At 51.5% G+C, this 72,089-nt stretch overlaps 1 protein-coding gene across 1 annotated transcript; it reads left to right on the forward strand.

Moving 5' to 3' along the window:
• Positions 1 to 28,258: 28,258 nt before the first annotated feature.
• LOC142485944 (transient receptor potential cation channel subfamily M member 2-like) lies at positions 28,259 to 46,216 on the forward strand (the record flags this gene model as incomplete). Its single annotated transcript, XM_075584608.1, has 2 exons — positions 28,259 to 28,501; positions 43,351 to 46,216. Coding segments are annotated over 2 exons (369 nt in total), but the record flags the coding sequence as incomplete, so codon positions are not given.
• Positions 46,217 to 72,089: the final 25,873 nt, after the last annotated feature.

Genomic DNA, 72,089 nt, shown 5'->3' on the forward strand with positions numbered 1-72,089 from the left:
ATATACATAGTAACATAGTAACATACGTCAGACCCAGTGTCCCTCTGCAGTCCATATATACATAGTAACATAGTAACATACGTCAGACCCAGTGTCCCTCTGCAGTCCATATATACATAACATAGTAACATACGTCAGACCCAGTGTCCCGCTGCAGTCCATATATACATAGTAACATAGTAACATACGTCAGACCCAGTGTCCCGCTGCAGTCCATATATACATAGTAACATAGTAACATACGTCAGACCCAGTGTCCCTCTGCAGGCCATATATACATAGTAACATAATAACATACATCAGACCCAGTGTCCCTCTGCAGTCCATATATACATAGTAACATAGTAACATACGTCAGACCCAGTGTCCCTCTGCAGTCCATATATACATAGTAACATAGTAACATACATCAGACCCAGTGTCCCGCTGCAGGCCATATATACATAGTAACATAGTAACATACGTCAGACCCAGTGTCCCGCTGCAGTCCATATATACATAGTAACATAGTAACATACATCAGACCCAGTGTCCCTCTGCAGTCCATATATACATAGTAACATACGTCAGACCCAGTGTCCCGCTGCAGTCCATATATACATAGTAACATAGTAACATACGTCAGACCCAGTGTCCCGCTGCAGTCCATATATACATAACATAGTAACATACGTCAGACCCAGTGTCCCTCTGCAGTCCATATATACATAGTAACATAGTAACATACGTCAGACCCAGTGTCCCTCTGCAGTCCATATATACATAGTAACATAGTAACATACGTCAGACCCAGTGTCCCTCTGCAGTCCATATATACATAGTAACATAGTAACATACGTCAGACCCAGTGTCCCGCTGCAGTCCATATATACATAGTAACATAGTAACATGCGTCAGACCCAGTGTCCCTCTGCAGTCCATATATACATAGTAACATAGTAACATACGTCAGACCCAGTGTCCCTCTGCAGGCCATATATACATAGTAACATAGTAACATACGTCAGACCCAGTGTCCCTCTGCAGTCCATATATACATAGTAACATAGTAACATACGTCAGACCCAGTGTCCCTCTGCAGTCCATATATACATAGTAACATAGTAACATACATCAGACCCAGTGTCCCGCTGCAGTCCATATATACATAGTAACATAGTAACATACGTCAGACCCAGTGTCCCTCTGCAGTCCATATATACATAGTAACATAGTAACATACATCAGACCCAGTGTCCCTCTGCAGGCCATATATACATAGTAACATAGTAACATACATCAGACCCAGTGTCCCGCTGCAGTCCATATATACATAGTAACATAGTAACATACGTCAGACCCAGTGTCCCGCTGCAGTCCATATATACATAGTAACATAGTAACATACGTCAGTCCCAGTGTCCCTCTGCAGTCCATATATACATAGTAACATAGTAACATACGTCAGACCCAGTGTCCCTCTGCAGTCCATATATACATAGTAACATACGTCAGTCCCAGTGTCCCTCTGCAGTCCATATATACATAGTAACATAGTAACATACGTCAGACCCAGTGTCCCGCTGCAGTCCATATATACATAGTAACATAGTAACATACGTCAGACCCAGTGTCCCTCTGCAGTCCATATATACATAGTAACATAGTAACATACATCAGACCCAGTGTCCCTCTGCAGGCCATATATACATAGTAACATAGTAACATACGTCAGACCCAGTGTCCCTCTGCAGTCCATATATACATAGTAACATAGTAACATACGTCAGACCCAGTGTCCCGCTGCAGGCCATATATACATAGTAACATAGTAACATACATCAGACCCAGTGTCCCGCTGCAGTCCATATATACATAGTAACATAGTAACATACGTCAGACCCAGTGTCCCGCTGCAGTCCATATATACATAGTAACATAGTAACATACGTCAGACCCAGTGTCCCGCTGCAGTCCATATATACATAGTAACATAGTAACATGCGTCAGACCCAGTGTCCCGCTGCAGTCCATATATACATAGTAACATAGTAACATACGTCAGACCCAGTGTCCCGCTGCAGTCCATATATACATAGTAACATAGTAACATACGTCAGACCCAGTGTCCCTCTGCAGTCCATATATACATAGTAACATAGTAACATACGTCAGACCCAGTGTCCCTCTGCAGTCCATATATACATAGTAACATAGTAACATACGTCAGACCCAGTGTCCCGCTGCAGTCCATATATACATAGTAACATAGTAACATACATCAGACCCAGTGTCCCGCTGCAGTCCATATATACATAGTAACATAGTAACATACGTCAGACCCAGTGTCCCTCTGCAGTCCATATATACATAGTAACATAGTAACATACGTCAGACCCAGTGTCCCTCTGCAGTCCATATATACATAGTAACATAGTAACATACGTCAGACCCAGTGTCCCTCTGCAGTCCATATATACATTACATAGTAACATACATCAGACCCAGTGTCCCTCTGCAGTCCATATATACATAGTAACATAGTAACATACGTCAGACCCAGTGTCCCTCTGCAGTCCATATATACATAGTAACATAGTAACATACGTCAGACCCAGTGTCCCTCTGCAGTCCATATATACATAGTAACATAGTAACATACGTCAGACCCAGTGTCCCTCTGCAGTCCATATATACATAGTAACATAGTAACATACGTCAGACCCAGTGTCCCGCTGCAGGCCATATATACATAGTAACATAGTAACATACATCAGACCCAGTGTCCCTCTGCAGTCCATATATACATAGTAACATAGTAACATACATCAGACCCAGTGTCCCTCTGCAGTCCATATATACATAGTAACATAGTAACATACATCAGACCCAGTGTCCCTCTGCAGTCCATATATACATAGTAACATAGTAACATACATCAGACCCAGTGTCCCGCTGCAGTCCATATATACTAAGTAACATACATCAGACCCAGTGTCCCGCTGCAGTCCATATATACATAGTAACATAGTAACATACGTCAGACCCAGTGTCCCGCTGCAGTCCATATATACATAGTAACATAGTAACATGCGTCAGACCCAGTGTCCCGCTGCAGGCCATATATACATAGTAACATAGTAACATACATCAGACCCAGTGTCCCTCTGCAGTCCATATATACATAGTAACATAGTAACATACGTCAGACCCAGTGTCCCTCTGCAGTCCATATATACATAGTAACATAGTAACATACGTCAGACCCAGTGTCCCTCTGCAGTCCATATATACATAGTAACATAGTAACATACGTCAGACCCAGTGTCCCGCTGCAGTCCATATATACATAGTAACATAGTAACATACGTCAGACCCAGTGTCCCGCTGCAGTCCATATATACATAGTAACATAGTAACATACGTCAGACCCAGTGTCCCTCTGCAGGCCATATATACATAGTAACATAGTAACATACGTCAGACCCAGTGTCCCTCTGCAGTCCATATATACATAGTAACATAGTAACATACGTCAGACCCAGTGTCCCGCTGCAGTCCATATATACATAGTAACATAGTAACATACGTCAGACCCAGTGTCCCTCTGCAGTCCATATATACATAACATAGTAACATACGTCAGACCCAGTGTCCCTCTGCAGTCCATATATACATAACATAGTAACATACGTCAGACCCAGTGTCCCTCTGCAGGCCATATATACATAGTAACATAGTAACATACGTCAGACCCAGTGTCCCTCTGCAGTCCATATATACATAGTAACATAGTAACATACGTCAGACCCAGTGTCCCTCTGCAGGCCATATATACATAACATAGTAACATACGTCAGTCCCAGTGTCCCTCTGCAGTCCATATATACATAGTAACATAGTAACATACGTCAGACCCAGTGTCCCTCTGCAGTCCATATATACATAGTAACATAGTAACATGCGTCAGACCCAGTGTCCCTCTGCAGTCCATATATACATAGTAACATAGTAACATACGTCAGACCCAGTGTCCCGCTGCAGGCCATATATACATAGTAACATAGTAACATACATCAGACCCAGTGTCCCGCTGCAGGCCACATATACATAACATAGTAACATACGTCAGACCCAGTGTCCCTCTGCAGTCCATATATACATAGTAACATAGTAACATACATCAGACCCAGTGTCCCGCTGCAGTCCATATATACATAACATAGTAACATACGTCAGACCCAGTGTCCCTCTGCAGTCCATATATACATAGTAACATAGTAACATACGTCAGACCCAGTGTCCCGCTGCAGGCCATATATACATAGTAACATAGTAACATACGTCAGACCCAGTGTCCCTCTGCAGTCCATATATACATAGTAACATAGTAACATACGTCAGACCCAGTGTCCCGCTGCAGTCCATATATACATAGTAACATAGTAACATACGTCAGACCCAGTGTCCCGCTGCAGTCCATATATACATAGTAACATAGTAACATACGTCAGACCCAGTGTCCCTCTGCAGTCCATATATACATAGTAACATAGTAACATACGTCAGACCCAGTGTCCCGCTGCAGGCCATATATACATAGTAACATAGTAACATACGTCAGACCCAGTGTCCCTCTGCAGTCCATATATACATAGTAACATACGTCAGACCCAGTGTCCCGCTGCAGTCCATATATACATAGTAACATAGTAACATACGTCAGACCCAGTGTCCCGCTGCAGTCCATATATACATAGTAACATAGTAACATACGTCAGACCCAGTGTCCCTCTGCAGTCCATATATACATAGTAACATAGTAACATACGTCAGACCCAGTGTCCCGCTGCAGTCCATATATACATAGTAACATAGTAACATACATCAGACCCAGTGTCCCTCTGCAGTCCATATATACATAGTAACATAGTAACATACGTCAGACCCAGTGTCCCGCTGCAGGCCATATATACATAGTAACATAGTAACATACGTCAGACCCAGTGTCCCTCTGCAGTCCATATATACATAGTAACATACGTCAGACCCAGTGTCCCGCTGCAGTCCATATATACATAGTAACATAGTAACATACATCAGACCCAGTGTCCCTCTGCAGGCCATATATACATAGTAACATAGTAACATACGTCAGACCCAGTGTCCCTCTGCAGTCCATATATACATAGTAACATAGTAACATACGTCAGACCCAGTGTCCCTCTGCAGTCCATATATACATAGTAACATAGTAACATACGTCAGACCCAGTGTCCCTCTGCAGTCCATATATACATAGTAACATAGTAACATACGTCAGACCCAGTGTCCCTCTGCAGTCCATATATACATAGTAACATAGTAACATACGTCAGACCCAGTGTCCCTCTGCAGTCCATATATACATAGTAACATAGTAACATACGTCAGACCCAGTATCCCTCTGCAGGCCATATATACATAGTAACATAGTAACATACGTCAGACCCAGTGTCCCGCTGCAGGCCATATATACATAGTAACATAGTAACATACATCAGACCCAGTGTCCCGCTGCAGTCCATATATACATAGTAACATAGTAACATACGTCAGACCCAGTGTCCCGCTGCAGTCCATATATACATAGTAACATAGTAACATACATCAGACCCAGTGTCCCTCTGCAGTCCATATATACATAGTAACATAGTAACATACATCAGACCCAGTGTCCCTCTGCAGTCCATATATACATAGTAACATAGTAACATACGTCAGACCCAGTGTCCCGCTGCAGGCCATATATACATAGTAACATAGTAACATACGTCAGACCCAGTGTCCCGCTGCAGTCCATATATACATAGTAACATAGTAACATACGTCAGACCCAGTGTCCCGCTGCAGTCCATATATACATAGTAACATAGTAACATACGTCAGACCCAGTGTCCCTCTGCAGTCCATATATACATAGTAACATAGTAACATACGTCAGACCCAGTGTCCCTCTGCAGTCCATATATACATAGTAACATAGTAACATACATCAGACCCAGTGTCCCTCTGCAGTCCATATATACATAGTAACATAGTAACATACGTCAGACCCAGTGTCCCTCTGCAGTCCATATATACATAGTAACATAGTAACATACATCAGACCCAGTGTCCCTCTGCAGTCCATATATACATAGTAACATAGTAACATACGTCAGACCCAGTGTCCCGCTGCAGTCCATATATACATAGTAACATAGTAACATACGTCAGACCCAGTGTCCCTCTGCAGTCCATATATACATAGTAACATACGTCAGACCCAGTGTCCCTCTGCAGGCCATATATACATAGTAACATAGTAACATACGTCAGACCCAGTGTCCCTCTGCAGTCCATATATACATAGTAACATAGTAACATACATCAGACCCAGTGTCCCTCTGCAGTCCATATATACATAGTAACATAGTAACATACATCAGACCCAGTGTCCCTCTGCAGTCCATATATACATAGTAACATACGTCAGACCCAGTGTCCCTCTGCAGTCCATATATACATAGTAACATAGTAACATACGTCAGACCCAGTGTCCCTCTGCAGGCCATATATACATAGTAACATAGTAACATACGTCAGACCCAGTGTCCCTCTGCAGTCCATATATACATAGTAACATAGTAACATACATCAGACCCAGTGTCCCTCTGCAGTCCATATATACATAGTAACATAGTAACATACATCAGACCCAGTGTCCCGCTGCAGTCCATATATACATAGTAACATAGTAACATACGTCAGACCCAGTGTCCCTCTGCAGTCCATATATACATAGTAACATAGTAACATACGTCAGACCCAGTGTCCCTCTGCAGGCCATATATACATAGTAACATAGTAACATACGTCAGACCCAGTGTCCCGCTGCAGTCCATATATAAATAACATAGTAACATACGTCAGACCCAGTGTCCCTCTGCAGTCCATATATACATAGTAACATAGTAACATACGTCAGACCCAGTGTCCCTCTGCAGTCCATATATACATAGTAACATAGTAACATACATCAGACCCAGTGTCCCGCTGCAGTCCATATATACATAGTAACATAGTAACATACGTCAGACCCAGTGTCCCGCTGCAGTCCATATATACATAACATAGTAACATACGTCAGACCCAGTGTCCCGCTGCAGTCCATATATACATAGTAACATAGTAACATACGTCAGACCCAGTGTCCCGCTGCAGGCCATATATACATAGTAACATAGTAACATACGTCAGACCCAGTGTCCCTCTGCAGGCCATATATACATAGTAACATAGTAACATACGTCAGACCCAGTGTCCCTCTGCAGTCCATATATACATAGTAACATAGTAACATACGTCAGACCCAGTGTCCCGCTGCAGTCCATATATACATAGTAACATACGTCAGACCCAGTGTCCCTCTGCAGTCCATATATACATAGTAACATAGTAACATACGTCAGACCCAGTGTCCCTCTGCAGTCCATATATACATAACATAGTAACATACGTCAGACCCAGTGTCCCTCTGCAGTCCATATATACATAGTAACATAGTAACATACGTCAGTCCCAGTGTCCCTCTGCAGTCCATATATACAAAGTAACATAGTAACATACGTCAGACCCAGTGTCCCGCTGCAGTCCATATATACATAGTAACATAGTAACATACATCAGACCCAGTGTCCCTCTGCAGTCCATATATACAAAGTAACATAGTAACATACGTCAGACCCAGTGTCCCGCTGCAGTCCATATATACATAGTAACATAGTAACATACATCAGACCCAGTGTCCCTCTGCAGTCCATATATACATAGTAACATAGTAACATACGTCAGACCCAGTGTCCCGCTGCAGTCCATATATACATAGTAACATAGTAACATACGTCAGACCCAGTGTCCCGCTGCAGTCCATATAAACATAGTAACATAGTAACATACGTCAGACCCAGTGTCCCTCTGCAGTCCATATATACATAGTAACATAGTAACATACGTCAGACCCAGTGTCCCTCTGCAGTCCATATATACATAGTAACATAGTAACATACGTCAGACCCAGTGTCCCGCTGCAGTCCATATAAACATAGTAACATAGTAACATACGTCAGACCCAGTGTCCCTCTGCAGTCCATATATACATAGTAACATAGTAACATACATCAGACCCAGTGTCCCGCTGCAGTCCATATATACATAGTAACATAGTAACATACATCAGACCCAGTGTCCCGCTGCAGTCCATATATACATAGTAACATAGTAACATACGTCAGACCCAGTGTCCCGCTGCAGTCCATATAAACATAGTAACATAGTAACATACGTCAGACCCAGTGTCCCTCTGCAGTCCATATATACATAGTAACATAGTAACATACATCAGACCCAGTGTCCCGCTGCAGTCCATATATACATAGTAACATAGTAACATACATCAGACCCAGTGTCCCGCTGCAGTCCATATATACATAACATAGTAACATACGTCAGACCCAGTGTCCCTCTGCAGTCCATATATACATAGTAACATAGTAACATACGTCAGACCCAGTGTCCCTCTGCAGTCCATATATACATAGTAACATAGTAACATACGTCAGACCCAGTGTCCCGCTGCAGTCCATATATACAAAGTAACATAGTAACATACGTCAGACCCAGTGTCCCGCTGCAGTCCATATATACATAGTAACATAGTAACATACGTCAGACCCAGTGTCCCTCTGCAGTCCATATATACATAGTAACATAGTAACATACGTCAGACCCAGTGTCCCGCTGCAGTCCATATATACATAGTAACATAGTAACATACGTCAGACCCAGTGTCCCGCTGCAGTCCATATATACATAGTAACATAGTAACATACGTCAGACCCAGTGTCCCTCTGCAGTCCATATATACATAGTAACATAGTAACATACGTCAGACCCAGTGTCCCGCTGCAGTCCATATATACATAGTAACATAGTAACATACGTCAGACCCAGTGTCCCTCTGCAGTCCATATATACATAGTAACATAGTAACATACGTCAGACCCAGTGTCCCGCTGCAGTCCATATATACATAGTAACATAGTAACATACATCAGTCCCAGTGTCCCTCTGCAGTCCATATATACATAGTAACATAGTAACATACGTCAGACCCAGTGTCCCTCTGCAGTCCATATATACATAGTAACATAGTAACATACGTCAGACCCAGTGTCCCGCTGCAGTCCATATATACATAGTAACATAGTAACATACGTCAGACCCAGTGTCCCTCTGCAGTCCATATATACATAGTAACATAGTAACATACGTCAGACCCAGTGTCCCGCTGCAGTCCATATATACATAGTAACATAGTAACATACATCAGACCCAGTGTCCCGCTGCAGTCCATATATACATAGTAACATAGTAACATACATCAGACCCAGTGTCCCTCTGCAGTCCATATATACATAGTAACATAGTAACATACGTCAGACCCAGTGTCCCTCTGCAGTTCATATATACATAGTAACATAGTAACATACGTCAGACCCAGTGTCCCGCTGCAGTCCATATATACATAGTAACATAGTAACATACGTCAGACCCAGTGTCCCTCTGCAGTCCATATATACATAGTAACATAGTAACATACGTCAGACCCAGTGTCCCGCTGCAGTCCATATATACATAGTAACATAGTAACATACGTCAGACCCAGTGTCCCGCTGCAGTCCATATATACATAGTAACATAGTAACATACGTCAGACCCAGTGTCCCTCTGCAGTCCATATATACATAGTAACATAGTAACATACGTCAGACCCAGTGTCCCGCTGCAGTCCATATATACATAGTAACATAGTAACATACGTCAGACCCAGTGTCCCTCTGCAGTCCATATATACATAGTAACATAGTAACATACGTCAGACCCAGTGTCCCTCTGCAGTCCATATATACATAGTAACATAGTAACATACGTCAGACCCAGTGTCCCGCTGCAGTCCATATATACATAGTAACATAGTAACATACGTCAGACCCAGTGTCCCGCTGCAGGCCATATATACATAACATAGTAACATACGTCAGACCCAGTGTCCCTCTGCAGTCCATATATACATAGTAACATAGTAACATACATCAGACCCAGTGTCCCTCTGCAGTCCATATATACATAGTAACATAGTAACATACGTCAGACCCAGTGTCCCTCTGCAGGCCATATATACATAACATAGTAACATACATCAGACCCAGTGTCCCTCTGCAGTCCATATATACATAACATAGTAACATACATCAGACCCAGTGTCCCGCTGCAGGCCATATATACATAGTAACATAGTAACATACGTCAGACCCAGTGTCCCGCTGCAGTCCATATATACATAGTAACATAGTAACATACGTCAGACCCAGTGTCCCGCTGCAGTCCATATATACATAGTAACATAGTAACATACATCAGACCCAGTGTCCCTCTGCAGTCCATATATACATAGTAACATAGTAACATACATCAGACCCAGTGTCCCTCTGCAGTCCATATATACATAGTAACATAGTAACATACGTCAGACCCAGTGTCCCTCTGCAGTCCATATATACATAGTAACATAGTAACATACGTCAGACCCAGTGTCCCTCTGCAGTCCATATATACATAACATAGTAACATACGTCAGACCCAGTGTCCCTCTGCAGTCCATATATACATAGTAACATAGTAACATACGTCAGACCCAGTGTCCCTCTGCAGTCCATATATACATAGTAACATAGTAACATACGTCAGACCCAGTGTCCCTCTGCAGTCCATATATACATAGTAACATAGTAACATACGTCAGACCCAGTGTCCCTCTGCAGGCCATATATACATAACATAGTAACATACGTCAGACCCAGTGTCCCTCTGCAGGCCATATATACATAGTAACATAGTAACATACGTCAGACCCAGTGTCCCTCTGCAGTCCATATATACATAGTAACATAGTAACATACATCAGACCCAGTGTCCCGCTGCAGTCCATATATACATAGTAACATAGTAACATACATCAGACCCAGTGTCCCTCTGCAGTCCATATATACATAGTAACATAGTAACATACGTCAGACCCAGTGTCCCGCTGCAGTCCATATATACATAGTAACATAGTAACATACATCAGACCCAGTGTCCCTCTGCAGGCCATATATACATAGTAACATAGTAACATACATCAGACCCAGTGTCCCGCTGCAGTCCATATATACATAGTAACATACGTCAGACCCAATGTCCCTCTACAGTCCATATATACATAGTAACATAGTAACATACATCAGACCCAATGTCCCTCTACAGTCCATATATACATAGTAACATAGTAACATACATCAGACCCAATGTCCCTCTGCAGTCCATGAACAGCAATACCGTGGGGCGTCCATCTTTTAAACCTTTACTAACCCAGCTGGGTTTGTTAATCCTCCTGCCTCCTGGGGTCAGTACCTGGAGGAGGGGGAGAGGCGTGGAAGAGGAGGGGGAGAGGTGCGGGGAGGAGGGGGAGAGGCGCGGGGGAGGAAGGGGAGAGGCGCGGGGGAGGAAGGGGAGAGGCGGGGGAGGAGGAGGTCTGTACATTTTGTAATCAGGATGTGGCTGATCCATCCACAACTGCCCGCATTATCCCCACAACTGCCCACATTATCCCCTCGACTGCCCACATTATCCCCTCGACTGCCCACATTATCCCCACATTATCCCCACATTATCCCCACATTATCCCCACAACTGCCCACATTATCCCCACAACTGCCCACATTATCCCCACATTATCCCCACCACTGCCCACATTATCCCCACATTATCCCCACCACTGCCCACATTATCCCCACAACTGCCCACATTATCCCCACAACTGCCCACATTATCCCCTCGACTGCCCACATTATCCCCACATTATCCCCACCACTGCCCACATTATCCCCACAACTGCCCACATTATCCCCTCGACTGCCCACATTATCCCCACGACTGCCCACATTATCCCCTCGACTGCCCACATTATCCCCTCGACTGCCCACATTATCCCCACGACTGCCCACATTATCCCCACAACTGCCCACATTATCCCCACATTATCCCCACCACTGCCCACATTATCCCCACAACTGCCCACATTATCCCCTCGACTGCCCACATTATCCCCACGACTGCCCACATTATCCCCTCGACTGCCCACATTATCCCCTCGACTGCCCACATTATCCCCACAACTGCCCACATTATCCCCTCGACTGCCCACATTATCCCCTCGACTGCCCACATTATCCCCACAACTGCCCACATTATCCCCACGACTGCCCACATTATCGCCTCGACTGCCCACATTATCCCCACAACTGCCCACATTATCCCCTCGACTGCCCACATTATCCCCACATTATCCCCACGACTGCCCACATTATCCCCACGACTGCCCACATTATCCCCACGACTGCCCACATTATCCCCACAACTGCCCACTTTATCCCCTCGACTGCCCACATTATCCCCACGACTGCCCACATTATCCCCACGACTGCCCACATTATCCCCACATTATCCCCTCGACTGCCCACTTTATCCCCTCGACTGCCCACATTATCAGCACAACTGCCCACATTATCCTCTCGACTGCCCACATTATCCCCACAACTGCCCACATTATCCCCACAACTGCCCACATTATCCCCTCGACTGCCCACATTATCCCCACCACTGCCCACATTATCCCCTCGACTGCCCACATTATCCCCTCGACTGCCCACATTATCCCCTCGACTGCCCACTTTATCCCCTCGACTGCCCACTTTATCCCCTCGACTGCCCACTTTATCCCCTCGACTGCCCACTTTATCCCCTCGACTGCCCACATTATCCGCACGACGGCCCACATTATCCCCTCGACTGCCCACTTTATCCCCTCGACTGCCCACATTATCCCCTCGACTGCCCACTTTATCCCCTCGACTGCCCACATTATCCCCTCGACTGCCCACATTATCCCCACGACTGCCCACATTATCCCCTCGACTGCCCACTTTATCCCCTCGACTGCCCACATTATCCCCTCGACTGCCCACATTATCCCCTCGACTGCCCACATTATCCCCTCGACTGCCCACATTATCCCCACAACTGCCCACATTATCCTCTCGACTGCCCACATTATCCCCTCGACTGCCCACATTATCCTCTCGACTGCCCACATTATCCCCTCGACTGCCCACATTATCCCCTCGACTGCCCACTTTATCCCCTCGACTGCCCACTTTATCCCCTCGACTGCCCACTTTATGCCCTCGACTGCCCACTTTATCCCCTCGACTGCCCACTTTATCCCCTCGACTGCCCACTTTATCCCCTCGACTGCCCACTTTATCCCCTCGACTGCCCACTTTATCCCCACATTATCCCCACCACTGCCCACATTATCCCCACAACTGCCCACATTATCCCCACAACTGCCCACATTATCCCCTCGACTGCCCACTTTATCCCCTCGACTGCCCACATTATCCCCTCGACTGCCCACATTATCCCCTCGACTGCCCACTTTATCCCCTCGACTGCCCACATTATCAGCACAACTGCCCACATTATCCCCACAACTGCCCACATTATCCCCACGACTGCCCACATTATCAGCACAACTGCCCACATTATCCCCACGACTGCCCACATTATCCGCACGACGGCCCACATTATCCCCTCGACTGCCCACTTTATCCCCTCGACTGCCCACATTATCCCCACAACTGCCCACATTATCCCCACGACTGCCCACATTATCCCCTCGACTGCCCACATTATCCCCACGACTGCCCACATTATCCCCTCGACTGCCCACATTATCCCCACAACTGCCCACATTATCCCCACAACTGCCCACATTATCCCCACAACTGCCCACATTATCCCCACGACTGCCCACATTATCCCCTCGACTGCCCACATTATCCCCACAACTGCCCACATTATCCCCACGACTGCCCACATTATCCCCTCGACTGCCCACTTTATCCCCTCGACTGCCCACATTATCCCCTCGACTGCCCACTTTATCCCCTCGACTGCCCACATTATCCCCTCGACTGCCCACTTTATCCCCTCGACTGCCCACATTATCCCCTCGACTGCCCACATTATCCCCTCGACTGCCCACATTATCCCCTCGACTGCCCACATTATCCCCACAACTGCCCACTTTATCCCCTCGACTGCCCACTTTATCCCCACAACTGCCCACATTATCCCCTCGACTGCCCACATTATCCTCTCGACTGCCCACATTATCCCCTCGACTGCCCACATTATCCCCTCGACTGCCCACTTTATCCCCTCGACTGCCCACTTTATCCCCTCGACTGCCCACTTTATCCCCTCGACTGCCCACTTTATCCCCACCACTGCCCACATTATCCCCTCGACTGCCCACATTATCCCCTCGACTGCCCACATTATCCCCTCGACTGCCCACATTATCCCCACGACTGCCCACATTATCCCCTCGACTGCCCACATTATCCCCACAACTGCCCACATTATCCCCACAACTGCCCACATTATCCCCACAACTGCCCACATTATCCCCACGACTGCCCACATTATCCGCACGACGGCCCACATTATCCCCTCGACTGCCCACATTATCCCCTCGACTGCCCACATTATCCCCTCGACTGCCCACTTTATCCCCTCGACTGCCCACATTATCCCCTCGACTGCCCACTTTATCCCCTCGACTGCCCACATTATCCCCTCGACTGCCCACATTATCCCCTCGACTGCCCACATTATCCCCTCGACTGCCCACTTTATCCCCTCGACTGCCCACATTATCAGCACAACTGCCCACATTATCCCCACAACTGCCCACATTATCCCCACGACTGCCCACATTATCAGCACAACTGCCCACATTATCCCCACGACTGCCCACATTATCCGCACGACGGCCCACATTATCCCCTCGACTGCCCACTTTATCCCCTCGACTGCCCACATTATCCCCACAACTGCCCACATTATCCCCACGACTGCCCACATTATCCCCTCGACTGCCCACATTATCCCCACGACTGCCCACATTATCCCCTCGACTGCCCACATTATCCCCACAACTGCCCACATTATCCCCACAACTGCCCACATTATCCCCACAACTGCCCACATTATCCCCACGACTGCCCACATTATCCCCTCGACTGCCCACATTATCCCCACAACTGCCCACATTATCCCCACGACTGCCCACATTATCCCCTCGACTGCCCACTTTATCCCCTCGACTGCCCACATTATCCCCTCGACTGCCCACTTTATCCCCTCGACTGCCCACATTATCCCCTCGACTGCCCACTTTATCCCCTCGACTGCCCACATTATCCCCTCGACTGCCCACATTATCCCCTCGACTGCCCACATTATCCCCTCGACTGCCCACATTATCCCCACAACTGCCCACTTTATCCCCTCGACTGCCCACTTTATCCCCACAACTGCCCACATTATCCCCTCGACTGCCCACATTATCCTCTCGACTGCCCACATTATCCCCTCGACTGCCCACATTATCCCCTCGACTGCCCACTTTATCCCCTCGACTGCCCACTTTATCCCCTCGACTGCCCACTTTATCCCCTCGACTGCCCACTTTATCCCCACCACTGCCCACATTATCCCCTCGACTGCCCACATTATCCCCTCGACTGCCCACATTATCCCCTCGACTGCCCACATTATCCCCACGACTGCCCACATTATCCCCTCGACTGCCCACATTATCCCCACAACTGCCCACATTATCCCCACAACTGCCCACATTATCCCCACAACTGCCCACATTATCCCCACGACTGCCCACATTATCCGCACGACGGCCCACATTATCCCCTCGACTGCCCACATTATCCCCTCGACTGCCCACATTATCCCCTCGACTGCCCACTTTATCCCCTCGACTGCCCACATTATCCCCTCGACTGCCCACTTTATCCCCTCGACTGCCCACATTATCCCCTCGACTGCCCACATTATCCCCACGACTGCCCACATTATCCCCACAACTGCCCACATTATCCCCACGACTGCCCACATTATCCCCACAACTGCCCACATTATCCCCACGACTGCCCACATTATCCCCTCGACTGCCCACATTATCCCCACAACTGCCCACATTATCCCCACGACTGCCCACATTATCCCCTCGACTGCCCACATTATCCCCACGACTGCCCACATTATCCCCTCGACTGCCCACATTATCCCCTCGACTGCCCACATTATCCCCTCGACTGCCCACTTTATCCCCTCGACTGCCCACATTATCCGCACGACTGCCCACATTATCCGCACGACTGCCCACATTATCCCCTCGACTGCCCACATTATCCGCACAACTGCCCACATTATCCCCACGACTGCCCACATTATCCCCACAACTGCCCACATTATCCTCTCGACTGCCCACATTATCCCCACAACTGCCCACATTATCCCCTCGACTGCCCACATTATCCCCACAACTGCCCACATTATCCCCTCGACTGCCCACATTATCCCCTCGACTGCCCACATTATCCGCACGACTGCCCACATTATCCCCTCGACTGCCCACATTATCCGCACGACTGCCCACATTATCCCCACAACTGCCCACATTATCCCCACGACTGCCCACATTATCCCCACGACTGCCCACATTATCCCCACGACTGCCCACATTATCCCCTCGACTGCCCACATTATCCGCACGACTGCCCACATTATCCGCACGACTGCCCACATTATCCCCTCGACTGCCCACATTATCCGCACGACTGCCCACATTATCCGCACATTATCCCCACAACTGCCCACATTATCCCCACAACTGCCCACATTATCCCTTTAGGAAGCTCCGACTGCCCCCGGTGAGTAGGGGTCGGCTGCGGTCAGCTCCTGCCTATTCCGCGGGGTGATGCTACGTCTCAGCTCCTGCATTAAGTGGCCAAAATGGAAGTAACCTGTGTGGGGATTATTCACTAAGGTGTATTGTGGGGTATTCAGCTCACCCAGCGGCAACTGCATAACATGTCCCGGCTCCCAGCGGGGTAACTAGCTAGGGTGTGCCGCCATCACCATGGTCAGTACTATGGGGGTCATACTCAGTGACGCAAGTCCCCTGTCCGGTACTCAGGGTGTGACACTAATACTAACGCAAGTCCCCTGTCCGGTACTCAGGGTGTGACACTAATACTAACGCATGTCCCCTGTCCGGTACTCGGGGTGTGACACTAATACCAACGCATGTCCCCTGTCCGGTACCCGGGATGTGACACTAATACTAACGCATGTCCCCTGTCCGGTACTCGGGGTGTGACACTAATACTAACGCATGTCCCCTGTCCGGTACTCGGGGTGTGACACTAATACTAACGCATGTCCCCTGTCCGGTACTCGGGGTGTGACACTAATACCAACGCATGTCCCCTGTCCGGTACTCGGGGTGTGACACTAATACTAACGCATGTCCCCTGTCCGGTACTCGGGGTGTGACACTAATACTAACGCATGTCCCCTGTCCGGTACTCGGGGTGTGACACTAATACTAACGCAAGTCCCCTGTCCGGTACTCAGGGTGTGACACTAATACTAACGCATGTCCCCTGTCCGGTACTCGGGGTGTGACACTAATACCAACGCATGTCCCCTGTCCGGTACCCGGGATGTGACACTAATACTAACGCATGTCCCCTGTCCGGTACTCGGGGTGTGACACTAATACTAACGCATGTCCCCTGTCCGGTACTCGGGGTGTGACACTAATACTAACGCATGTCCCCTGTCCGGTACTCGGGGTGTGACACTAATACCAACGCATGTCCCCTGTCCGGTACTCGGGGTGTGACACTAATACTAACGCATGTCCCCTGTCCGGTACTCGGGGTGTGACACTAATACTAACGCATGTCCCCTGTCCGGTACTCGGGGTGTGACACTAATACTAACGCATGTCCCCTGTCCGGTACTAGCTGTGTGACACTAATACTAACGCATGTCCCCTGTCCGGTACTCGGGGCGTGACACTGATACTAACGCATGTCCCCTGTCCGGTACTCAGGGTGTGACACTAATACTAACGCATGTCCCCTGTCCGGTACTCGGGGTGTGACACGAATACTAACGCATGTCCCCTGTCCGGTACTCGGGGTTTGACACTAATACTAACGCATGTCCCCTGTCCGGTACTCGGGGTGTGACACTAATACTAACGCATGTCCCCTGTCCGGTACCCGGGGTGTGACACTAATACTAACGCAAGTCCCCTGTCCGGTACTCGGGGTGTGACACTAATACTAACGCATGTCCCCTGTCCGGTACTCGGGGTGTGACACTAATACTAACGCATGTCCCCTGTCCGGTACTCAGGGTGTGACACTAATACTAACGCAAGTCCCCTGTCCGGTACTCAGGGTGTGACACTAATACTAACGCATGTCCCCTGTCCGGTACTCGGGGTGTGACACTAATACTAACGCATGTCCCCTGTCTGGTACGCGGGGTGTGACACTAATACTAACGCATGTCCCCTGTCCGGTACTCGCTGTGTGACACTAATACTAACGCATGTCCCCTGTCCGGTACTCGGGGCGTGACACTGATACTAACGCATGTCCCCTGTCCGGTACTCAGGGTGTGACACTAATACTAACGCATGTCCCCTGTCCGGTACTCGGGGTGTGACACTAATACTAACGCATGTCCCCTGTCCGGTACTCGGGGTGTGACACTAATACTAACGCATGTCCCCTGTCCGGTACTCGGGGTGTGACACTAATACCAACGCATGTCCCCTGTCCGGTACTCGGGGTGTGACACTAATACTAACGCATGTCCCCTGTCCGGTACTCGGGGTGTGACACTAATACTAACGCATGTCCCCTGTCCGGTACTCGCTGTGTGACACTAATACTAACGCATGTCCCCTGTCCGGTACTCAGGGTGTGACACTAATACTAACGCATGTCCCCTGTCCGGTACTCGGGGTGTGACACTAATACTAACGCATGTCCCCTGTCCGGTACTCGGGGTGTGACACTAATACTAACGCATGTCCCCTGTCCGGTACTCGGGGTGTGACACTAATACCAACGCATGTCCCCTGTCCGGTACTCGGGGTGTGACACTAATACTAACGCATGTCCCCTGTCCGGTACTCGGGGTGTGACACTAATACTAACGCATGTCCCCTGTCCGGTACTCGCTGTGTGACACTAATACTAACGCATGTCCCCTGTCCGGTACTCGGGGCGTGACACTGATACTAACGCATGTCCCCTGTCCGGTACTCAGGGTGTGACACTAATACTAACGCATGTCCCCTGTCCGGTACTCGGGGTGTGACACTAATACTAACGCATGTCCCCTGTCCGGTACTCGGGGTGTGACACTAATACTAACGCAAGTCCCCTGTCCGGTACTCGGGGTGTGACACTAATACTAACGCATGTCCCCTGTCCGGTACTCGGGGTGTGACACTAATACTAACGCAAGTCCCCTGTCCGGTACTCGGGGTGTGACACTAATACTAACGCATGTCCCCTGTCCGGTACTCGGGGTGTGACACTAATACTAACGCATGTCCCCTGTCCGGTACTCGGGGTGTGACACTAATACTAACGCATGTCCCCTGTCCGGTACTCGGGGTGTGACACTAATACCAACGCATGTCCCCTGTCCGGTACTCGGGGTGTGACACTAATACTAACGCATGTCCCCTGTCCGGTACTCGGGGTGTGACACTAATACTAACGCATGTCCCCTGTCCGGTACTCGCTGTGTGACACTAATACTAACGCATGTCCCCTGTCCGGTACTCGGGGCGTGACACTGATACTAACACATGTCCCCTGTCCGGAACTCAGGGTGTGACACTAATACTAACGCATGTCCCCTGTCCGGTACGCGGGGTGTGACACTAATACTAACGCATGTCCCCTGTCCGGTACTCGGGGTGTGACACTAATACTAACGCAAGTCCCCTGTCCGGTACTCGGGGTGTGACACTAATACTAACGCATGTCCCCTGTCCGGTACTCGGGGTGTGACACTAATACTAACGCATGTCCCCTGTCCGGTACTCGGGGTGTGACACTAATACTAACGCATGTCCCCTGTCCGGTACTCGCTGTGTGACACTAATACTAACGCATGTACCCTGTCCGGTACTCGGGGCGTGACACTAATACTAACGCATGTCCCCTGTCCGGTACTTAGGGTGTGACACTAATACTAACGCATGTCCCCTGTCCGGTACTCGGGGTGTGACACTAATACTAACGCATGTCCCCTGTCCGGTACTCGGGGTGTGACACTAATACTAACGCATGTCCCCTGTCCGGTACCCGGGGTGTGACACTAATACTAACGCAAGTCCCCTGTCCGGTACTCGGGGTGTGACACTAATACTAACGCATGTCCCCTGTCCGGTACTCGGGGTGTGACACTAATACTAACGCATGTCCCCTGTCCGGTACTCAGGGTGTGACACTAATACTAACGCAAGTCCCCTGTCCGGTACTCAGGGTGTGACACTAATACTAACGCATGTCCCCTGTCCGGTACTCGGGGTGTGACACTAATACTAACGCATGTCCCCTGTCTGGTACTCGGGGCGTGACACTAATACTAACGCATGTCCCCTGTCCGGTACTTAGGGTGTGACACTAATACTAACGCATGTCCCCTGTCCGGTACTCGAGGTATGACACTAATACTAACGCATGTCCCCTGTCCGGTACTCAGGGTGTGACACTAATACTAACGCATGTCCCCTGTCCGGTACTCGGGGTGTGACACTAATACTAACGCATGTCCCCTGTCTGGTACTCGCTGTGTGACACCAATACTAACGCATGTCCCCTGTCCGGTACTCGGGGTGTGACACTAATACTAACGCATGTCCCCTGTCCGGTACTCGGGGTGTGACACTAATACTAACGCATGTCCCCTGTCCGGTACTCGGGGTGTGACACTAATACTAACGCATGTCCCCTGTCCGGTACTCGGGGTGTGACACTAAAACTAACGCATGTCCCCTGTCCGGTACTCGGGGCGTGACACTAATACTAACGCATGTCCCCTGTCCGGTACTCAGGGTGTGACACTAATACTAACGCATGTCCCCTGTCCGGTACTCAGGGTGTGACACTAATACTAACGCATGTCCCATGTCCGGTACTCGGGGCGTGACACTAATACTAACGCATGTCCCCTGTCCGGTACTCGGGGTGTGACACTAATACTAACGCATGTCCCCTGTCCGGTACTCGGGGTGTGACACTAATACTAACGCATGTCCCCTGTCCGGTACTCGGGGTGTGACACTAAAACTAACGCATGTCCCCTGTCCGGTACTCAGGGTGTGACACTAATACTAACGCATGTCCCCTGTCCGGTACGCGGGTGTGACACTAATACTAAAGCATGTCCCCTGTCCGGTACTCGCTGTGTGACACTAATACTAACGCATGTCCCCTGTCCGGTACTCTGGGCGTGACACTAATACTAACGCATGTCCCCTGTCCGGTACTCGCTGTGTGACACTAATACTAACGCATGTCCCCTGTCCGGTACCCGGGGTGTGACACTAATACTAACGCATGTCCCCTGTCCGGTACCCGGGGTGTGACACTAATACTAACGCATGTCCCCTGTCCGGTACTCGGGGTGTGACACTAATACCAACGCATGTCCCCTGTCCGGTACTCGGGGTGTGACACTAATACTAACGCATGTCCCCTGTCCGGTACTCGGGGTGTGACACTAATACTAACGCATGTCCCCTGTCCGGTACTCGCTGTGTGACACTAATACTAACGCATGTCCCCTGTCCGGTACTCGGGGCGTGACACTGATACTAACACATGTCCCCTGTCCGGAACTCAGGGTGTGACACTAATACTAACGCATGTCCCCTGTCCGGTACGCGGGGTGTGACACTAATACTAACGCATGTCCCCTGTCCGGTACTCGGGGTGTGACACTAATACTAACGCAAGTCCCCTGTCCGGTACTCGGGGTGTGACACTAATACTAACGCATGTCCCCTGTCCGGTACTCGGGGTGTGACACTAATACTAACGCATGTCCCCTGTCCGGTACTCGGGGTGTGACACTAATACTAACGCATGTCCCCTGTCCGGTACTCGCTGTGTGACACTAATACTAACGCATGTACCCTGTCCGGTACTCGGGGCGTGACACTAATACTAACGCATGTCCCCTGTCCGGTACTTAGGGTGTGACACTAATACTAACGCATGTCCCCTGTCCGGTACTCGGGGTGTGACACTAATACTAACGCATGTCCCCTGTCCGGTACTCGGGGTGTGACACTAATACTAACGCATGTCCCCTGTCCGGTACCCGGGGTGTGACACTAATACTAACGCAAGTCCCCTGTCCGGTACTCGGGGTGTGACACTAATACTAACGCATGTCCCCTGTCCGGTACTCGGGGTGTGACACTAATACTAACGCATGTCCCCTGTCCGGTACTCAGGGTGTGACACTAATACTAACGCAAGTCCCCTGTCCGGTACTCAGGGTGTGACACTAATACTAACGCATGTCCCCTGTCCGGTACTCGGGGTGTGACACTAATACTAACGCATGTCCCCTGTCTGGTACTCGGGGCGTGACACTAATACTAACGCATGTCCCCTGTCCGGTACTTAGGGTGTGACACTAATACTAACGCATGTCCCCTGTCCGGTACTCGAGGTATGACACTAATACTAACGCATGTCCCCTGTCCGGTACTCAGGGTGTGACACTAATACTAACGCATGTCCCCTGTCCGGTACTCGGGGTGTGACACTAATACTAACGCATGTCCCCTGTCTGGTACTCGCTGTGTGACACCAATACTAACGCATGTCCCCTGTCCGGTACTCGGGGTGTGACACTAATACTAACGCATGTCCCCTGTCCGGTACTCGGGGTGTGACACTAATACTAACGCATGTCCCCTGTCCGGTACTCGGGGTGTGACACTAATACTAACGCATGTCCCCTGTCCGGTACTCGGGGTGTGACACTAAAACTAACGCATGTCCCCTGTCCGGTACTCGGGGCGTGACACTAATACTAACGCATGTCCCCTGTCCGGTACTCAGGGTGTGACACTAATACTAACGCATGTCCCCTGTCCGGTACTCAGGGTGTGACACTAATACTAACGCATGTCCCATGTCCGGTACTCGGGGCGTGACACTAATACTAACGCATGTCCCCTGTCCGGTACTCGGGGTGTGACACTAATACTAACGCATGTCCCCTGTCCGGTACTCGGGGTGTGACACTAATACTAACGCATGTCCCCTGTCCGGTACTCGGGGTGTGACACTAAAACTAACGCATGTCCCCTGTCCGGTACTCAGGGTGTGACACTAATACTAACGCATGTCCCCTGTCCGGTACGCGGGTGTGACACTAATACTAAAGCATGTCCCCTGTCCGGTACTCGCTGTGTGACACTAATACTAACGCATGTCCCCTGTCCGGTACTCTGGGCGTGACACTAATACTAACGCATGTCCCCTGTCCGGTACTCGCTGTGTGACACTAATACTAACGCATGTCCCCTGTCCGGTACCCGGGGTGTGACACTAATACTAACGCATGTCCCCTGTCCGGTACCCGGGGTGTGACACTAATACTAACGCATGTCCCCTGTCCGGTACTCAGGGTGTGACACTAATACTAACGCATGTCCCCTGTCCGGTACTCGGGGTGTGACACTAATACTAACGCATGTCCCCTGTCCGGTACTCGGGTGTGACACTAATACTAACGCATGTCCCCTGTCCGGTACTCGCTGTGTGACACTAATACTAACGCATGTCCCCTGTCCGGTACTCGGGGCGTGACACTGATACTAACGCATGTCCCCTGTCCGGTACTCAGGGTGTGACACTAATACTAACGCATGTCCCCTGTCCGGTACTCGGGGTGTGACACTAATACTAACGCATGTCCCCTGTCCGGTACTCGGGGTGTGACACTAATACTAACGCATGTCCCCTGTCCGGTACTCGGGGTGTGACACTAATACCAACGCATGTCCCCTGTCCGGTACTCGGGGTGTGACACTAATACTAACGCATGTCCCCTGTCCGGTACTCGGGGTGTGACACTAATACTAACGCATGTCCCCTGTCCGGTACTCGCTGTGTGACACTAATACTAACGCATGTCCCCTGTCCGGTACTCAGGGTGTGACACTAATACTAACGCATGTCCCCTGTCCGGTACTCGGGGTGTGACACTAATACTAACGCATGTCCCCTGTCCGGTACTCGGGGTGTGACACTAATACTAACGCATGTCCCCTGTCCGGTACTCGGGGTGTGACACTAATACTAACGCATGTCCCCTGTCCGGTACTCGGGGTGTGACACTAATACTAACGCATGTCCCCTGTCCGGTACTCGGGGTGTGACACTAATACTAATGCAAGTCCCCTGTCCGGTACTCAGGGTGTGGCACTAATACTAACGCATGTCCCCTGTCCGGTACTCGGGTGTGACACTAATACTAAAGCATGTCCCCTGTCCGGTACTCGCTGTGTGACACTAATACTAACGCATGTCCCCTGTCCGGTACTCGGTGTGTGACACTAATACTAACGCATGTCCCCTGTCCGGTACTCGGGGTGTGACACTAATACTAACGCCTGTCCCCTGTCCGGTACTCGGTGTGTGACACTAATACTAACGCATGTCCCCTGTCCGGTACTCGGGGTGTGACACTAATACTAACGCCTGTCCCCTGTCCGGTACTCGCTGTGTGACACTAATACTAACGCATGTCCCCTGTCCGGTACTCGGGGTGTGACACTAATACTAATGCATGTCCCCTGTCCGGTACTCGTGATGTGACACTAATACTAACGCATGTCCTCTGTCCTGTACTCAGGGTGTGACACTAATACTAACGCCTGTCCCCTGTCCGGTACTCAGGGCGTGACACTAATACTAACGCATGTCCCCTCTCCGGTACTTGGGGTGTGACACTAATACTAACGCATGTCCCCTGTCCGGTACTCGGGGTGTGACACTAATACTAACGCATGTCCCCTGCTCGGTACTCGGAGTATGACACTAATACTAACGCATGTCCCCTGTCCGGTACTCGGTGTGTGACACTAATACTAACGCATGTCCCCTGTCCGGTACTCGGAGTATGACACTAATACTAACGCATGTCCCCTGTCCGGTACTCGGGGTGTGACACTAATACTAACGCATGTCCCCTGTCCGGTACTCGGGGTGTGACACTAATACTAAAGCATGTCCCCTGTCCAGTACTCGGGGTGTGACACTAATACTAACGCAAGTCCCCTGTCCGGTACTCGGGGTGTGACACTAATACTAACGCATGTCCCCTGTCCGGTACCCGGGGTGTGACACTAATACTAATGCAAGTCCCCTGTCCGGTACTCAGGGTGTGACACTAATACTAACGCATGTCCCCTGTCCGGTACTCGGGGTGTGACACTAATACTAACGCATGTCCCCTGTCCGGTACTCGGGGTGTGACACTAATACTAACGCAAGTCCCCTGTCCGGTACTCGGGGTGTGACACTAATACTAACGCATGTCCCCTGTCCGGTACTCGGGGTGTGACACTAAAATTAACGCATGTCCCCTGTCCGGTACTCAGGGTGTGACACTAATACTAACGCATGTCCCCTGTCCGGTACTCGGGTGTGACACTAATACTAAAGCATGTCCCCTGTCCGGTACTCGCTGTGTGACACTAATACTAACGCATGTCCCCTGTCCGGTACTCTGGGCGTGACACTAATACTAATGCATGTCCCCTGTCCGGTACTCGCTGTGTGACACTAATACTAACGCATGTCCCCTGTCCGGTACCCGGGGTGTGACACTAATACTAACGCATGTCCCCTGTCCGGTACCCGGGGTGTGACACTAATACTAACGCATGTCCCCTGTCCGGTACTCAGGGTGTGACACTAATACTAACGCATGTCCCCTGTCCGGTACTCGGGGTGTGACACTAATACTAACGCATGTCCCCTGTCCGGTACTCGGGGTGTGACACTAATACTAACGCATGTCCCCTGTCCGGTACTCAGGGTGTGACACTAATACTAACGCATGTCCCCTGTCCGGTACTCGGGGTGTGACACTAATACTAACGCATGTCCCCTGTCCGGTACTCGGGGTGTGACACTAATACTAACGCATGTCCCCTGTCCGGTACTCGGGGTGTGACACTAATACTAACGCATGTCCCCTGTCCGGTACTTAGGGTGTGACACTAATACTAACGCAAGTCCCCTGTCCGGTACTCAGGGTGTGACACTAATACTAACGCATGTCCCCTGTCCGGTACTCTGGGTGTGACACTAATACTAATGCATGTCCCCTGTCCGGTACTCAGGGTGTGACACTAATACTAACGCATGTCCCCTGTCCGGTACTCGGGGTGTGACACTAATACTAACGCATGTCCCCTGTCCGGTACTCGGGGTGTGACACTAAAACTAACGCATGTCCCCTGTCCGGTTCTCGGGGTGTGACACTAATACTAACGCATGTCCCCTGTCCGGTACTCGGGATGTGACACTAATACTAACGCATGTCCCCTGTCCGGTACTCTGGTTGTGACACTAATACTAACGCATGTCCCCTGTCCGGTACTCGGGGTGTGACACTAATACTAACGCATGTCCCCTGTCCAGTACTCTGGTTGTGACACTAATACTAACGCATGTCCCCTGTCCGGTACTCGGGGTGTGACACTAATACTAACGCATGTCCCCTGTCCGGTACTCGGGGTGTGACACTAATACTAACGCATGTCCCCTGTCCGGTACTCGTGGTGTGACACTAATACTAACGCATGTCCCCTGTCCGGTACTCAGGGTGTGACACTAATACTAACGCATGTCCCCTGTCCGGTACTCGGGGTGTGACACTAATACTAACGCAAGTCCCCTCTCCGGTACTCAGGGTGTGACACTAATACTAACGCATGTCCCCTGTCCGGTACTCAGGGTGTGACACTAATACTAACGCATGTCCCCTGTCCGGTACTCGGAGTATGACACTAATACTAACGCATGTCCCCTGTCCGGTACTCGGGGTGTGACACTAATACTAACGCATGTCCCCTGTCCGGTACTCGGGGCGTGACACTAATACTAACGCATGTCCCCTGTCCGGTTCTCGGGGTGTGACACTAATACTAACGCATGTCCCCTGTCCGGTACTCGGGGTGTGACACTAATACTAACGCATGTCCCCTGTCCGGTACTCGGGGTGTGACACTAATACTAACGCATGTCCCCTGTCCAGTACTCTGGTTGTGACACTAATACTAACGCATGTTCCCTGTCCAGTACTCTGGTTGTGACACTAATACTAACGCATGTCCCCTGTCCGGTACTCGGGGTGTGACACTAATACTAACGCATGTCCCCTGTCCGGTACTCGGGGTGTGACACTAATACTAACGCATGTCCCCTGTCCAGTACTCTGGTTGTGACACTAATACTAACGCATGTCCCCTGTCCGGTACTCGGGGTGTGACACTAATACTAACGCATGTCCCCTGTCCGGTACTCGGGGTGTGACACTAATACTAACGCATGTCCCCTGTCCGGTACTCGGGGTGTGACACTAATACTAACGCATGTCCCCTGTCCGGTACTCGTGGTGTGACACTAATACTAACGCATGTCCCCTGTCCGGTACTCGGGGTGTGACACTAATACTAACGCATGTCCCCTGTCCGGTACTCAGGGTGTGACACTAATACTAACGCATGTCCCCTGTCCGGTACTCAGGGTGTGACACTAATACTAACGCATGTCCCCTGTCCGGTACTCAGGGTGTGACACTAATACTAACGCAAGTCCCCTGTCCGGTACCCGGGGTGTGACACTAATACTAACGCAAGTCCCCTGTCTGGTACCCGGGGTGTGACACACTAATAGTGACATCTTCTTTCAGGTACTCCAGGGGTCACTAATACTAACGCATGTCCCCTCTCAGGTACTCCGAGGGGGACACTAATACTCACTCATGTCCCCTCTCAGGTACTCCGGGGGGGGGGGACACTAATACTCACTCATGTCCCCTCTCAGGTACTCCGGGGGGGACACTAATACTCACTCATATCCCCTCTCAGGTACTCCGGGGGGGGACACTAATACTCACTCATGTCCCCTCTCAGGTACTCCGGGGGGACACTAATACTCACTCATGTCCCCTCTCAGGTACTCCGAGGGGGACACTAATACTAACGCATGTCCCCTCTCAGGTACTCCGGGGCTACCTGGATGATCCCAGGAATACGGACAATGCGTGGGTAGAGACTCGGGCCGTGAATTTACACTTGGAATCTAAGGGCGACCTGGACAGCCTTATAAAGGTACCTGTATATAACACACACAGCATTACCCTGCCTCCTGTATATAAAATACACAGCGATACCCGACCTCTGTATGACACACAGTGATACCCTACCTCTGTATATAACACAAACACAGTGATACCCCACCTCTGTATATAACACAAACACAGTGATACTCCGACTCTGTATATAATACACACAGCGATACCTTGCCTCTGTATAACACACAGTGACACCCCACCTCTGTATATAACACAAACACAGTGATACTCCGACTCTGTATATAATACACACAGCGATACCTTGCCTCTGTATAACACACAGTGATACCCCACCTCTGTATATAACATACACACAGCGATACCTTGCCTCTGTATATAACACACAGTGATACTCCGACTCTGTATATAACACACAGCGATACCCTGCCTCTGTATATAACACACAGTGATACCCCACCTCTGTATATTACACAAACACAGTGATACTCCGAGTCTCTATATAACACACACAGCGATACCTTGCCTCTGTATATGGTGGGCCCTGGGCCTGACCGCAGGACACTGTGTGGCCGTCTGGTCACCAATGCAGTACTGCTACTACAAAGAGTCCTTACCTACCTGGGGCCTTCCCTACAATACACAAGCTAGAGGGGGACTCAGGGCCGAGCTGGGGCCTACGGGGCAAGACTAGGCCTAATCCAGGGAAGCCCAGCTCCCGGGACACTACCTGCTCCGGTGCCTCCTCTGCACTGATCGGCGCGCGCTGTATTCGCGCTAAACCTCTATCCTTCCTCTGCTTCTTGAGCCCTATTGGCTCTAACTGCCCATGTGGTACTTTGCCTCTGTATATAACACACAGCTATATCTTGCCTCTGTATATAACACACACTGTGATACCCTGCCTCTGTATATAACACATATCGATACCCCACCTCTGTATATAACACACAGCGATACCCTGCCTCTGTATATAATGCACAGCGATACCCCACCTCTGTATATAACACACAGCGATACCCTGCCTCTGTATATAACGCACAGCGATACCCCACCTCTGTATATAACACACAGCGATACCCTGTCTCTGTATATAACACACAGCGATTCCCTGTCTCTGTATATAACACACAGCGATTCCCTGTCTCTATATATAACACACAGCGATACCCTGCCTCTGTATATAACACACAGCGATACCCCGCCTCTGTATATAACGCACAGTGATACCCCGCCTCTGTATATAACACACACTGTGATACCCTGCCTCTGTATATAACACATATCGATACCCCACCTCTGTATATAACACACAGCGATACCCTGCCTCTGTATATAACGCACAGCGATACCCCACCTCTGTATATAACACACAGCGATACCCTGCCTCTGTATATAACGCACAGCGATACCCCACCTCTGTATATAACACACAGCGATACCCTGTCTCTGTATATAACACACAGCGATTCCCTGTCTCTATATATAACACACAGCGATACCCTGCCTCTGTATATAACACACAGCGATACCCCGCCTCTGTATATAACACACAGCGATACCCCGCCTCTGTATATAACACACAGCGATACCCTGCCTCTGTATATAACACACAGCGATACCCTGCCTCTGTATATAACACACAGCGATACCCTGCCTCTGTATATAACACACAGCGATACCCCACCTCTGTATATAACACACAGCGATACCCGCCTCTTCCTTGTATTATCACTAAACCGCCGACACAAAGAGCTGTTACTTCTAGTATTGTATCTTTTAGTTTTTCCCACTGCTCCTGCACTCCACTTTAATACCTCCACCCCGCCATACGCCTCCGCCCTGCCATACACCTCCGCCCCGCCATACGCCTCCGCCCCGCCATACGCCTCCGCCCCGCCATACGCCTCCGCCCCGCCATACGCCTCCGCCCTGCCATACACCTCCGCCCCGCCATACGCCTCCGCCCCGCCATACGCCTCCGCCCCGCCATACGCCTCCGCCCCGCCATACGCCTCCGCCCGCCATACGCCTCCGCCCTGCCATACACCTCCACCCTGCCATACACCTCCGCCCCGCCATACGCCTCCGCCCTGCCATACGCCTCCACCCCGCCATACGCCTCCGCCCCGCCATACGCCTCCTCCCCGCCATACGCCTCCGCCCTTCCATACGCCTCCGCCCCGCCATACGCCTCCGCCCCGCCAAACGCCTCCGCCCCGCCATACGCCTCCGCCCCGCCAAACGCCTCCGCCCCGCCATACGCCTCCGCCCTGCCATACGCCTCCACCCCGCCATACGCCTCCGCCCCGCCATACGCCTCCGCCCCGCCAAACGCCTCCGCCCCGCCATACGCCTCCGCCCCGCCAAACGCCTCCGCCCCGCCATACGCCTCCACCCCGCCATACGCCTCCGCCCCGCCATACGCCTCCTCCCCGCCATACGCCTCCGCCCTTCCATACGCCTCCGCCCCGCCATACGCCTCCGCCCCGCCAAACGCCTCCGCCCCGCCATACGCCTCCGCCCCGCCAAACGCCTCCGCCCCGCCATACGCCTCCGCCCTGCCATACGCCTCCACCCCGCCATACGCCTCCGCCCCGCCATACGCCTCCGCCCCGCCAAACGCCTCCGCCCCGCCATACGCCTCCGCCCCGCCAAACGCCTCCGCCCCGCCATACGCCTCCGCCCTGCCATACACCTCCGCCCCGCCAAACTCCTCCGCCCTGCCATACGCCTCCGCCCTGCCAAACGCCTCCGCCCGCCAAATACCTCCGCCAAACACCTCCGCCCCGCCATACGCCTCCGCCCCGCCATACGCCTCCACCCCGCCATACGCCTCCGCCCTGCCATACACCTCCGCCCCGCCAAACTCCTCCGCCGTGCCATACGCCTCCGCCCTGCCAAACGCCTCCGCCCGCCAAATACCTCCGCCAAACACCTCCGCCCCGCCAAAAGCCTCGCCAAACGCCTCCGCCTCGCCAAACGCCTCCGCCCCGCCAAATGCCTCCGCCCCGCCAAACGCCTCGCCATACGCCTCCGCCCTGCCATACGCCTCCACCCCGCCATACGCCTCCGCCCCGCCATACGCCTCTGCCCGCCATACGCCTCCGCCCTGCCATACACCTCCACCCTGCCATACACCTCCGCCCCGCCATACGCCTCCGCCCTGCCATACGCCTCCACCCCGCCATACGCCTCCGCCCCGCCATACGCCTCCGCCCCGCCATACGCCTCCGCCCCGCCATACGCCTCGGCCCCGCCAAACGCCTCCGCCCCGCCATACGCCTCCGCCCCGCCAAACGCCTCCGCCCGCCATACGCCTCCGCCCTGCCATACGCCTCCACCCCGCCATACGCCTCCGCCCCGCCATACGCCTCCACCCCGCCATACGCCTCCGCCCTGCCATACACCTCCGCCCCGCCAAACTCCTCCGCCCTGCCATACGCCTCCGCCCTGCCAAACGCCTCCGCCCGCCAAATACCTCCGCCAAACACCTCCGCCCCGCCAAAAGCCTCGCCAAACGCCTCCGCCTCGCCAAACGCCTCCGCCCCGCCAAATGCCTCCGCCCCGCCAAACGCCTCGCCATACGCCTCCGCCCTGCCATACGCCTCCACCCCGCCATACGCCTCCGACCCGCCATACGCCTCCGCCCGCCATACGCCTCCGCCCTGCCATACACCTCCGCCCCGCCAAACTCCTCCGCCCTGCCATACGCCTCCGCCCTGCCAAACGCCTCCGCCCGCCAAATACCTCCGCCAAACACCTCCGCCCCGCCAAAAGCCTCGCCAAACGCCTCCACCTCGCCAAACGCCTCCGCCCCGCCAAATGCCTCCGCCCCGCCAAACGCCTCGCCAAACGCCTCCGCCCCGCCAAACGCCTCCGCCTCCGCCCCGCCAAATACCTCCGCCCCGCCAAATACCTCCGCTCCGCCAAACACCTCCGCCCCGCCAAACACCTCCGCCCCGCCAAACATCTCCGCCCCGCCAAACGCCTCCGCCCCGCCAAACGCCCCCGCCCCGCCAAACACCTCCGCCCCGCCAAACACCTCCGCCCCACCAAACATCTCCGCCCCGCCAAACACCTCCGCCTCCGCCAAACACCTCCGCCCCGCCAAACACCTCCGCCCCGCCAAACACCTCCGCTCCGCCAAACGCCTCCGCTCCGCCAAACGCCTCCGCTCCGCCAAACGCCTCCGCTCCGCCAAACGCCTCCGCCCCGCCAAACGCTTCCGCCCCGCCAAACACCTCCGCCCCGCCAAACACCTCCGCCTCCGCCAAACGCCTCCGCCCCGCCAAACACCTCCGCTCCGCCAAACACCGCCGCCCCGCCAAATACCTCCGCCCCGCCAAACACCTCCGCCCCGCCCCGCCAAATACCTCCGCCCCGCCCCGCCAAACGCCTCCGCCCCGCCAAACGCCTCCGCCCCGCCAAACGCCTCCGCCCCGCCAAACACCTCCGCCCCGCCAAACGCCTCCGCCCCGCCAAACGCCTCCGCCCCACCAAACACCTCCGCCTCCACCAAACGCCTCCGCCAAACGCCTCCGCCCCGCCAAACGCCTCCGCCCCGCCAAACACCTCCGCCCCGCCAAACGCCTCCGCCCCGCCAAACGCCTCCGCCCCGCCAAACAGCTCCGCCCCGCCAAACACCTCCGCCCCGCCAAACACCTCCGCCCCGCCAAACACCTCCGCCCCGCCCCGCCAAACACCTCCGCCTCCGCCCCGCCAAATACCTCCGCCTCCGCCCCGCCAAATACCTCCGCCCCGCCAAACACCTCCGCCCCGCCAAATACCTCCGCCCCGCCAAATACCGCCGCCTCCGCCCCGCCAAATACCTCCGCTCCGCCAAACACCTCTGCCCTGCCAAACACCTCCGCCCCGCCAAACACCTCCGCCCCGCCAAACACCGCCGCCCCGCCAAACACCTCCGCCCCGCCAAATACCTCCGCCCCGCCAAACACCTCCGCCCCGCCAAACACCTCCGCCCCGCCAAACACCTCCGCCCCGCCAAATACCTCCGCCCCGCCAAATACCTCCGCCCCGCCAAACACCTCCGCCTCCGCCCCGCCAAACACCTCCGCCCCGCCAAATACCTCCGCCCCGCCAAACACCTCCGCCCCGCCAAACACCTCCGCCTCCGCCCCGCCAAATACCTCCGCTCCGCCAAACACCTCCGCCCTGCCAAACACCTCCGCCCCGCCAAATACCTCCGCTCCGCCAAACACCTCCGCCCTGCCAAACACCTCCGCCCCGCCAAACACCTCCGCCCGCCAAACACCTCCGCCCCGCCAAACACCTCCGCCCCGCCAAACACCTCCGCCTCCGCCCTGCCAAACACCTCCGCCCCGCCAAATACCTCCGCTCCGCCAAACACCTCCGCCCTGCCAAACACCTCCGCCCCGCCAAACACCTCCGCCTCCGCCCTGCCAAACACCTCCGCCCCGCCAAATACCTCCGCTCCGCCAAACACCTCCGCTCCGCCAAACACCTCCGCCCTGCCAAACGCCTCCGCCCTGCCATACGCCTCCGCCCCGCCAAACGCCTCCGCCCCGCCAAACACCTCCGCTCCGCCAAACACCTCTGCCCTGCCAAACACCTCCGCCCCGCCAAACACCTCCGCCTCCGCCCTGCCAAATACCTCCGCTCCGCCAAACACCTCCGCCCCGCCAAACACCTCCGCCCCGCCAAACACCTCCGCCCCGCCAAATACCTCCGCTCCGCCAAACACCTCCGCCCCGCCAAACACCGCCTCCCCGCCAAACACCTCCGCCCCGCCAAACACCTCCGCTCCGCCAAACACCTCCGCCCCGCCAAACACCTCCGCCCCGCCAAACTCCGCCGCCCCGCCAAACACCTCCGCCCCGCCAAACACCTCCGCCCCGCCAAACTCCTCCGCCCCGCCAAACACCTCCGCCCCGCCAAATGCCTCTGCCCCGCCAAACACCTCCGCCCCGCCAAACACCTCCGCCCCGCCAAACACATCCGCCCCGCCAAACACCTCCGCCCCGCCAAACGCCTCCGCCCCGCCAAATACCTCCGCTCCGCCAAACACCACCGCCTCCGCCCCGCCAAACACCTCCGCCCCGCCAAACGCCTCCGCCCCGCCAAATACCTCCGCTCCGCCAAACACCACCGCCTCCGCCCTGCCAAATACCTCCGCTCCGCCAAACGCCTCCGCCCCGCCAAACACCTCCGCCCCGCCAAACGCCTCCGCCCCGCCAAACACCTCCGCCCTGCCAAACACCTCCGCCCCGCCAAATACCTCCGCTCCGCCAAACACCTCCGCCTCCGCCCCGCCAAATACCTCCGCTCCGCCAAACACCTCCGCCCTGCCAAACACCTCCGCCCTGCCAAACACCTCCGCCCCGCCAAACACCTCCGCCTCCGCCCCGCCAAATACCTCCGCCCCGCCAAACACCTCCGCCTCCGCCCCGCCAAATACCTCCTCTCCGCCAAACACCTCCGCCTCCGCCCTGCCAAACACCTCCGCCCCGCCAAACACCTCCGCTCCGCCAAACACCTCCGCCCCGCCAAACACCTCCGCCCCGCCAAACACCTCCGCCCCGCCAAACGCCTCCGCCCTGCCAAACGCCTCCGCCCCGCCAAACGCCTCCGCCCCGCCAAACACCTCCGCTCCATCAAACACCTCCGCCCCGCCAAACACCTCCGCCCCGCCATACGCCTCCGCCCCGCCAAACACCTCCGCCCCGCCAAACACCTCCGCCCCGCCAAACACCTCCACCCCGCCAAACACCTCCGCCCGCCAAATACCTCCGCCCCGCCAAGTACCTCTGTCCTGCCAAATACCTCCGCCCCGCCAAACTCCTCCGCCTCCGCCCCGCCAAATACCTCCGCCCCGCCAAATACCTCCGCCCCGCCAAACATCTCCGCTCCGCCAAACACCTCCGCTCCGCCAAACACCTCCGCCCCGCCAAACGCCTCCGCCCTGCCATACGCCTCCGCCCCGCCAAATACCTCCGCCCCGCCAAATACCTCTGTCCTGCCAAATACCTCCGCCCCGCCAAATACCTCCGCCCCGCCAAACGCCTCCGCCCCGCCAAACACCTCCGCCCCGCCAAACACCTCCGCCCCGCCAAATACCTCCGCCCGCCAAACGCCTCCGCCCCGCCAAACGCCTCCGTCCCGCCAAACGCCTCCGTCCCGCCAAACGCCTCCGCCCCTCCGCCCCGCCAAACACCTCCGCCCCGCCAAATACCTCCGCCCCGCCAAATACCTCCGCCCCGCCAAATATGAGGTATTTGGTTAGAAATACAATTATTTTGTTGACAGGAGTTCGGGGGCCGAAGTTACCGGTAGTTCTTTAATTCTCCCCGGCGAGCAGGCGTGATTTGTCGGTACGCGGGGTGAAATACACCGGGGCTTCCCTGTGTCCCCCAGACTCCTGCGTTTCGAGCCCAAATATCCCAAACCCATTTCCCTTATAAGTATAATGTTCCCCAAAGTCCATACTTTATTAAAGTGTACGTTATAATGTTCTATACATTGTTATAAGGCTCTATACAGTCAGCCCGGGCACAGCATAGACGCCGGCATGTCTGTATAGAGTCCGTAGTTCAAAGAGGAGAGGATGTCCAGCGGTGAGAAGACCGTTTGGTGGGCGAGGAAGGGCGAATTGCCAAATCCGGAGAACAAAGGGCAGCCTGTGGGGCCACCTTTTGTATCTGCCAGACGGTGGGGCCTGCCCAGCGGGTGGCAATGAGTTAGCCGGGGGAGATACCGCTTGTAGGCGCTTCTCCCATTGGCTAAATCATATTTACCGCTCACCCGGATTTTCCAGTCGGCTTGCCACGCCTCCTCCTCTGACGTCAGCCAAGAGCCGAGCCCCTGTTTCTATTGGCTGGCAGGAGGAATTCCCACGCTCTGATTGGTCGCTCCTATTTCCTCCATGCTGAACATAGAACAGAGGAGGGAATGGAAGGAGAAGCCCCAGTCAGAGAACCATACCATCTTGTGGCTTGAGTCGATGACGCGGGGCGGCTTTTCAAAGTTGCTCTGTTCCAAATAGCAGAGCAACCGGCTTCGTTTTGAAGCTAGGAAAGTCTGCCCCGCAGAGACTGAGTCAGGCGCGAGGACCAAGTTCTCATTTTAGAACGTAGCGGCCGCAGTCAGGATTTCCTGCCGAAAACATTTCCAGGAGTATCGGGACTAGGTCCCGGTCAGGATTTCCTGCCGAAAACATTTCCAGGAGTATCGGGACTAGGTCCCGGTCAGGATTTCCTGCCGAAAACATTTCCAGGAGTATCGGGACTAGGTCCCGGTCAGGATTTTCTGCCGAAAACATTTCCAGGAGTATCGGGACTAGGTCCCGGTCAGGATTTCCTGCCGAAAACATTTCCAGGAGTATCGGGACTAGGTCCCGGTCAGGATTTCCTGCCGAAAACATTTCCAGGAGTATCGGGACTAGGTCCCGGTCAGGATTTCCTGCCGAAAACATTTCCAGGAGTATCGGGACTAGGTCCCGGTCAGGATTTCCTGCCGAAAACATTTCCAGGAGTATCGGGACTAGGTCCCGGTCAGGATTTTCTGCCGAAAACATTTCCAGGAGTATCGGGACTAGGTCCCGGTCAGGATTTCCTGCCGAAAACATTTCCAGGAGTTTCGGGACTAGGTCCCGGTCAGGATTTTCTGCCGAAAACATTTCCTGGAGTATCGGGACTAGGTCCCGGTCAGGATTTTCTGCCGAAAACATTTCCAGGAGTATCGGGACTAGGTCCCGGTCAGGATTTTCTGCCGAAAACATTTCCAGGAGTATCGGGACTAGGTCCCGGTCAGGATTTCCTGCCGAAAACATTTCCAGGAGTATCGGGACTAGGTCCCGGTCAGGATTTCCTGCCGAAAACATTTCCAGGAGTATCGGGACTAGGTCCCGGTCAGGATTTTCTGCCGAAAACATTTCCAGGAGTATCGGGACTAGGTCCCGGTCAGGATTTCCTGCCGAAAACATTTCCAGGAGTATCGGGACTAGGTCCCGGTCAGGATTTTCTGCCGAAAACATTTCCAGGAGTATCGGGACTAGGTCCCGGTCAGGATTTTCTGCCGAAAACATTTCCAGGAGTATCGGGACTAGGTCCCGGTCAGGATTTCCTGCCGAAAACATTTCCAGGAGTATCGGGACTAGGTCCCGGTCAGGATTTCCTGCCGAAAACATTTCCAGGAGTATCGGGACTAGGTCCCGGTCAGGATTTCCTGCCGAAAACATTTCCAGGAGTATCGGGACTAGGTCCCGGTCAGGATTTCCTGCCGAAAACATTTCCAGGAGTATCGGGACTAGGTCCCGGTCAGGATTTTCTGCCGAAAACATTTCCAGGAGTATCGGGATTAGGTCCCGGTCAGGATTTCCTGCCGAAAACATTTCCAGGAGTTTCGGGACTAGGTCCCGGTCAGGATTTTCTGCCGAAAACATTTCCTGGAGTATCGGGACTAGGTCCCGGTCAGGATTTTCTGCCGAAAACATTTCCAGGAGTATCGGGACTAGGTCCCGGTCAGGATTTTCTGCCGAAAACATTTCCAGGAGTATCGGGACTAGGTCCCGGTCAGGATTTCCTGCCGAAAACATTTCCAGGAGTATCGGGACTAGGTCCCGGTCAGGATTTCCTGCCGAAAACATTTCCAGGAGTATCGGGACTAGGTCCCGGTCAGGATTTCCTGCCGAAAACATTTCCAGGAGTATCGGGACTAGGTCCCGGTCAGGATTTTCTGCCGAAAACATTTCCAGGAGTATCGGGACTAGGTCCCGGTCAGGATTTTCTGCCGAAAACATTTCCAGGAGTATCGGGACTAGGTCCCGTTCAGGATTTTCTGCCGAAAACATTTCCAGGAGTATCGGGACAAGGTCCCGGTCAGGATTTTCTGCCGAAAACATTTCCAGGAGTATCGGGACTAGGTCCCGGTCAGGATTTTCTGCCGAAAACTTTTCCAGGAGTATCGGGACTAGGTCCCGGTCAGGATTTTCTGCCGAAAACATTTCCAGGAGTATCGGGACTAGGTCCCGTTCAGGATTTTCTGCCGAAAACATTTCCAGGAGTATCGGGACAAGGTCCCGGTCAGGATTGTCTGCCGAAAACTTTTCCAGGAGTATCGGGACTAGGTCCCGGTCAGGATTTTCTGCCGAAAACATTTCCAGGAGTATCGGGACTAGGTCCCGGTCAGGATTTTCTGCTGAATCTCAGTCCAGGACGTCCGGAACAAGGTTCCGATCGGGGTAAGCCCTTGCAAGTGGGCGCCCTGCACCTAGGAAAGGCTGGATCACAATCCCCAGACCCCAGTAAGTGTGTATGCAGCCATGCCACCTTTGGCTACTAACCTGCCCTACTCCTGGCAGTAAGCCCTGGTTCTATCACGCTGACAGTAGTCAACATGGGGGTTTCCCCCTCCTTGGTGCTGCACTTGAGTGACAATGGGAGGCGGTGACATCAGGCCTGAGCATGACCAATCATGGGATACACCTGGTGCCCTCCTCGTAGCTGTACTTAAGGGCAGTGCTGCCCTAAATTTAGTAGTGCCACTCCCATCTTGAGGGAGGCAGGGATAGCGCAGGATTGCCTAGAGATTGGCCTACCCTGTTCCTTTTCCCCTTGGGGGAGAATGAGTGATACCCGATACCTCTGGTCCTGCTAGAGGACCAGGAAGGAGCCAGGACAGCTGCAGGGGCCCTGACTTGTAGTCCAGGGGCCATCCTCAAGTTTACCATCCCAGAGACTGCAGTGGGCAGAGACCTGCCGTGTTACTGTACTGCACAGACCAAGAGAATAAACCATTCCTGTTTGATATACCTCCGCCTAGAGTGTGATCTTACTGGGGGAAGAGGTATTAGTTCTACTGTAGGAGATCATCTTCCCTATCTGGAGCCTACAGCAGATGGAGGCGCTGCACTGCTAGGGAACTGTGGCAGGACGGCCTGTAGCCGAGGTCAGGGAACAGTCCACACGTGTAGTTTCAGGATAAATGAAAACGTTCAGTGGCTTTATTTCTCCACAGCAACATAACATGCGGGTACACTGTCCCTTTAAGCAAATAAATCCTGCTCCTCGTTGGGAGAAAACTGACTAACACAGCATTCCTAGCTAGCAGGCTGGCTGGCTAAACCATAACCAAACCTTAAGAGTCTTTTTAAGCAGTCATGCAAACAAATGAAACAAATCTTACTTTGGCTGCAGTAAGTAGTGTGCAGTATCCTTCTGGCTAGCAGCACATCTATCCATGTGCTCTCATCTGAGACAGGCAGCTACTGCTAGTAACAAGATCCTTATCTACCTTCCTGGCTCTCAGGTGTCAGCTTACTTCCTGATTACCTAACTTCCACCTGAGTTAACCCTTATGAGTGCTGGATGAAGCACTCAGACATATGTTTCCCATGCATAATTGATAGGGGTTGACTTCACCCTGTCACAGGAACCATGTGGGTAATGTACCCCAGAAACCAGATCCTGTATCCCCATTACCACCGGCGGACAGCTCAGCCCCCCCTGTTACCAGCAGGTAGTATGCACCACACGACCAGTAATGGCCAAATCTCCCACCGGGCGGGAAAACACCGTTACATGTATATTTGTGTCTTTTGTATTTCTGTTGTGTTTCCAAGGTTTTTATCCAAATAAACCCCATTTTATTTCACCGCCTTGTTTTGCCTATTAAATAATCCCGGTATAAATATGTTAAAGGTCCTGGTCTCCCGTGACACCTCCCACCTGCCAAATATATACCTAGCCCCTGCCATATAAATACCCCCACCCTGTCAAATAAATACCCCCGCCCTCCCAAATAAATACCTCTGCTCTGCCAATAAATACCTCTGCCCTGCCAATAAATACCTCTGCCCTAGTCAAATACCTCCGCCCTGGTTGCCACGAGAGACCAGGTTACTTACACCTTTTTACCAGGATCATTCATTGAGCAAAACAAGGTAATGAAATATATTGCAGTTTATTCGGCATAAATTCGCTTACACACAATTATACACAAAATACAGACACAAAGACACACTAACTTTGGGACTGGGGTCGAAAACGAGACTCTCCTAGGTGCAGGGAACTCTATGGAGAGTTTTACCCTGACTGGGACTTAGCCTGGAATCTCCTGGAACCCAAATCGGCGTAAAATTCCACACACCCCCGCTACGTTCTCTGCTGAGATGTTGGTCCTCTCCGGACCGCGAGTAACTCCCAATCTCCTGGAACTCAAATCAGCATCAAATCCTAGCACCACCGCTACGATCGTTTCTGAGAACTTGGGCGCAGAAGGCGGGACTTAGACTCTGGCGGGCGGCTTTTCTGGCTTGAAATCGAGGCCGGTTTCTCTGCTATTCGCACAGAAGCAACTTTGAAAATCCCGCCCGCGCTCTTACTAAAGGGGACACCGAATCTGATTGGCTCACAGATTCTTATAGTATTCTTAGTTTCATTCATAAAACTCAGCAACCAATCAATGTGTGGGAACTATACCAAGCAGCCAATCAGAGCCAAGCCGGCTAGAAAAGCCGGGATAGAGGGAAATTTGAAATAGCCAAGAGACATGCGCAAGCCTGACACCTCTCTCCCTCTCACCCCTCTCTCACCCCTGCCATATACATTATCCCCACCCCTGCCATATACATTATCCCCACCCCTGCCATATACATTATCCCCACCCCTGCCATATACATTATCCCCACCCCTGCCATATACATTATCCCCACCCCTGCCATATACATTATCCCCACCCCTGCCATATACATTATCCCCACCCCTGCCATATACATTATCCCCACCCCTGCCATATACATTATCCCCACCCCTGCCATATACATTATCCCCACCCCTGCCATATACATTATCCCCACCCCTGCCATATACAATATCCCCACCCCTGCCATATACATTATCCCCACCCCTGCCATATACATTATCCCCACCCCTGCCATATACATTATCCCCACCCCTGCCATATACATTATCCCCACCCCTGCCATATACATTATCCCCACCCCTGCCATATACATTATCCCCACCCCTGCCAAATACAATATCCCCACCCCTGCCAAATACAATATCCCCACCCTGCCAAATACATACCCCCACCCTGCCATATTGTATTGTATGTCTTTATTTATATAGCGCTTCACAAAGAATACAGTACAGGGAATTATAATTATACAATAAGTGCAGCAAAAATCAGACAATGGGAAAGGAAATCCCTGCCCCGAAGAGCTTACAATCTAAGAGGTTTAATGGGAAACTTACAGAGACAGCAGGTGAGGGAGTAAGTGCTGTAGAGTAGAGTGACTGAGTGTGGGACATTAGCCAAAAGGGTAGGCTATTGGGATGCTTGATTTGTGGGGTAAAATTTAAGGAAGGTCAGTGTTAAATGGAAAGGTTAACACCATTTACAGGGGAAGAGGTGGCAGGGAGGCGTGGGTAAGATCAGGTGTGTATGTCTGGGTTCAGGCTTAGGGGAGATCCCCAGCAGCAGGAAGGAGTAGATAGAGGGTGTGAATAGAGGATGATTGTGGGGGTGTTTTTTATTGAGGGGTAAAGAAGTTGTTGGGAGAGAGGTGTATAAATAATGGTGCAGTGGGGAGTGAGGAAACCGTAAACAGAAAAAGAAATAGGGAGGGCACAGTGAGATGCAGGAGGAGAGGGCACAGTGAGATGCAGGAGGAGAGGGCACAGTGAGATGCAGGAGGAGAGGGCACAGTGAGATGCAGGAGGAGAGGGCACAGTGAGATGCAGGAGGAGAGGGCACAGTGAGATGCAGGAGGAGAGGGCACAGTGAGATGCAGGAGGAGAGGGCACAGTGAGATGCAGGAGGAGAGGGCACAGTGAGATGCAGGAGGAGAGGGCACAGTGAGATGCAGGAGGAGGGGGCACAGTGAGATGCAGGAGGAGAGGGCACAGTGAGATGCAGGAGGAGAGGGCACAGTGAGATGCAGGAGGAGAGGGCACAGTGAGATGCAGGAGGAGAGAGCACAGTGAGATGCAGGAGGGAGGGCATAGTGAGATGCAGGAGGAGAGGGCACAGTGAGATACAGGGGGAGAGGGCACAGTGAGATGGAGGAGGGTGGGCATAGTGAGATGCAGGAGGAGAGGGCACAGTGAGATGCAGGAGGAGAGAGCACAGTGAGATGCAGGAGGGAGGGCATAGTGAGATGCAGGAGGAGAGGGCACAGTGAGATGCAGGAGGAGAGAGCACAGTGAGATGCAGGAGGGAGGGCATAGTGAGATGCAGGAGGAGAGGGCACTGTGAGATGCAGGAGGAGAGACTTCCAAGGTACTGGAGGATAAAAGTGTACAAATAAATCACAGATGTTAAGTGAATGTCTCACAGTGGCAACATTGTAATGCAGAGTCCAGATCTTCCTGCAATCTTCACCTCCAAAATTAACTCTTGTAGACACTTTTGATGTTTCACAGCCTTATGGCTAACAGCCATGCTACAGTGACTTAAGTACCCTATTCACATGCATTTGACTAACAATTAAGGGAGGGGTTTGACTAATCAACTCAGACTTACAAAATAGTTAATGAGATTATCATTTCTCTCTCAATTGATAGGAATCGGCTCACAAACATACCCCAAAAGCCAATTAAATCTTAATTTCTCTGGTTGGTAGAATGCAGCTCAATGACACATACCCCAAAAGCCAATTAAATTAATTAAATTAAACCATATACAATACCCCCACCCTGCCAAATATATACCTCCAAGTAAGCCCCATGCAAAGAATCCAGAATGTCCCTGAAGGAATGGGGTGATATTTTAGGGTGCCTATGAGGGGATGGGGAAGTATACATTTGTGGGGTTTATGGACAGAGCAGCCTATATTTACCTCCGTAATGTCACTTTACTATATCTGGGATCTTCTCTCGTCCCCAGAACCTGCAGGACTCCGGTTCCGAGCGTTCTCTGCTCTGGCTGCTCGTAGATCGCAGGATCGCACTGTACGCCAACGAGAAGGAGATTCTGCAGAGAACCGCAGAGCATCTCGGGGCACAATACTGACCCCAAATCATGTGACTCTCAGTGTGTCTGCAGTGACGTGTGACACGCTGACATCCAGTGACATTACTGACCCCAAAGCATGTGACTCTCAGTGTGTCTGCAGTGACGTGTGACACGCTGACATCCAGTGACAATACTGACCCCAAATCATGTGACTCTCAGTGTGTCTGCGGTGACGTGTGACACGCTGACATCCAGTGACAATACTGACCCCAAATCATGTGACTCTGTGTGTCTGCGGTGACGTGTGACACGCTGACATCCAGTGACAATACTGACCCCAAATCATGTGACTCTCAGTGTGTCTGCAGTGACGTGTGACACGCTGACATCCAGTGACAATACTGACCCCAAATCATGTGAATCTCAGTGTGTCTGCAGTGACGTGTGACACGCTGACATCCAGTGACAATACTGACCCCAAATCATGTGACTATCAGTGTGTCTGCAGTGACGTGTTACACGCTGACATCCAGTGACAATACTGACCCCAAATCATGTGACTCTCAGTGTGTCTGCAGTGATGTGTGACACGCTGACATCCAGTGACAATACTGACCCCAAATCATGTGACTCTCAGTGTGTCTGCGGTGACGTGTGACACGCTGACATCCAGTGACAATACTGACCCAAAATCATGTGACTCTCAGTGTGTCTGCAGTGACGTGTGACACGCTGACATCCAGTGACATTACTGACCCCAAATCATGTGACGCTCAGTGTGTCTGCAGTGACGTGTGACACGCTGACATCCAGTGACATTACAGACCTCAAATCATGTGACTCAGTGTGTCTGCAGTGACGTGTGACACGCTGACATCCAGTGACAATACTGACCCCAAATCATGTGACTCTGTGTGTCTGCGGTGACGTGTGACACGCTGACATCCAGTGACAATACTGACCCCAAATCATGTGACTCTCAGTGTGTCTGCAGTGACGTGTGACACGCTGACATCCAGTGACATTACTGACCCCAAATCATGTGATTCTCAGTGTGTCTGCGGTGACGTGTGACACGCTGACATCCAGTGACATTACTGACCCCAAATCATGTGACTCTCAGTGTGTCTGCAGTGACGTGTGACACGCTGACATCCAGTGACATTACTGACCCCAAATCATGTGACTCTCAGTGTGTCTGCGGTGACGTGTGACACGCTGACATCCAGTGACATTACTGACCCCAAATCATGTGACTCTAAGTGTGTCTGCAGTGACGTGTGACACGCTGACATCCAGTGACAATACTGACCCCAAATCATGTGACTCTCAGTGTGTCTGCAGTGACATGTGACACGCCGACATCCAGTGACAATACTGACCCCAAATCATGTGACTCTCAGTGTGTCTGCAGTGACGTGTGACACGCTGACATCCAGTGACAATACTGACCCCAAATCATGTGACTGTCAGTGTGTCTGCAGTGACGTGTGACACGCTGACATCCAGTGACAATACTGACCCCAAATCATGTGACTCTCAGTGTGTCTGCAGTGACGTGTTACACGCTGATATTCAATGACAATACTGACCCCAAATCATGTGACTATCAGTGTGTCTGCAGTGACGTGTGACACGCTGACATCCAGTGACAATACTGACCCCAAATCATGTGACTTTCAGTGTGTCTGCAGTGACGTGTGACACGCTGACATCAAGTGACAATACTGACCCCAAATCATGTGACTCTCAATGTGTCTGCGGTGATGTGTGACACGCTGACATCCAGTGACAATACTGACCCCAAATCATGTGACTCTCAGTGTGTCTGCGGTGATGTGTGACACGCTGACATCCAGTGACAATACTGACCCCAAATCATGTGACTCTCAGTGTGTCTGCGGTGACGTGTGACACGCTGACATCCAGTGACAATACTGACCCCAAATCATGTGACTCTCAGTGTGTCTGCGGTGACCTGTGACACGCTGACATCCAGTGACAATACTGACCCCAAATCATGTGACTCTCAGTGTGTCTGCAGTGACGTGTGACACGCTGACATCCAGTGACAATACTGACCCCAAATCATGTGACTCTCAGTGTGTCTGCAGTGACGTGTGACACGCTGACATCCAGTGACAATACTGACCCCAAATCATGTGACTCTCAGTGTGTCTGCAGTGACATGTGACACGCTGACATCCAGTGACAATACTGACCCCAAATCATGTGACTCTCAATGTGTCTGCGGTGATGTGTGACACGCTGACATCCAGTGACAATACTGACCCCAAATCATGTGACTCTCAGTGTGTCTGCGGTGACGTGTGACACGCTGACATCCAGTGACAATACTGACCCCAAATCATGTGACTCTCAGTGTGTCTGTAGTGACGTGTGACACGCTGACATACAGTGACAATACTGACCCCAAATCATGTGACTCTCAGTGTGTCTGCAGTGACGTGTGACACGCTGACATCCAGTGACATTACTGACCCCAAATCATGTGACTCTCAGTGTGTCTGTAGTGACGTGTGACACGCTGACATCCAGTGACATTACTGACCCCAAATCATGTGACTCTCAGTGTGTCTGTGGTGACGTGTGACACGCTGACATCCAGTGACAATACTGACCCCAAATCATGTGACTCTCAGTGTGTCTGCGGTGACGTGTGACACGCTGACATCCAGTGACATTACTGACCCCAAATCATGTGACTCTCAGTGTGTCTGCGGTGACGTGTGACACGCTGACATCCAGTGACATTACTGACCCCAAATCATGTGACTCTCAGTGTGTCTGCAGTGACGTGTGACACGCTGACATCCAGTGACAATACTGACCCCAAATCATGTGACTCTCAGTGTGTCTGCAGTGACGTGTGACACGCTGACATCCAGTGACAATACTGACCCCAAATCATGTGACTCTCAGTGTGTCTGCAGTGACGTGTGACACGCTGACATCCAGTGACAATACTGACCCCAAATCATGTGACTCTCAGTGTGTCTGCAGTGACGTGTGACACGCTGACATCCAGTGACAATACTGACCCCAAATCATGTGACTCTCAGTGTGTCTGCAGTGACGTGTGACACGCTAACATCCAGTGACAATACTGACCCCAAATCATGTGACTCTCAGTGTGTCTGCAGTGACATGTGACACGCTGACATCCAGTGACAATACTGACCCCAAATCATGTGACTCTCAGTGTGTCTGCGGTGACGTGTGACACGCTGACATCCAGTGACAATACTGACCCCAAATCATGTGACTCTCTGTGTGTCTGCAGTGACATGTGACACGCCGACATCCAGTGACAATACTGACCCCAAATCATGTGACTCTCAGTGTGTCTGCAGTGACGTGTGACACGCTGACATCCAGTGACAATACTGACCCCAAATCATATAACTCTCAGTGTGTCTGTAGTGACGTGTGACACGCTGACATCCAGTGACAATACTGACTCAAAATCATGTGACTCTCAGTGTGTCTGCAGTGACGTGTGACACGCTGACATCCACTGACAATACTGACCCCAAATCATGTGACTCTCAGTGTGTCTGCAGTGACGTGTGACACGCTGACATCCAGTGACAATACTGACCCCAAATCATGTGACTCTCAGTGTGTCTGCAGTGACGTGTGACACGCTGACATCCAGTGACATTACTGACCCCAAATCATGTGACTCTCAGTGTGTCTGTAGTGACGTGTGACACGCTGACATCCAGTGACAATACTGACCCCAAATCATGTGACTCTCAGTGTGTCTGCGGTGACATGTGACACGCTGACATCCAGTGACAATACTGACCCCAAATCATGTGACTCTCAGTGTGTCTGCAGTGACGTGTGACACGCTGACATCCAGTGACAATACTGACCCCAAATCATGTGACTTTCAGTGTGTCTGCAGTGACGTGTGACACGCTGACATCCAGTGACAATACTGACTCAAAATCATGTGACTCTCAGTGTGTCTGCAGTGACGTGTGACACGCTGACATCCAGTGACAATACTGACCCCAAATCATGTGACTCTCAGTGTGTCTGCAGTGACGTGTGACACGCTGACATCCAGTGACAATACTGACCCCAAATCATGTGACTCTCAGTGTGTCTGCGGTGACGTGTGACACGCTGACATCCAGTGACAATACTGACCCAAAATCATGTGACTCTCAGTGTGTCTGCAGTGACGTGTGACACGCTGACATCCAGTGACATTACTGACCCCAAATCATGTGACGCTCAGTGTGTCTGCAGTGACGTGTGACACGCTGACATCCAGTGACATTACAGACCTCAAATCATGTGACTCAGTGTGTCTGCAGTGACGTGTGACACGCTGACATCCAGTGACAATACTGACCCCAAATCATGTGACTCTGTGTGTCTGCGGTGACGTGTGACACGCTGACATCCAGTGACAATACTGACCCCAAATCATGTGACTCTCAGTGTGTCTGCAGTGACGTGTGACACGCTGACATCCAGTGACATTACTGACCCCAAATCATGTGGTTCTCAGTGTGTCTGCGGTGACGTGTGACACGCTGACATCCAGTGACATTACTGACCCCAAATCATGTGACTCTCAGTGTGTCTGCAGTGACGTGTGACACGCTGACATCCAGTGACATTACTGACCCCAAATCATGTGACTCTCAGTGTGTCTGCGGTGACGTGTGACACGCTGACATCCAGTGACATTACTGACCCCAAATCATGTGACTCTAAGTGTGTCTGCAGTGACGTGTGACACGCTGACATCCAGTGACAATACTGACCCCAAATCATGTGACTCTCAGTGTGTCTGCAGTGACATGTGACACGCCGACATCCAGTGACAATACTGACCCCAAATCATGTGACTCTCAGTGTGTCTGCAGTGACGTGTGACACGCTGACATCCAGTGACAATACTGACCCCAAATCATGTGACTGTCAGTGTGTCTGCAGTGACGTGTGACACGCTGACATCCAGTGACAATACTGACCCCAAATAATGTGACTCTCAGTGTGTCTGCAGTGACGTGTTACACGCTGATATTCAATGACAATACTGACCCCAAATCATGTGACTATCAGTGTGTCTGCAGTGACGTGTGACACGCTGACATCCAGTGACAATACTGACCCCAAATCATGTGACTTTCAGTGTGTCTGCAGTGACGTGTGACACGCTGACATCAAGTGACAATACTGACCCCAAATCATGTGACTCTCAATGTGTCTGCGGTGATGTGTGACACGCTGACATCCAGTGACAATACTGACCCCAAATCATGTGACTCTCAGTGTGTCTGCGGTGATGTGTGACACGCTGACATCCAGTGACAATACTGACCCCAAATCATGTGACTCTCAGTGTGTCTGCGGTGACGTGTGACACGCTGACATCCAGTGACAATACTGACCCCAAATCATGTGACTCTCAGTGTGTCTGCGGTGACCTGTGACACGCTGACATCCAGTGACAATACTGACCCCAAATCATGTGACTCTCAGTGTGTCTGCAGTGACGTGTGACACGCTGACATCCAGTGACAATACTGACCCCAAATCATGTGACTCTCAGTGTGTCTGCAGTGACGTGTGACACGCTGACATCCAGTGACAATACTGACCCCAAATCATGTGACTCTCAGTGTGTCTGCAGTGACATGTGACACGCTGACATCCAGTGACAATACTGACCCCAAATCATGTGACTCTCAATGTGTCTGCGGTGATGTGTGACACGCTGACATCCAGTGACAATACTGACCCCAAATCATGTGACTCTCAGTGTGTCTGCGGTGACGTGTGACACGCTGACATCCAGTGACAATACTGACCCCAAATCATGTGACTCTCAGTGTGTCTGTAGTGACGTGTGACACGCTGACATACAGTGACAATACTGACCCCAAATCATGTGACTCTCAGTGTGTCTGCAGTGACGTGTGACACGCTGACATCCAGTGACATTACTGACCCCAAATCATGTGACTCTCAGTGTGTCTGTAGTGACGTGTGACACGCTGACATCCAGTGACATTACTGACCCCAAATCATGTGACTCTCAGTGTGTCTGTGGTGACGTGTGACACGCTGACATCCAGTGACAATACTGACCCCAAATCATGTGACTCTCAGTGTGTCTGCGGTGACGTGTGACACGCTGACATCCAGTGACATTACTGACCCCAAATCATGTGACTCTCAGTGTGTCTGCGGTGACGTGTGACACGCTGACATCCAGTGACATTACTGACCCCAAATCATGTGACTCTCAGTGTGTCTGCAGTGACGTGTGACACGCTGACATCCAGTGACAATACTGACCCCAAATCATGTGACTCTCAGTGTGTCTGCAGTGACGTGTGACACGCTGACATCCAGTGACAATACTGACCCCAAATCATGTGACTCTCAGTGTGTCTGCAGTGACGTGTGACACGCTGACATCCAGTGACAATACTGACCCCAAATCATGTGACTCTCAGTGTGTCTGCAGTGACGTGTGACACGCTGACATCCAGTGACAATACTGACCCCAAATCATGTGACTCTCAGTGTGTCTGCAGTGACGTGTGACACGCTAACATCCAGTGACAATACTGACCCCAAATCATGTGACTCTCAGTGTGTCTGCAGTGACATGTGACACGCTGACATCCAGTGACAATACTGACCCCAAATCATGTGACTCTCAGTGTGTCTGCGGTGACGTGTGACACGCTGACATCCAGTGACAATACTGACCCCAAATCATGTGACTCTCTGTGTGTCTGCAGTGACATGTGACACGCCGACATCCAGTGACAATACTGACCCCAAATCATGTGACTCTCAGTGTGTCTGCAGTGACGTGTGACACGCTGACATCCAGTGACAATACTGACCCCAAATCATATAACTCTCAGTGTGTCTGTAGTGACGTGTGACACGCTGACATCCAGTGACAATACTGACTCAAAATCATGTGACTCTCAGTGTGTCTGCAGTGACGTGTGACACGCTGACATCCACTGACAATACTGACCCCAAATCATGTGACTCTCAGTGTGTCTGCAGTGACGTGTGACACGCTGACATCCAGTGACAATACTGACCCCAAATCATGTGACTCTCAGTGTGTCTGCAGTGACGTGTGACACGCTGACATCCAGTGACATTACTGACCCCAAATCATGTGACTCTCAGTGTGTCTGTAGTGACGTGTGACACGCTGACATCCAGTGACAATACTGACCCCAAATCATGTGACTCTCAGTGTGTCTGCAGTGACATGTGACACGCTGACATCCAGTGACAATACTGACCCCAAATCATGTGACTCTCAGTGTGTCTGCAGTGACGTGTGACACGCTGACATCCAGTGACAATACTGACCCCAAATCATGTGACTTTCAGTGTGTCTGCAGTGACGTGTGACACGCTGACATCCAGTGACAATACTGACTCAAAATCATGTGACTCTCAGTGTGTCTGCAGTGACGTGTGACACGCTGACATCCAGTGACAATACTGACCCCAAATCATGTGACTCTCAGTGTGTCTGTAGTGACGTGTGACACGCTGACATCCAGTGACATTACTGACCCCAAATCATGTGACTCTCAGTGTGTCTGTAGTGACGTGTGACACGCTGACATCCAGTGACAATACTGACCCCAAATCATGTGACTCTCAGTGTGTCTGCAGTGACGTGTGACACGCTGACATCCAGTGACATTACTGACCCCAAATCATGTGACTCTCAGTGTGTCTGTAGTGACGTGTGACACGCTGACATCCAGTGACAATACTTGGCCCTTTAGGATGCACTGGGAGTTGTACATGGAGCATCCAGGGAAATGTCATCTCCTGTGACAAAGACACATGGATGAGGGGCGAGAGCTGGGCGTGGCCCTGCTCCCAGGTGTGGCCCTGCTCCCAGGCGTGGCCCTGCTCCCAGGTGTGGCCCTGCTCCCAGGTGTGGCAACGCTCCTGGGGGTGGGCTGGGTGTGGCCCCGCTCCTGGGGTTGGGCTGGGGTTGGGCTGGGGGTGGGCTGGGTGGGGCACCGCTCCTGGGGTTGCGCTGGGGGTGGGCTGGGTGTGGCACCGCTCCTGGGGGTGGGCTGGGTGTGGCACCGCTCCTGGGGTTGGGCTGGGGGTGGGCTGGGTGGGGCACCGCTCCTGGGGTTTCGCTGGGGGTGGGCTGGGTGTGGCACCGCTCCTGGGGGTGGGCTGGGTGTGGCACCGCTCCTAGGGGTGGGCTGGGTGTGGCACCGTTCCTGGGGGTGGGCTGGGTGGGGCACCGCTCCTGGGGTTGGGCTGGGGTTGGGCTGGGTGTGGCACCGCTCCTGGGGGTGGGCTGGGTGTGGCACCACTCCTGGGGGTGGACTGGGTGTGGCACCGCTCCTGGGGGTGGACTGGGTGTGGCACCGCTCCTAGGGGTGGACTGGGTGTGTCAGCGCTCCTAGGGGTGGACTGGGTGTGGCACCGCTCCTGGGGTTGGGCTGGGGGTGGGCTGGGTGTGGCACCGCTCCTGGGGGTGGGCTGGGTGTGGCACCGCTCCTGGGGTTGGGCTGGGGGTGGGCTGGGTTTGGCACCGCTCCTGGGGGTGGGCTAGGTGTGGCACCGCTCCTGGGGGTGGGCTGGGTGTGGCACCGCTCCTGGGGGTGGGCTGTGTGTGGCACCGTTCCTGGGGGTGGGCTGGGTGTGGCACCGCTCCTGGGGTTGGGCTGGGTGTGGCACCGCTCCTGGGTGTGGCACCGTTCCTGGGGGTGGGCTGGGTATGGCACCGTTCCTGGGGTTGGGCTGGGTGTGGCACCGCTCCTGGGGGTGGGCTGGGTGTGGCACCGCTCCTGGGGGTGGGCTGGGTGGGGCACCGCTCCTGGGGGTGGGCTGGGTGGGGCACCGCTCCTGGGGGTGGGCTGGGTGTGGCACCGCTCCTGGTGGTGGGCTGGGTGGGGCACCGCTCCTGGGGTTGGGCTGGGTGTGGCACCGCTCCTGGGGTTGGGCTGGGTGTGGCACCGCTCCTGGGGTTGGGCTGGGTGTGGCACCGCTCCTGGGGTTGGGCTGGGTGTGGCACCGCTCCTGGGTGTGGGCTGGGTGTGGCACCGCTCCTGGGTGTGGCACCGCTCCTGGGTGTGGCACCGCTCCTGGGGTTGGGCTGTGTGTGGCACCGCTCATGGGGTTGGGCTGGGTGTGGCACCGCTCCTGGGGTTGGGCTGGGTGGGGCACCGCTCCTGGGGTTGGGCTGGGTGGGGCACCGCTCCTGGGGGTGGGCTGGGTGTGGCACCGCTCCTGGGGTTGGGCTGGGTGTGGCACCGCTCCTGGGGTTGGGCTGGGTGTGGCACCGCTCCTGGGCTTGGGCTGGGTGTGGCACCGCTCCTGGGTGTGGCACCTGTGGCACCAGTTTCTCTTGCAGGGATACCGGCAGCACTACGGAGGGGAAGCAGGGGTCCTTGGGGGTGACATTTAAGGGGCTTCAGCTCCGAAGACCCCCTACTTCAACCCTGTAATCCTTTCTTATAGTGACCCCGTATTCATACTCCCAGAATCTCTGTGACTCAGTATTGCCGACCTGTCGTATAATATCAATAAAAAGGTATTACCTAATACTGAAGTATCGTGTGCTACCGTTTGTTACCGTGTGTTACCGTGTGTTACCGTGTTTTACCGTGTGTAACCGTGTGTTACCGTGTGTTACCGTGTGTTACCGTGTGAAACCAGCAATGAGGAATACAGAAAAAGGCTCATACAAATAGTCCGAGTGCGCAATACGACGTGCAATACCGCGTGCAATACCGCGTGCAATACCGCGTGTATAAAGGCTTTACGCGACGCCCTTCCTTTGTAATGCTTAACCAAATAACGGAGACCACGGTGACGGTGAAGATATGCCTAGGCAATGACATAAAGGCATTCTGCTCGGCTGGGTTCCCCTGAGTCAAATAAAGTGTCTGTAAAGTGTCAGTTCTGCAGCCCAGGGCTGGCTGCAGTCCTATTAATGTGTAAGAATAGGTCTAAAATGCACTCCCAAATCTAGGATACTATATCCACTATCTGTACAAACTAAACACCGGGCACAGATCTGGTCCCCATGGTTTTCTAACTCACGTAATATCTGCCTCATGGTAACAAGCTGATTACGGTGCGGGCATCTGCGCAAACTGCACTCTGACAGCATACTGTGATAGTGAGTGCGGTTATCTGTGCAGACTGCACTCTGACAGCATACTGTGATAGTGAGTGCGGGCATCTGCGCAAACTGCACTCTGACAGCATACTGTGATAGTGAGTGCGGGCATCTGCGCAAACTGCACTCTGACAGCATACTGTGATAGTGAGTGCGGGCGTCTGCGCAAACTGCACTCTGACCGCATACTGTGATAGTGAGTGCGGGCGTCTGCGCAAACTGCACTCTGACAGCATACTGTGATAGTGAGTGCGGGCGTCTGCGCAAACTGCACTCTGACAGCATACTGTGATAGTGAGTGCGGGCGTCTGCGCAAACTGCACTCTGACAGCATACTGTGATAGTGAGTGCGGGCGTCTGCGCAAACTGCACTCTGACAGCATACTGTGAGAATGAATGTGGCTATCAAGTTACAGCATAAACCCTTCAAACAACATTAGTGATCATTGTTCCTGAGGAGATTGGACCCAGCGACAGCGAGTGTTGTATAATCCACCTTCCTTTGATGCTCACTGTGTGCGGGTTCGGGCGCGTGGCACGTCCACACTCCGGGTGTGCCATGTGTGGGAGAGAGGAGTTTGAATCTCAGCAATAGATACAGAGCGGTATAATTCAGTTACTTTTGGTACTTGCCATGTGAGAGTTTGGCCACGCGGTGCATCTTCCCTCTGGGAGACACCATGTGAGAGTTCGGCCACGCGGTGCATCTTCCCTCTGGGAGACACCATGTGAGAGTTCGGGCACGCGGTGCATCTTCCCTCTGGGAGACACCATGTGAGAGTTCGGCCACGCGGTGCATCTTCCCTCTGGGAGACACCATGTGAGAGTTCGGCCACGCGGTGCATCTTCACTCTGGGATACACCATGTGAGAGTTCGGCCACGCGGTGCATCTTCCCTCTGGGATACACCATGTGAGAGTTCGGCCACGCGGTGCATCTTCCCTCTGGGATACACCATGTGAGAGTTCGGCCACGCGGTGCATCTTCCCTCTGGGACACACCATGTGAGAGTTCGGCCACGCGGTGCATCTTCCCTCTGGGAGACACCATGTGAGAGTTCGGCCACGCGGTGCATCTTCCCTCTGGGACACACCATGTGAGAGTTCGGCCACGCGGTGCATCTTCCCTCTGGGAGACACCATGTGAGAGTTCGGCCACGCGGTGCATCTTCCCTCTGGGATACACCATGTGAGAGTTCGGCCACGCGGTGCATCTTCCCTCTGGGATACACCATGTGAGAGTTCGGCCACGCGGTGCATCTTCCCTCTGGGATACACCATGTGAGAGTTCGGCCACGCGGTGCATCTTCCCTCTGGGATACACCATGTGAGAGTTCGGCCACGCGGTGCATCTTCCCTCTGGGAGACACCATGTGAGAGTTCGGCCACGCGGTGCATCTTCCCTCTGGGAGACACCATGTGAGAGTTCGGCCACGCGGTGCATCTTCCCTCTGGGAGACACCATGTGAGAGTTCGGCCACGCGGTGCATCTTCCCTCTGGGAGACACCATGTGAGAGTTCGGCCACGCGGTGCATCTTCCCTCTGGGAGACACCATGTGAGAGTTCGGCCACGCGGTGCATCTTCCCTCTGGGAGACACCATGTGAGAGTTCGGCCACGCGGTGCATCTTCCCTCTGGGATACACCATGTGAGAGTTCGGCCACGCGGTGCATCTTCCCTCTGGGATACACCATGTGAGAGTTCGGCCACGCGGTGCATCTTCCCTCTGGGACACACCATGTGAGAGTTTGGGCCACGCGGTGCATCTTCCCTCTGGGACACACCATGTGAGAGTTCGGCCACGCGGTGCATCTTCCCTCTGGGACACACCATGTGAGAGTTCGGCACGCGGTGCATCTTCCCTCTGGGAGACACCATGTGAGAGTTCGGCCACGCGGTGCATCTTCACTCTAGGAGACAAGAATACAAATATATGTACTAGGGATATAACATTTATATATATGCGATTCTACCACTAGATGGCACTCATGAGTGGCCGGCAGGAGTAATCCTTTTTGAATTTAAGGCTGCGTTCCCGCTAGTGCTGAGCGGGCAACGCTTGGCGCGTTAACTTACATATTTATGTAAGTTCCCGCTCACACGGCGCGGGCACACGCTAACCCGTGCTCGGCGCTTACAAAAACAAAAAAAACGGACTTCCCCGCGCGTTCAGCTGGCCCGCAATGCTGCCCCCCCTTCCCCCTCACCCCTGCGCGCTTGCGTAAATCAGAGGACATCCGGCGCTCTCCAAGCATGAGCGCGCTCAGCGCCAGCGGGGATTCAGCCTAAATATACCAATGTAAGATATATCTTGGATTTGTAATTTGAACACTGCAAATATCAGCAAGATCCAAGAGAGAGAAGTTAGGGCCGTCTATGCGAATATAGTCTATGCGAATATAGTCTATGCGAATATAGCAGTATATCAGTGCTGGATACTATTAGGCAGAACTGATACTGTTCTTTTGATTCATCTGCTAATTTGAAGGCCTAACACGGAGACTATTTGATGTGCTTGGTAACACAGCATTTAATTTTAGGCGCACAATTGCCTATACACACCAGTTACTAGGATGGAGTAACAAGCAGAATGTATCCGTGTGGCCATTTAGCAGCATAGAATCACTCAGCACTTTACTGTCCTTTGATTGAATCTGTCATTAGACATTGATTTACTCCACCAGTAAATATACCGAGATCACTGGAGATATTCACATTCACACACTCAATTTAACAAAAGGTAAAAGTGGCGCTAGTCCTATGAATGAGGTGCAATAAATACTAAAGTCCCGCAGCTGTGTCCCAGGAGGTTATCCAAACTCCTCCTTATATAAGAATTGTAGTAAATAAAGTTGTCCTCCAGCGCGTGGTCTTATCGCCCTTTTCTACCTTGTGTAGACAAAAAAAGACAACAAAAAAAGACACACAAGTGGTATAATAGGCGTCGCTAATCACTATCTTTATGTATAGAGAAGTAGAGACCTTGATACTTGCCTGAGTGTTTGCTTCACGTGGTGTTTGCTTCACGTGGTGTTTGTTTCACGTGGTGTTTGCTTCACGTGGTGTTTGCTTCACGTGGTGTTTGCTTCACGTGGTGTTTGTTTCACGTGGTAGCTTCTGTATGCATCCCGTTTTATACAAGACAGCAAAGCACAAAGGGTCACAAGAACAAGCGCTTAATTCAGACCTGCATCGAAAAAGCAAATGGTAACAGCAGAAGAAAATAGAGGAGTACACACCACGGGAACAAACACCACAGGAACAAACACCACGGGAACAAACACCACGGGAACAAACACCACGGGAACAAACACTCAGGCAAGTGTCACGTTCTCTACTTCTCTATACATAAAGATAGTGATTAGCGACGCCTATTATACCACTTATGTGTGGTGTTCTTTTTTTGTTGTCTTTTTTTGTCTACACAAGGTAGAAAAGGCAATAAGACAACGCGCTGGAGGACAACTTTACTTACTACACACTCAATGTATTGGGGCTGCATAGAATTCGCGCGGCTTACAAGTCTATTTTTCTTTTCTATTTGTATCTTAATAAAGTTTATATTTTAACAGGCTGTCAAGCTTGCATCATACGACTTACATATATATTGCTACGTCTGCTGTGCACCACCAAAGGGGATCTTTCCATTTGGGAAGTGTTCCTAGGACACGTCCCATTTTTCTTTGATGAACTATTTATCTCCCTGGAGCACACACGCTAAGTACAACTAATAAATACATAACAGTGGTTAGAGCGGGGTTAGAGGAACCGGCACATTTACACTGCAGTCAGGCAGGACAGCGGGTACATTAAGCATTCACCATTGTCATTTATGGTCAGGGATGAGTCATGTATAATGTCAGTCAGGACTTCTGAGGCCCCCAGTGGAGCAGGATCCGGAGTGTCTGCAAAAGTCACTGATCTGGGGAAAGTGCTAAATGTCAGGAGATGTATATAAACAGTTTGCCTAGCAGATGTCCGGGCATCTTGGAGGAAGGTCGACTTTCTGCCGCTGTGCAAGGGGGCTTGGTCAGGTATGCTAAGCAGGTTAGGTGTGAGGTTAGCGCATGACCCTTGGCCTGCCATGAAGCCCTTTGCCCGGCTGCAGGAACTGTTGGCAAACTTGCCATTGGGTGGGAATTTGCTTCCCACGCCAACATTGGCTGTGTATTACCCAGATAGGCTGGGGAGGGTGTTATACGCCCGTCAGGCTAGTGGGTAGGGTTCTACATCATTCATCTGTGTGATATTAGAAAGTACAGCGCGCGGTACGAAGACGTTTCATCGCAACCAAGTGTGAGGATTCGCCAGTCTGGTACACTTCTCCCCTTAACCCAGTCTTACCCCTCTGATCCCCGTGGTACCCAAACCAAGCAGTCCAGCGGTGGTACTCATGCGCGGCGTGCAGGTAATGCGCGGACCACGTCGGCCCTCTCTCTCTCTGGGCACAGGGGGCGCTTCTGTTCCTTGGGGTCTAATGCGCGGTGCGCGTTCTCATCGTCGAACTTCAGTCTCCGCCCCTCGGTCCCACCCCAGCCCTGACGTAAGACCTGCTCGGCGTGGCTATGCTCCGTGCTCCTCCTCCGCTTCCACGGGTCCCGCCTCTGGTCTCCGCCCCCGTTCTGACGCGGGTATGGTCTTACGCAATGACGGCGCACGACTGGGTCACCTTAGTGATGCGCGGGTTGTACGAGTTGCGCGGGTGGCACGCGATGCGCACACACGGTCGGATGCGGTCAAAATTGACTGTGTAATAGGACATACCTGCGCGATCCAGCAGCCTATCCCGAACCACAGCCTTACTTCCTGGTTGTCTCCCATTGGTGCCTGGTCCCATAAATATGCTCTCAGTGCTCTCGCTCATTTTTGAGCATAACTCCTGTTAGTGTGACACTGAACCTCACCTCCTGGATCCTGTTTGCCTGCCCTTGCTACCTGACCCTGCCTGGATTGCTACCTGTGACTTCTCCTGCACTGACCTTGGCTTGGATACGACTACTCTGCTCTCCTACTCTGACCCTGACTTTGGAAAACTACGACGCTGCTCTCTCCTACACTGACCCTGGCTTTAGCATTACGACTACTCCACCCTTTCCAATCCTGACTCCGGCTATGTACCCCAACGATCCGCTACTCTACACTTCTGGACACAGCAAGTAACTTGTTTATGTTGACTCCTATTATCCTGATCCGGCCTGCACGACAATCCTAAACTCTAGATGCACCCTCGTGGTTGTGGTCGGCATTCTATCTAATTCCCTACCTCAGCCCCGTGGTCGCGCCTCGTTTGTGGGGAGCTAAGCGTTACAGTATGCTCAGCCTAACAAACCTCAACCCCGCTGAGGTAGGAAGAGTCCTGACCACGCACGCCAACGCCCTGTGGAGTCTTGAAAATAAATGGGAATCTAATGATCAAAATCTGAGAACCCTCCGGGAGGACTTATGAACTTTATTTCTCCATTTACAAGGGCCACGCACAGATTCCGTACCTACCATTCCTAACACCCTTCTCTTGCTTGCTATGTCTGAACCCCGACTTCCCACGTCCAATCGGTATGGGGGTAACCCTCACAGGTGCTGGGGTTTCCTTAACCAATGTTTCATTCAGTTTGAGATTAATCCTTCTCGCTTTTCTTCCTCCCGTTCCAAGGTCGCTTATATGATCTCTCTTCTCACTGATGATGCCCTTGCCTGGGCTTCTCCCATATGGGAGCGAAGATCCGACCTCACTCAAAGCATTTGAGCTTTTACCAAGGAGTTCTGAAGGGTGTTCGATACACCAGGTAGAATGGTATCTGCAGCTTCTGCTTTATTCTTTATCTCTCAGGTTAACCGCTCTGTTGCTCGTTATGCACTCGAATGTAGGACTATTGCCGCTGAGACGGATTGGAAAGGAGAATCTTTATCTGCTGCCTTCTGGCAGGGATTGTCTGAGACTGTGAAAGATGAAGTTGCGACTCATGATCGACCTACCGACTTGGAGGATCTCATTGCGGTCTGCATCAAGGTAGATCATCGCCTCCAGGAGGGAAGGACTGAGAGACGTCTTCATCGCACGACTTCTTCCAGGATAAACCCCAACCAGGTGGGTCAGTTTGAATGTCCTGTTCCTGATTCTTCTGAACCTATGCAATTGGGAGTCACTAAACTCTCACGCACTGAGAAGCAACGCCGCATTGATGCTGGACTTTGTCTATATTGTGGGGGTCATTGACATTTTGCCTTTTCTTGCCCCAACAAGGCGGGAAATGCAAGGTTCCCATGAGGCGTAGGGGAGTCTCATTAGGAACAATCTCTCTTTCCCCTGTAGCTGTTTCTAACCCCACAAAGATGTTGGTGCCTATTTCCTTGTCTGGTAAGGATTTTTCTGGGGGCAACTCTATTGATCAGTGTTTTGCAGAGACTCACAAGATTCCTTTAGTGAGCAAGGAGAACCTGTAGACGGACGTTCACAGAGGTACACAATTGGAGACTTTATAAGGTGAAATTATAACGAGGCTTTATTGTGCCTTTTCCTTAACATTAGGAAACCATCCAAACACAGGGGGGGGAACAAAGCTTCTATTCACTTGGGAGTATTTCTAGTGCATACTATGCAATTAATTCACATCTCCCTTAGTTAAGCATTTCTCCCAGCCCCAAACACATAGCATGAAATACGCAGATATAAGAAGTCTCTTAAGAATGAAAGTCTTATCTGTTAGCTGCTGTAGAGTAAGCTTCTCTGCTCTTCTAGAACCGCACCCGTGTGAGCACAGAAAATGTCAGCATCCAGGTTTAGAAGTCTTATTTGTCAGCTCCAGAGATCTGTGTTCTCTTGGTCAGTTTCTCCTGGGAGACTCAAGAACCACTGCTCTGTCTCCAAAGTTCAGCTCACAAGTGAGCTAAGGAGTCACTTCCTGTCTCACAAGACAGGCTTTTGTAAGCAATCTAAATCAGGCAGGTGGTGTTTATTAATTGACTACCAGCAGTTAACCACCACACTGATAGATTAAAGGCACATTACATGAACAGGGATTACTCCCCTGTTACATACCTCCCCTGTTTGTGGGAAGCTCGGGCTTGCCACGGCCAAAGCCCATCCTTCCACTCTCATTCTAGATATCTCTGTGACTTGAATGAGAGTGGATGGAGGAAGAGAACCCTCAGTCCTGCTGGGATTGGAGCACTTTCTCCAGTTTATTTGTGTCTCCTCCTGAAGGTGCTTGAGATCAGCACCCCTCAGTCGCTCGAGGAGGACTTTTTCCAAGTATAGTCTTTTTGCTACGTGCGCAGTCATGAGATTTCCCTCGCGTCGGGTGCTCGTCTTATTGTAGGCAGACTGTATAGCAGCAGTTGCAGAGCGTTTAAAAACAGCCCTTTGAGTTTTCTGCTCTTAAAGCTGTCTCTCTGCCCTTTTCCCACTCAATGGGGTTGCTAGTTCAGCCTCTTTGAGATTAAGTTGCAATTCCACACCCACTTCCAGAGAATGGCCCATCTTTTCAGCTTCATCAGCTAAGGATTCTTCTGGTTTTGATTCAGCACGTGTACCTTCTTTTGTTGCCTGTTGGGTGGCTGAAGGTTTTGCTAGTGCTTGTTTAGGTGGTTCAAATTTTGCAACCTTGTCTTTCAGACGAGCGGTATTCCCAGCTCTCACTGTACCCTTGTCTTCATGGGTGTTGTGGCCGTGGGATACTGTCAGGAATCGGCGTTCTCCTCGCTTCCCACACAGAGCACTCCCTCTCCGCAGGGAGCCCCTGGACACACAAAACAATCCTGCCTTACCGGCCTCCACGGCTCCTCGCCCCTGCCGCCGTTGTGGGATCACTCCCCTTCGCGATTCCTCTGCTCAGCGCCGGGCGCGCCCATGCCCTCCTGCACGCACACCTACACGCACGCCAGCCTCAGACGTTATGTGCATGCATTCCCAGCTTACAGAGCACACGCCTAACAGAGCACTTTTAACCACTGCTCCTGCAGTGAGGCGTCGCCCCCAAGCATCACACAGTTCCATGCAAATCAATGATTACACTCAGCTGGGCTGTAACACCTCCCTCCTATCAGGGAGGACTCCTTGCAGTCCTCCAGGCCTGCCCCCTCTTCCCATTGGCCTGCCCAGCTTTATTATGCCTGTGCTTCCCATCACTCCTCGCTCGACATAGTTCTGTATGGAAGCATTTGACTACTCTCTCAGTGACTCCTCAGGTATTGACGCGGATTGGACGACTACCCCCTCTGGCTCTCGACTTCGGCTCTACTTGGACTTTGTAACTTCTGGCATCCCTGTAACACGGCTTATACCTTCGACCATCTGCAACTCTACAATCCCTGATCTTGGCAACGGCAATAATTACTCCTCCTCTACTACCGGTACCGGCAAGTATTGTCTTCCTTACTATACCTGGCCTGGCAACACTAACACCACACTCCGGACGCGCTCCCTTTGCTGCGGGTGCGTGTATCCCTACGTCCCACCTCAGCATAGGGGACGGGTCTGGTCTGCAGGCAGCACCGGCGTAACATTATGTTGAGCCCACAAGACGCAGACCAGACCGAACTTCAACAGTTTCTCTCCAATCTGCTTCAGCAAAACCAGGCCATGGCGGATCAAATTGTGACACTTACACGCCAGGTCGCAGTACTCTCAGACAGGGTACCGACCGCGACCCCGCCAGATGTAAGCCCCCACTCCGCAAGCGCAGTTAGCAGCTCAGATGTAAGGATTCCTCCCCCCAAGCCTTATGCAGGTGAACCGCAAGATTGTAGGGGTTTCCTAAACCAGTGTGAGGTGCAGTTTGAAATGGCCCCCCATCTCTACAATACTGATCGCAAGAAGGTACATTTATAACCTCCTCACTGGCAGCGCCCTGGCTTGGGCTTCCCCGGTTTGGGAGCGACGTTCTGACCTTACCCAAGATTACCCGGCATTTAAAGCCGAGTTTCAACAAGTATTCGATTATTCCGCTCGTCGGGAGATGGCATCTGTTTCTCTCCTCCAGATCACTCAGGGACGGCGAATGGTGACACAGTATGCTGTGGAATTCCGGACTCTAGCAGCCGAGACTAACTTGGGACAAGAGGCTCTCGTTTCCGTATTCTGGCAAGGCCTGGCAGATCCCATCAAGGACGAACTCTCTCGCCAATCCAGGCCGGATCAACTGGAGGTCCTCATTGATTTGGCTGTCCGAGTGGATCAACGTATCCAGGTACGCCGCTCAGAGCGTCAGCGCACTCTCTTCCATAACTTTCAAGTTCCGTTCTCCAGTACTCCCAGCAACACTCCTGCACTGGAGTTGCCAGAGCCAATGCAATTGGGGGTACAACGCATCCACACACCGATACGGCAGTTCCGCCACGCCGGGGGATTGTGTTTCTACTGCGGATCCATGGAACATCTGGTTTGGGAGTGTCCACTGCGTCCGGGAAACGGGAACACCCAGTGAGTACAGAGGGGCTCTCTCTGGGTGTAATGTCTCCACGTCCCCTTTCTAAAGTTGAACTCCCTAAGAAACTTACATTTCCAGTCTCCCTTTCAGGCGATAAGTTCAAGACTTCTACCGCCGCTTTCATTGACTCAGGAGCTGGAGGAAACTTCGTGGATCTTGAATTCGCCAGGGTAAACCGCATACCACTCGTGAGAAAGAAGGTTCCCATCGCACTCGTCGGTATCGATGGACGTCCTCTTACTCCGGCCCACATCTCCTTAGAGACGGCTCCCTTGCTTCTGTCCTCACATCTGCACAAGGAGATCTTAGTTCTCGATGCCATTCACGCTCCTGGGATACCCATCACCCTTGGTCTTCCTTGGCAACAGCTTAACAATCCTCTCATTGACTGGACTTCCTCTGCTCCCATTTCCTGGAGGCCGAGGTCAGGCGAGACTCATCAACTGCTGGCCAATACCTCTGTTCCCGAAGTTATTCTACCTTCTGTTTACCATCAATTCCGGGACGTTTTCAATAAGGTACAGTCAGACCTCTTGCCGCCACACAGGACTTACGATTGTCCGATCGATCTAGTTCCAGGTTACTCCCTACCCAAGTCCAAGACCTACCCCTTGTCGTTACCAGAATCTCACGCTATGGATGAATATATCCAGGAGAATCTCAAGAAAGGCTTTATTCGTCACTCCAATTCCCCAGCAGGGGCTGGGTTTTTCTTCGTCAAGAAAAAGGACGGGTTGTTGAGGCCTTGCATCGACTACAGGGGTTTAAACCACATCACTATTAAAAATCGTTAACCCCTTCCCCTTATTACCGAACTGTTCGATAAATTTCAGGGGGCCAAGATTTTTTCCAAGTTGGATCTACGTGGTGCCTATAACCTGGTGCGCATCAGGAAGGGGGATGAATGGAAGACGGCCTTTAACACGCATAGTGGACACTACGAATATCTGGTAATGCCTTTCGGCTTATGTAATGCTCCCGCTGTCTTCCAGGATTTCATCAACGACGTCTTTCGTAAGGTACTCAATATTTTTGTTATTGTATACTTGGATGATATCCTGATTTTTTCCAAAGATCTCCAGGACCATATACGCCACACCTCCTACGTCCTTTCCCGTCTCCGTGAACACCATTTGTACGCCAAACTGGAGAAGTGCACCTTTCATACGACCTCTACTCCGTTCCTGGGGTATATCATTTCCGATGAGGGGTTTATGATGGACTCCGGTAAACTTCAAGCAGTCACTGAATGGCCAAGACCCAACTCTCTCAAGGCCATACAACGTTTTTTAGGGTTCGCTAATTACTATCGTAAGTTTATACGGAGTTTTTCCACCATTGTGGTACCCCTCACTGCGCTCACCAAAAAAGGAGCTGATCCTTCTGCTTGGTCATCCGAAGCCATCTCCGCCTTCGAGACACTCAAGGAAGCCTTTATATCCACACCTATTCTCCGTCATCCCAACATCGAACATCCCTTCGTCCTGGAGGTCGACGCTTCTGATTGCGGCGCTGGTGCCGTTCTTTCCCAGAGACCACGCCCCAAGATAAGTTACATCCCTGTGCATATTTTTCCAAGAAATTCTCGTCTGCCGAGAGGAACTATGACGTGGGTAACAAGGAACTTCTGGCCGTGAAGATGGCTCTTCAAGAGTGGAGACACCTGCTGGAGGGGTCAAAAGAGCCATTTACTATTCTCACGGACCACAAGAACCTTCTTTACATAGAGAACGCTCTACGCCTTGGTCCACGACAGGCTCGTTGGGCTCTTTTTTTTTCTCGAATCGATTTTCACCTGTCCTATATTCCCGGGACCAAGAACGTAAAGGCAGACGCACTCTCCCATATACATTCTTCTGAAGAGAGGCCAGAGAAATCGTTGGAGACTATCCTTCCACATGAGAGGATTCTCGCCACATCTACTTTCAAGAATCTTGACACGATTTTGCACTCCCAGAGACGCATTCCCAAGGACTTGGTCATTCCCGACAACAAACTCTTTGTACCATCGATCACTCCCCTCGGCGATTCCTCTGCTCAGCGCCGGGCGCGCCCACGCCCTCCTGCACGCACACCTACACGCACGCCAGCCTCAGACGTTATGTGCATGCATTCCCAGCTTACAGAGCACACGCCTAACAGAGCACTTTTAACCACTGCTCCTGCAGTGAGGCGTCGCCCCCAAGCATCACACAGTTCCATGCAAATCAATGATTACACTCAGCTGGGCTGTAACACCTCCCTCCTATCAGGGAGGACTCCTTGCAGTCCTCCAGGCCTGCCCCCTTTTCCCATTGGTCTGCCCAGCTTTATTATGCCTGTGCTTCCCATCACTCGTCGCTCGACATAGTTCTGTATGGAAGCATTTGACTACTCTCTCAGTGACTCCTCAGGTATTGACGCGGATTGGACGACTACCCCCTCTGGCTCTCGACTTCGGCTCTACTTGGACTTCGTGACTTCTGGCATCCCTGATCTCGGCAACGGCAATAACTACTCCTCCTCTACTACCGGTACCGGTGTAAGGAGGCAGGAGTCACGCCACCCACGGCGTGCTCCTCACTCACCTGCGGCTCTGTCTGGGGCTCCCGCGGCTCATATGGATGTCTCCTTCATGGCGCCGAGCTCCGGGCCTCTCATACGCGCGCGCGCACGTCAGGTCTTCTCTTCTGCCCTCAGTTCAGGGTGTGGGACCGCGCACGCATCCACAGGCGCTGCCACACGGAGGCGCGGCCACACAGGGGTGCACCAACCTTTTAAAGACACAGTACCCTTTTTCAATGCCACAATACAATTCACCAATTCTTCTAGGATTTATAGCTCCTCCTCCAGGAACTCATTTAGACCTATCCCTGTCTCAGCCTGGCCCATTCACACACCCCCACCTTGCTACTCGGCCATTGGTTCCTCGTACCTACATATACCCTCCAGTTTCATTAACTTGTCGGCTGAGCATAGAACCAGTTGTTCTCATCACTCTCTGCCTCCCTAGTTCTGTTTCACAGATTTCCTCGTGTACCGGACCGGCTTCTGCTACGTCTTCCTGCACCTCTGGCATCCCGAACTCGGCATACGGCTTCACGACTCTCCTCATCTCTGGCATCCTGATTCTGGCTTACGGTAAACGACAACGTCTCTCTCTCTAACCCTGGACTTGGCTACCGCACCCTCTACCATCTGTACCTCTCCTACCCCGATCCCGGAATCCCAGACCACTCTTCAATCAAGACGTGCCCTCGTGGCTGTGGGTGGCGTAATAACATTTCCCACCTCAGCACCGCGGTCCCGTCTCGTTTGTGGTGAGCACATCCTGACAACCGGCAAGTATTGTCTTCCTTACTATACCTGGCCTGGCAACACTAACACCACACTCCGGACGCGCTCCCTTTGCTGCGGGTGCGTGTATCCCTACGTCCCACCTCAGCACAGGGGACGGGTCTGGTCTGCGGGCAGCACCGGCATAACAGATACTGACGCTTAGTCAGGGTCAATACTTGTCCTTGTAGGACTGTAATCTCATCCGCGAGAGATCCCTGTTTTTTGAGTGCTTCTTGCAAGTCTCTTCTCAGGGAATTTATCTGCGCACTTTGCTTTCTCTGAGTCTGTATCAGTGTCTCCTTCATATTCTGGAGCTCTGTAATTTTTGTCGTCAAGGTTGCCGCTGCGTCTGTTTTCTCCTTGGTGTACTGACTCAAGGGAATGGAACAGTCTCTCTGTCTCTCCAGCTCTTGCTCCAGTTTCTGAGCCTTTTCACGCTCCTTCTCATACAGAGTCACCTGGTATCGAAGCTCCGCCTCCAATGATGCTCTGGTGACATGCAGCGTGGCCTTTAGCTCCTCATACTGCTCTGTGGGGACGTACTGGGTATTCAGACGTTCCTGTAGCGCTTGTACCTCTTTAGCAGCCTGCAGATTTTCTTCCTGCAGCGTTTGCTGCTTCTCCTCAGCATACTGGAGGTGTGTACGCAGACCTTGCAGTTGGTTCTGCAGTCGGTGCTCTGTTTCAAACTTTTCCTTGACTTCTTCTGTCAACTGAAAATGTTCTTCTTTCAGTTTTAAGTTTTCTCTTTTTAATCTTGAATTTTCTCCTTTTTCAGTCTCCTTCCATTTACGCACATCTGCTTTGAGAATGACACTCTCCTGGCGTGAGACTTCCTTCTCTAGGTTGAGGGTCTGAAGCTCCTTCTGAGAGACTTTGAGATCTGTATCAAGATTGACATTAGTTTTTTTAGCAATGTCCAGCTCCTCAGTGAGACTGTGTAGTTCCTTTCTGTGCGGCAGCTGTTGGTCTCATGATGTGAGGCATCCAGTGCTCTGCGGAGTGTCTGTTTCTGAGATACGTCCACCTCTATCCGGACACTGTTGACCTCCTGTTGTGAGGCATTCAGCTCTATGCGAAGAGTGTGAACCTCTTGCTGGAATACTGTCATCTGCTTCAGTGCCTACTCAAACTTCCGCTTTAGCGTAGCCACCATTTTATCAGATTGGCTCTGCTTTTCATCCATGGCGGAAATATTAGCCTTTGCAGTATCTAGCTCAGTCTTGAGATCGTCCAATTCTGTCCTGGCTAAAGAGTAAATTGTGAGCACATCTTTTTGTAGCCTCACGTTATTTTTCTGTAGCTCTGTGTAACCATCTTCCTTTTGTTTCAATTGTTCACAGAGCAGATCACAGTCATGCCTGGCATTTTTCAGGGCATCTTCAGGGCTCGTCAAGGGATCGTCACTCACTGGTTCCGGCTCCACTTCCCTGGGATGGTTGGTTGAGGGTTCCTCACTGTTGGCACCGGACAGACACTTCTTTGGGGTACACAACTTCTGCCTTGGGCCCTCTGGATATTCGGTTAACCGCAGGACGAATTATCCATTTTCTCTAGGCTGCAGGGCATCTCGGTCCCCCTTTTTCTCCACAGGATCTGCGGACGTGTCTGTTCCTTCCACGGTAAGTGAAGAGCCGCTTTTCTTTTTCCGCTTTTTTGTTTTGGATGACACCGTCCCATCCGGAATACTGGGGTCTCCTTCTTTATTTGATACTTTAGCAGCTTCATTATATACGCCAGGCTTTTCTTGCAGTTGCTTTAGCTGACAGAAATATTCGGTGATCTGCTGCTCCCGCTCTGTCTCCTGCTGATCATATTCGTCATCAAAGAGAGCGGTCTTTTCTGTTCGTGCCGAGTTCAGGCACCCCCACCATTCTTGGGGTGTTTTGTGGGTGTGACTCGGTTCGGGTTCCCCGTAAGGGATGTCTTCCTCTTTATTGGACTGGAAGGGCCACTCTTCCATGGGGTAGGGTTCATTACAGGAACGCTGCATCTTGTCCTCCATTTTTAGGCTATCAGGTGTAATTTTCTTCCTGACCTCAGGAGGCGCTATTGCAGCTGTTGCCACTGTATTTGCTAGAACACCCAATTGTGGTAGTCCTACAGAGGGCATATTTTGCTTGTAGAGGTCGTAGCTCTCACAGGCATCTCTGTAGACTTTTCTTTCTTGGGTAATTTTTATTTATTTTTTTTCCAATATCAGCAGTACTGTGCATGCATTTTCTCACATCAGGTATACAAGATGTGCAGTTGCTAGGTAAAAAAGTCTATTTGCTTTACTCCATTTACTTGCTAGGTATAATCTCTCATTAGGTATTCTGAATGTGTAGTTGCTAGGTAAAAACTTCTGTTTGCTTTACACCATTTACTTGCTAGGTGCAATCTCTCCGCTTCAGCAACAGAATTTGGTTTTCTGTCTGAGTTCAGTAATTTTCAGTCTCATCTTTGGGTATTATGGCATTCACACTTCACACTTTGGGTGTCTGTTTTTGCTCCCAAGATATATATAGGCAGACTTTTTTACTTGCAGAAAAAAAAAACATTCTTTGCAGTGGACTATCTCTTTCATTCCCGGCAGGGTGACTCAACACTCAGCAATTGGCTTTGAAAAACCTTTTACACAGTTCAGAAATCCCTTTTTCCCCTATAGGGGAATTTTACACTCAGCATTTGTTTGCTAAAATTCCCCTGCTTCAGCACAGTCTTGTATCAATTTTCACACTTTTCTGCATATACTCCATTCACAGCTGGTAGCCCTATGTGGTGTGGCAACCTTTATTTGCAAAATCAGTACCACTCGTGGGTCACCATCTGTATTCACTGCTTCAGCGAAACTTTTGAAAACAACAAACACCTATCCCTTTTTAAGAGCTGACTCACTTCTTGAACTCTGACTATGGCTGGAAGGGAAAACCCCTATTTCAATGACCATATTACACTTTGTGATAGGCGAATAAGGTTTAGATGCTTCAGCAGCCTCTCTCCTCTTGGGTTTGGGGCAAAGAGTCCATCTGTGATTTTGTAAGTTTCAGTGCAGTGTAAGTTTCAGTGGTGTATGTCCCTTTAACTCTGATCTCTGCTGCATGAGGGGTTTTTTTTTTAAGTTGCTCAGACTGTTTGTAGGCAAAAAGCATAACAAAAAATTTCACATAAAAATCTCCAGTCCTTTTTAACTTCAAAGACACCTCTCATCCCACTTTTGACACCATATGTAGACGGACGTTCACAGAGGTACACAATTGGAGACTTTTATAAGGTGAAATTATAATAAGGCTTTATTGTGCCTTTTCCTTTTCATCAGGAAATCCATCCAAACACAGGGGTGGGGGAACATAGCTTCTATTCACTTGGGAGTATTTCTAGTGAAACACTATGGGAAGGGAAAGTATCCAATGGCGCCTATATGTAATATACTTAAAAGGATATGTGAAAACCAAGCCTGTTGGCTGATGGACGTAGCTCCTCACGTTGTGCTTAAAGAAAAGAGAAAGCACAACACATAGCGTAATACTGTAACTATAGACACACAACACTTAACACAACATATCACTATGCAATTAATTCACATCTTCCTTAGTCAAGCATTTCTCCCAGCCCCAAACACATAGCATGAAATAAGCAGATATAAGAAGTCTCTTAAGAATGAAAGTCTTGTCTGTTTCTTGGAGGGAAAATCTTCTCAGTTCCTGGTTCAGCTCCCTTCCCTCAGGGTGTGTCAGCTTCAGGTTTAGTAGTTTTCCCTGTCAGCTCCAGAGATCTGTGTTCTCTTGGTCAGTCTCTCCTGGGAGACTCAAGAACCACTGCTCTGTCTCCAAAGTTCAGCTCACAAGTGAGCTAAGGAGTCACTTCCTGTCTCAAAGGCAGGCTTTTTCTACCACCTGTAATCAGGCAGGTGGTGTTAGTTAATTTGCTACCAGCGGTTAACCACCACACTGCTGGATTAGAGGCACATTTGTGAACAGGGATAAGTCCCCTGTTACAAACATAATTTATTGATATGGTTATTTTGGAATTGTTTTGAATAATTTTTAATTAATGTTGGCTAAGTGTGTTTCTTTATATGTATTTTTTTTAGTAGAGCCCTTCTTCTGATGTAATTACACCTTCTTATATTAATATATTGCTGCATATACTGTTAGCTAATTAATGTGTCTTTTAGTTCACGAAATTCACTTATTTTAATTTATTACACTCACCAGATATATATTATTGGTAGCTCATCTAATTATTACTATATCACATAGTTTATATTTAGTGGCATTAGCCACCTTACTTTTTATCACCATTGTAATGTACTTTTCACTTTATTTTTCTTATATTTCATCAATATTACCACTCACCTTTAAATTGTATTATTATATAGGCCAGCATTAGGCAGGCCACATGTGTAAGGTTGTTTTCTTAACCCAGACACTCACCTTATCCCCGTAACATTGCTGCGGGGTGAAGACAGGCAATTGCATACTGTTCTCAGTATGTTTACATGATGACGTCACACACGCGACGTCGCACAACATCATGAAACGCACTAGCGAATGGAACGCAGTGCGCAACCAATAGGAAGCCCTAAACCCACACATTGACTTGACTCCCGTAATTACTGCAGGGAGCACATAGGCACTTACATGGTGTCTGGAATAGGTCTATATGATGATGTCACACGCGTGACGTCGTGAAACATCCTGAAACGCACTAAGCTAATGGAACGCAGTGCGCAACCAATAGGAAGTCCGTGAAAACGGAAAAAAGGCGCGAATTACAAATTATTTAAGGAAAAGGACAGCAGGACTTGTTTACATCCCCTGGAAGAAGTCTTTTCAAGACGAAACGCGTTGGGACTTTATTTCACCCCTATACGATCAGCAGGAGAACCTTGGGAGCTGTCTGGAGCACTGCTACCTTCTCTGTCCTTAACCCCTGGTGTATGGCCATCACTGGGGTTTATTGGGAGTTGGGATACAGTTGTTCCTTGTATAGCGTCTGTGGCCTTCTGGTTTTTGTGTTTTATTTTTTATTTTATTATAAAGATTTATCCTGTTTTCCTGCGTCCTTTTCCTGTGCATTTGGAATTTTCCAGCGATTCCAGTATACCTGTTTAAGTTGGTTACTTTATAACCATAAGTCTTTTTAATTCTACTCTAATGTGAGTGTCCATTTGGCTTGAGCATTTAATATTTTGTGTATACAGTATTACACTATTTTGTTTCATCTCTTTATTGGGAATATCCTGTTGATGAGGAGCCTGCACTGACGTTGCAATTCCTGCTATTGAAGAAGAGTATCCTGTTGATGAGGAGCCTGCACTGACGTTGCAATTCCTGCTATTGAAGAAGATTATCCTGTTGATGAGGAGCCTGCACTGACGTTGCAATTCCTGCTATTGAAGAAGATTATCCTGTTGATGAGGAGCCTGCACTGACGTTGCAATTCCTGCTATTGAAGAAGATTATCCTGTTGATGAGGAGCCTGCACTGACGTTGCAATTCCTGCTATTGAAGAAGATTATCCTGTTGATGAGGAGCCTGCACTGACGTTGCAATTCCTGCTATTGAAGAAGATTATCCTGTTGATGAGGAGCCTGCACTGACGTTGCAATTCCTGCTATTTAAGAAGAGTATCCTGTTGATGAGGAGCCTGCACTGACGTTGCAATTCCTGCTATTGAAGAAGATTATCCTGTTGATGAGGAGCCTGCACTGACGTTGCAATTCCTGCTATTGAAGAAGATTATCCTGT

This window comes from Ascaphus truei, unplaced genomic scaffold (assembly GCF_040206685.1).
Source record: "Ascaphus truei isolate aAscTru1 unplaced genomic scaffold, aAscTru1.hap1 HAP1_SCAFFOLD_675, whole genome shotgun sequence".
NCBI lineage: Eukaryota > Metazoa > Chordata > Amphibia > Anura > Ascaphidae > Ascaphus > Ascaphus truei.